Source organism: Nicotiana sylvestris, chromosome 10 (genome assembly GCF_000393655.2).
Source record: "Nicotiana sylvestris chromosome 10, ASM39365v2, whole genome shotgun sequence".
NCBI lineage: Eukaryota > Viridiplantae > Streptophyta > Magnoliopsida > Solanales > Solanaceae > Nicotiana > Nicotiana sylvestris.
In genome coordinates, this window is record NC_091066.1 from 10,745,510 (window position 1) to 10,817,598 (window position 72,089).

The following is a 72,089-nucleotide window of genomic DNA, read 5'->3' on the forward strand; positions in this document are numbered from 1 at the left end:
GCACTTTCACTGAAGCTATATCCTTTGACTTCAAGTTTCAAACCTGACGACCCAAAATAGCTATTGGCTCCACATCATAGGTCAAATCATCATCTAAATGAACCGTGCTGAAATCCAGAACATAAGACGGATCCCCAATATACTTCTGGAGCATAGAAACATGAAATATTGGATGCACACTCGACAAGCTGGGTGGTAAAGCAAGCTCATAAGCCACCTCCCCAATCCTCTGAAGCACCTCAAAAGTCCTAATGAACCTAGGACTTAATTTACCCTTCTTTCCAAATCTCATAACACCCTTCATGGGTGAAACCTTCAACAGAACCTTCTCACTAACCATGTAGGACACATCCCGAACCTTCCTATCTGCATAAATCTTTTGTCTCGACTACGCTGTACGAAGCCTCTCCTGAATTACCTTTACCTTTTCTAAAGCATCCTGCACCAAGTCTATTCCCAATAGCCTAGTCTCACCCTGCTCAAACCAACCAACTGGAGATCTACACCGCCTCCTATACAAAGCCTCATATGGAGCCATCTGAATACGCGATCGGTAGCTGTTGTTATAAGAAAACTCTGCAAGCGGTAGAAACTGATCCCATGACCCTCCAAAATCAATGACACAAGCACGCAATATGTTCTCCAATATCTGAATAGTGCGTTCGGAATGCCCGTCCATCGAGGGTGAAAAGTTGTGCTCAACTCAACCTGAGTACCCAACTCTCGCTGCACAGACCTCCAAAACTGCAAAGTAAATAGAGTGCCCCTATCCAAAATAATAGAAACTGGTACACCATGCAAACGAACAATCTCCCGGATATAGATCTTTGCCAACCTCCCTGAAGAATAGGTAGTACACACAGGAATGAAGTGCGCAGACTTGGTCAGCCGATCCACAATCACCCAAATAGCATCGAACTTCTTCAAAGTCCGTGGGAGTCCAACTACAAAGTCCATAGTGATCCTCTCCCACTTCCACTTTGGAATATCCATCCGCTGAAGCAAGCTACCCGGTCTCTGATGCTCATATTTCACCTGCTAATAATTGAGACACCAAGCTACAAATCCCATAATGTCTTTCTTCATTCTTATCCACCAATAATGCTGCCTCAAATCCTGATACATCTTCGTGGCACCCTAATAAATGGAATACCGCGAGCTATGGGCCTTTTCCAGAATCAACTCCCGAAGCCCATCCACATTGGGCACACAAATCCAACCATGCATTCTCAACACTCCATCATCACCAACGTTCACATATCTAGCATCATCGTGCTGAACTCTGACCTTAAGGAAAAGAAAATGCGGATCATCATACTGGCGCTCTCTGATGCGATCATATAAGGAAGACCGAGAAATCACACAAGCCAATACCCGACTGGGCTCCGAAATGTCTAACCTCACGAACCGATTGGCCAAGGCCTGAACATCAACTGCAAGAGGTCTCTCCTCAACTGGAATATATGCCAAACTCCCCATACTCACTACCTTTCAGCTCAAAGTATCGGCCACCCCATTGGCCTTCCCCGGATGGTACAATATAGTGATATCATAATCCTTTAGCAACTCCAACCACATCTGCTGCCTCAAATTAAGATCCTTCTGCTTAAACAAGTGTTGGAGGCTATGATGATCAGTAAACACCTCACAAGACACACCATACAAGTAATGCCTCCAAATCTTCAACGCGTGAACAATGGCAGCCAACTCCAGATCATGAACGGGGTAGTTCTTCTCATGGGGATTCAACTAACGAGAAGCATAAGGAATAATTCTACCCTGCTGCATCAATACATACCCAATACCAACTCTCGAAGCATCACAATACACGATATATGAACCTAAAGTTGATGGCAAAACTAACACTGGAGCTGTGGTCAAGGCTGTCTTGAGCTTCTGAAAGCTCTCCTCACACTCATCCGACCATACAAATGAAGCACCCTTCTGAGTCAACTTGGTCAAGGGCGATGTGATAGATGAGAATCCCTGGACAAACCGGCGATAATAACCTGCCAAACCAAGAAAACTGCAAATCTCTGTGGCTGAGGATGGTTGGGCTAACTCTGAATCGCCTCTATCTTCTTCGGATCAACCTGAATACCCTTGCTGGACATCACGTGCCCCAAAAAAGCCACTGAACTGAGCCAAAACTCACACTTGGAGAATTTTTCATAAAGTTTCTCCTCCCTCAATCTCTGCAACACAACTCTTAAATATTCCGCTTTCTCCTCCTGACTTCACGAATACACCAGAATATTATCAATGAAGACTATGACAAACGAGTCGAGATAAGGCTGGAACACGTTGTTCATCAAATGCATGAATGATGCTGGGGCATTGGTCAGCCCAAATGACATCACCAAGAACTCATAATGACCATATCGGTTCCTAAAAGCCGTATTAAGGATATTCGAGTCCCTGATCTTCAACTGGTGATAACTTGAACGGAGATCAATCTTGGAAAACATTCTCGCTCCCTGAAGCTGGTCGAATAAATCATCAATGCAAGGCAAAGGATACTTGTTCTTAACTGTTACTTTGTTCAATTGCCTATAATCAATGCACATCATCATAGTGTCATCCTTCTTCTTCACAAATAGAACCGGCGCGCCTCAAGGTGATACACTAGGCCGAATGAACCCCTTATCAAGGAGTTCCTGAAGCTGCTCCTTTAACTCTTTCAACTCCGCTGGTGCCATACGATAGGACGGAATAGATATGGGTTGAGTGCCCGGCACCAGATCAATACCGATATCAATATCCCTGTCCGGTGGCATGCCCGACAGGTCTGCAGGAAACACATCGGGAAAATTCCTCACAACTGGAACAGAGTCAATACTGGGAGTCTCTACACCGACATCATTCACAAAGTCTAGATACGAAAGACAACCCTTCCCAATCATACGACGGGCCTTCAAGAATGAGATCACTCTACTAGGAACATAATCAGTCACACCTCGCACTCAATCCGTGACACACTCGGTATAGCTAATGTGATTGTCTTGGATGACACGGAAATAGCCAATTCATGCCCAAAATGACATCAAAATCCACCATACACAATAATAAAAGATCCACTCGGGTCTCCAAGCCCCCAATAATCACCACACATGACTGGTACACACGGTCTACAACAACAATATCGCCCACCAAGGTAGATATATGAACACGTGAAGTAAGAGACTCATGGGGCGTACCCAAATAACGAGCAAAGTATGATGCACATAAGAAAATGTGGAACCGGGATCAAATAATACAGAGGCATCTCTATGGCAGACTGAAACAATACCTATAATAACAAAATCGGAAGCAATAACATCAGGTTCTAGCTGGAAGTGCATAGAAACGGGACTGACCACCACCTGATCGACCTCACCCTCTAGGGCGATCCCTAGCTGACTGACCTCCACCCCTAGCTGGCTGGACCGGTGGTAGTGAAGTAACTGGCGCTGAAGCCGATGGCTGACTCCTCTGATGAGATGAACCCGCAAGATGATGAGGACACTGCCTCCACATATGACCAATCTCTCCACACTCATAGCAACTCCCAGGTAATGGAGAAAGGGATTGAAGGGAACCTCTAGCACCAGAATGACTAGATGATGCACCTGGCATAGAAGAGCCCTGAACTGATGGAGCACGGGACGAACTCTGGGCTGGAAGGGCACTAAGTGATGACTGGCCCTGATGAGAACTGTGAGAACCATGACCCGAAGACGTCCTACAATAACCTGGGCAAGCTGGCTAAGCATGCCTGAATGAACGGCCTCTGCCGTGTTGAAACTGACCTCTCGACGGAGCACCACTATAACTACTAGATCCTCTACGCCTCTTGTCCTCTCTCTCCTCTCGATCCTAGCGATGAACAGACTCAATCTCATGAGAAATGTCTATAACCTCCTTGAACGTAGCACCAGTCACCCTCTCCCTAGTCATGAGAATACGAAGCTGATAAGTTAGGCCATCAACAAACCTCCTAATCCTCTCTCTATCTGTCGGAACCAACTAAATCGCATGACAAGCTAACTCAGAGAACCTCATCTCATACTGCGTCACAGTCATCTCTCCCTGATGCAACCACTCAAACTGCCTGCGCAGCTCCTCTCTGCGAGACTGCGACACATACTTCTCCAAGAAGATAAGGGGTGTTGCAGCAACATGCCTATGCCTCTCAAAAGCCTCCCACCAAGTGAAGGCAGCTCCAGAAACTGATAAGTAGTGAAAGCGACCCCGCTAGTCTCCAAAATACCTGCAGTACAAAGCATCCTCTAACACTTATCCAAGAAACCCTGGGCATCCTCGCCCTCTGCACCGCTGAAAGTCGGAGGCTGAAGTCTACCAAATCTCTCCAACCTATGATGCTCGTCCTCTGGCATGGTAGGAACTACATAGTCTTGAGCACCTGCAACCGGCTGGGCTAGATGCGTCCCCGGTGTCTGAAGTCCCTGCACGACCTACTCAGGTGTGCGAGTGGCGGAAGTCTGAGTGCCTCCCCCGGCCTGAGAAGTAGTTGCGACTGTAATAACTGAAACCTCCTGAGCTAGGCCAGTGCATACTGACAGAATCTGAGCCAAAGCCTCCTGAAGATCCGGAATTATAATAGGCACAGTTGGTGCCTGAGCTGGTGCTGCTGGAGCATCCACAACTGGGACCTGATCCTAAACTGGGGCAGGTGGTGGATTTGTAGGTGTTGCCCTAGTTGTTGTGCAGGCCACAACTTTGCCCCTACCGTTACCACGATCGCGTCCTCGACCTCTAGTGGCCACAGTTGGTGGTACTGGTGGTCGTCCATCCTGACCGGTAGTGTGTGTCCTCACCATCTGTGAGAGAATAGAATAACAGAAGTTCAGTACTCGGATCAACAAATTCGCACGACAAGAATTTCAAGAAGCTGAAGTTTTCCTAAAGGTTCTGCAGCCTCTCGAGGATAAATATAGACGTCTTCGTATCGATCCACAAGACTCTACTAAACCTGATCATGACTCGTGAGACCTATGTAACCTAGGCTCTTATACCAACTTGTCACAACCCTAAACCCGGACCCGGTCGTAATGGCGCCTCTCGTGAAGACAAGGCCAGCCGACACGTTCCCATTTCAATTTTTAAGCAATTAAAACAATAAATATTAAGTCTTAAACATGATAAAATCCCAAAATAATAAACAGTGAACATTACAATTTGCGAAAATAAAATCCAACACAGCCCGATACCGGGGTGTCACCAGTCATGAGCATCTATCAATTTAATACAAGTCTGAAGAGTCTACAAAGCTACTACAGAGTCACCGATAAGGGAAAGGAAATGAGATAAAGGGGGAGAAGCACGGTGCTGTGGACGCCGAACAACTACCTCGTGAACTCCGAAATCTGCCGAGAGCTCTCAACCCTCGCAAGCAGGATCAGTAGCGCCTGAATTTGCATATGGGGTGCAGGGAGTAAAGTGAGTACTCCAACTTAGTGAGTAATAATCATAAATAAATACTGAGAAGTACGAAATCACATAAGGCACATAACAGGATATAAGGAAGCAGTAAAAGCCAGTAAAAACAGTGAAGCAGTGAAGATGTGTAAAGTCATTGAGTTCAGTTAAACTTCATAAAATGCCTTTTTAACAATAAAGCAAGTAAATGACAGGCAATTAGGAAAGATAAACACATAAAGGATCGCCCCTCAGGCACAATGTCAACAAATCCACCCCTTGGGCAATATCTCAAAAACAAAACCAGCCCCTCGGGCTATATCTCACATTACAATGGGTACCCGCGCTCACTGGGGAGTGCAGACTCCTGGAGGGGCCCCTTACAGCCCAAGCGCAATATCAAGCCATCCTGTGGCATCATCACTAGGCTCCCGGCCTCATATCAAGAAGCCACCTCATGGCGTACAAATCTCAGGCCCTCGGCCTCATAATCATAATCAGGTGTTTCCTCACAACCTAGGCCCTCGGCCATACTCAGTTAGAATCTTAAAAGCCACTCGGGCAACAGTAAAACATGATGCTCAGCCCAAAATACCATTTGAAATATCATTTTAAGTGTTAAAGCAGAGTAAACATGGCTGAGTTATGAAAACAGTAGAATATGACATAACTGAGTTCAAGTATAAAGTCAAAACAGTGAGGAAATATCAATAAAAATCTCCTAAGGGTTCAAATAGTTGGCACGAGGCTCAAATATGGCATTTAGCCCAAAACATGATGATAGCAAATAGATTTCGGTCAAACACGCGGTAAAATAGTCATTCGGGATGGACTAAGTCACAAATCCCCAATATTGCACGGTCACACGCTCGTGATCTAGCGTGTGTGTCACTTTAATATAGCACATGGATGTGCAATCTGGGGCTTCACACCCTCAGGACATCATTTACAATTATTACTCACCTCAATTCGGTCCAAACTCTAGCCCGCGATGCCTTTGCCCCTCGAATCGGCCTCCCCTCACATCGAATCTATCCAAAATCAGAATCACGACGTCAAAATATGCTAAGGAAACTAAGCCTAAGCAAAAATAATCAATTTACAACATAAATCTCGAAATTACCAAAACCTGACCCCCTGGCCCACGTCTTGGAATTCGATAAAATTTACATCAATAGATTCCTAGTTTCTTCAATTTTTAACCCTTAATTCCATTAATTACAGCCCTAATCAGTGAAATAATACCATAGGAACGAGTTTTAGGTCCAAAATCCTTACCTCAATGAAATCCCCTTGAAATCCTTCTTCAAAATCGCCCAAAAGCTCCAAAGCCGACTTAAGAAATGGTGGAATAGCTCAAAAATCGCGAAGGAAATAATTTATACCTTCTGGCCCAGGGATTTTGCATCTGCGGCCAAATTCCCGCTTTTAGCGATACCGCATTTGCGGTCCTTGAACTGCTTCTGCGGTTTTCACTTAAGCCTTCAAATTCCGTATCTGCGTTGCTCACTCCGCACCTGTGCCATCGTAGGTACGTTTCTCCAACTGCTTCCGCGGTCACAACCTCCCCAGCTACTTTCCGCTTCTGCGGCATCGCACTTGCGGTCCACAATCCGCAGGTGAGGAAACAATAGAAGCATAAATCTGCAGCTTCACAAAAAATTTCAAACCCTCTGTCAACCATCCGAAATCACCCCGAGGCCCCAGGACCTCAACCAAAAACACAAACATAACCCATAACCTTATTTAAACTTATACCAATCTTCAAAACACCTCAAACAACATCGAATCAACCGAAACACATCGGATTCAAGCCTAAGTTTTCAAAATCTTTCGAATTTCGCTTTTGATAAAAAAAAATAACCAAACCACATCCGAATGATCTGAAATTTTGCACACACATCCCAAATGAAACCACGGAACTACTGCAACTCTCGGAATTCCATTCCGACCCATATATCAAAATCTCACCTATCAACCGGAAAACGCCAAAAGTCCAATTTCGCCAATTCAAGCCTAAATCTACTCTGGACCTCCAAAATACATTCAGATCACGCTCCTAAGTCCCAAATCACCTCCCGAAGCTATCCGAACCATCAGAATTCACATCCGAGCCCTCTAACACATAAGTCAACATCCAGTTGACTTTTCCAACTTAAGCTTCCTCAAAAGAGACTAAGTGTCTTAAACCTTACCAAATCCTTTCTGAACCCGATCCAACCAACCCGATCACTCATAGAACCGGTAAATAAAAAAAATAAGAAGCAGAAATGGGAGAAATAGAGTGGTAACTCATGAGACGACCGGCCGGGTCGTCACAACAAAGGTGAACTTTTGCTTTTTAGAAAAAAAACATATTGCGTATTCAACATTATAGATATTCCCACTTATATATTCGATAAATCAATTTGCTAAAAATACTAAGCATGAAAGTCATATCATGAAAATAATTTCAAATAGTACATATATGTATGTCTAATTATACAACTTTTCATAATGGAATCTCTCTATATTTATCAAGACAAATGAAAACTTAATTTGAACTAAATACCTTTGAGAAAACAAGCCAAGGATCAAACCACCACTGACCTTCAATTAACTTCTACTCTATCAGTTACACATTTTTCTTTCATCAATCTAACATATAGATATACCTGTTAGTCCCTTCGTTTCGCTATGTGATGATAATTGATTGGACACAAATTTATATATTTTTTTTTTTGAAATTTGTAAATTGTGATCTACAACAAGCCATAGAAATATGTGTGCCATAAATCATTTTAAAGTAAAACGAATTATAAAAATTAAAAATAGCCAAATTTTAAAAGTATCGAAATTTAGTCATTTTTTCGTGCAAAGATAAAATCTGAACAAAAACAGTCAGAAAAATTCCAACATAATATGCTGGAGTGCGAATTTTTTACATATGAGATTCCAACATAATATGCTTAAAATGTGCCGGAGTTCCAACATAATATGCTTAAAAATGTGCCGGAGTTCCAACATAATATGCTGGAAGTTTATACACAATAGCTCTATAATCCAGCATATTATGCTGAAACTTTTCGTGTTTCAGCTATGGTATTTTTGTCTAGATTTTATCTCCGCATAAAATATTGACTATTTCTTAATAATCTTATAAATACTGACTATTTTTCAATTATTAGTGCGAAAACTAGTTAGCCTATGTTCTTTTCACTTATCATATCCTATTAAGTCCTAAAAATTTATATATATATATATATATATATATATATATATATATATATATGAAAATGACAAGTCTAACCTTAACTTGTGATTATTTTAATTTATGTGACATTATTTTCCCGTACAAAAGGTAACAGAAGATATCTTTCTATATTTCGAAATTTTTTAACTTTGAACTTCACACATTTTACTCTCAATGCAACTTTTTACAGTCACACAAATTCTAACATATTTAATACTACAAATTTTAATTATGTTATAGTTATATAAATATTATGGTATATTTAAGATTTAAAAAAAAATAATTGGTCTCTGAGCAGAAGGTCTCTCGGAAACAGTCTTTCTATCCTTCCCGGGTAAGGATAAGGTTTGCGTATGCTATACCCTTCTAAGACCCCACTAGTGAGATTCTACTCGGTTGTTGTTGTATTTAAGATAAAAAAAATTCAAAGAAATTCATTTATTTTAAATTCGTGTACTATATTGAACCCGGATACCAAACTGTCCTGACCCGGACTCTAAACTGGAAACGAACCCGGATCTGAGGTAAAGCATTAGTCAAAGACTCAACACGGAACGCAAACTTTGAAGTCAAAGCTCCAACAGCTAAAAGCCGTAGCCTTCAAAAATCATCTCTGTCATCCCTCGGCGGCGCGTTCCCTTCACTTTCTATCTCTACATGGATGTAATTTCAGCTACGGCTGCTGCCACCGGAGGAGGAGGAGGTCCGGCGCCGTTCTTGCTAAAGACATATGAAATGGTAGATGATTCGCAAACTGATGATATAGTTTCTTGGACTCCGACAGGTCACAGCTTTGTTGTTTGGAATCCTCCGGAATTTGCTCGAATTCTTCTTCCTACTTATTTCAAGCACAACAATTTCTCCAGTTTCATCCGTCAGCTCAACACCTATGTATGTCTAATCTCTCTCTCTCTCTCTCATATATATATATATACACACACACACACACACACACACACTATTTCTGTATATATTTGTGTTTTTTGATTGATTGTGACTTCTGTTGAAATGGGTAGTGCTTAAAAATTGAATCTTTTGATTAATTTTATCATGGGTTTAGATGAAAAATTGAATATTCGGATTGATTTTGACTTCTGTTGAAATGGGTTTAGATTAAAAATTAAATCCTTGGATTGGTTTTATCTTAATGAAATGGGTTCAGCTTAAAAATTGAATCTTTGAATTGATTTTCTTTCTGTTGAGATGGGTTTAGATGAAAATTTGATTTTTTTGGATTATTTTTATCTCTGTTGAAATGGTTTCAGCTTAAAAATTGATTTTTTTTGAGTTGATTACAAAATAGTTTCAGCTTAAAAATTGGATCTTTGATTGATTTTGACTTCTGTTGACATGGGTTTAGATGAAAAGTTCAATCTTTGGATTTATTTCATCTCTGTTGAAATGGGCTTAGCTTAAAATATTGAATCTTTGAGTCTTATGTGTGCCTTATTTAACCTCCCCGCCCCACTCTCTCGTACACATTCATACATATTATATCTGTATCTATCTGTGTTTTTTAATTGATTTAGACTTCTATTGATATGGGTTCTGCTTAGAAATTGAATCTTTGGATTGATTTTCTTTTTGTCGAAATAGGTTTCGATTAAAAATTCAATCTTAGAATTGAAGGGTTCAGCTGAAAAATTGAATCATTGAATTGATTTTCAATCTGTCGGAATGGGTTAGCTTAAAAATTGGAACTTTCAGTTGGTTATCTTTCTGTTGAAATGGGTTTAGAGGAAAAATTGTATCTTTCAATTGAAGGGTTCAGCTGAAAAGATTGAATGTTTGGATTGATTTTATCTCTGTCGAAATGGGTTTAGAAGAAAATTTGAATCTTTGAATTGAAGGGTTCACCGAAAGATTGAATCTTATTGATTTAATCTACGGAAAAGGTCCAAATACCCCCTTGAACTTTACGATAAGGTGTACAAATAACCCTCGTTAAAAGTTTGGCCCATTACCCACCTTGCCGTTACACTCTTGGCTTGGATACCCCCGTAATTCTAAATGGCTGCCACAGTGGATAAGTTATCCACTCATAATTTGACACGTGGAATTTTAATTTAAACCCAAATATTTTAATTCACACCCAACCGGATCTAATTAACCTACCCATTACCCGTGACCCGACCCGTAAATTGGAAACCCCTTTCTTAAAAACACTCGAATTTTTACTTCACTTATCAAATTTGGTTAGATTTGGTACCTAATCGAACAAATTTGGTCGGTGGCCTAAAATCTCGAGTTTGATGGTGGCCTGAAATCCTGCAAAAAATCTCGAGTTTAATGGTGGCCTGAAATTACCTGCTTGTCCACTCACAAAGTGTGAAATAGATTAGCGACAGACTTCAGTAGTCAATATGCTTGATTTGAATGAGGACGTCAACCAAGATGATTTGGATGATGATGCGAAGCAATCAAATGGTCAAAATATAGTGATACGAGTAGTAGCTAAATATGGAGTTCCTTTACCTCCCTTGTCTACGACTATGAGTTCATTGAAATTTGAAGGCAGGCTAGGCTGAAGGGGTACTGCTGCGACCAGTGCTTTTCGCCCTGCTGCTTCTTTATCCAAGAGTTCAGATTGGGACACGAAAAGAATTATGGAGTTTGACCTTAATGTTGCTGCTGCTTCAGAAGACGAATTGCCAAGTGAAAATAGGATTACATCAACTTTTAGAAGTTATTCTTCAAATCAAAGTTCAAAACAAGCAGAAAAGATGTTTAACTTTGACCTCAATTTGCTTGGCGATAATGCAGATGATAAAAGTTCTTTTCCTGTGAAATCAGAAAAGTGAAGTAAAAATTCGGATGTTTTTAAGAAAGGGGTTTCCAATTTACGGGTCGGGTCATGGGTAGTGGGTAGGTTAATTAGATCCGGTTGGGTGTGAATTAAAATATTTGGGTGTAAATTAAAATTCCACGTGTCAAATTATGAGTGGATAACTTATCCACTGTGGCAGCCGTTTAGAATTAAGGGGGTATCCGAGCCAAGAGTGTAACGGCAAGGTGGGTAATGGGCCAAACTTTTAACGAGGGTTATTTGGACCTTTTCCGTTTAATCTATCAAAAATTGGGTTCAGCTCAAAATCAATCTTGTATCTGTCAAAATGGGTTCAGCTTAAAAATTGAAACTTTGAGTTGGATCAATGGTGTAAACCATTGTGGACAGAAAAGGGGAGGGGAGATGTTTCTAGCTCTTGTGACAGTTTGATTGAAACCCTTGAAAATTTTTGGTATTGTGAAAAAAGGATTACTCCGCCTTTAGAGTATTTGTCTTTGTTAAAATAACTCTCACTTTTCCAGAAATATAAAGACACTGCTATCAGAACTTGAACTAAGCCATCTCTTTACCTGGCATTCTACTTCTTTACCTGGGACGATGTTTCTTAAAAGGGGTGAAACTACTTTTCTTGCTCTGATTGGATTATTTAGTATGTCATATATAAGTCTCTACATCAAAAGAACCCAAGATGGATACTTGTTAATTGAAGCTGTATTAACTGGAAGGCCTTTGGGCAACTGAATTTGTCGATGTTCCTGGTTGAACCATATAGTCTGCATCAGAAGATGTTCTCATAATTCTTTGCACATGACAGGGATTAACACGTCGCATCTTACCAGTCATTGACTGATGATTTAACACGCCGCTTCATACCAGGCCTTGACTGATGATTTGTGTTCCCTTCCCCTCCTCCCACACGCACACCACTAACACTTCTTCCTGGGTGGCCTGATAAATGTTGAAATACATAAAACTGATAAAAACGAACATTTAGTTGTATAAAACAATTTTACTCTATGCAGTTAGACAGACGTGCATGTCTAATTTTTGAGTATTGTTAAAATTTGCATGATTTCTGATGTAATCCCAGTGATTCGTTTTAGTCAATGTTCAATATAAATTCCTATCAGATTTATATACTAGTAAACAATTTATACAATGGTAAGTAACTCCTGTGTCTGTGAGTGCTAGTTATTCCTTGCAATTTGTGAATTTGAACCATAGCTTTCTCTTCCCTAATCGCTTAGAGTATTCCATTACATAGGTAGGATCGCCTATATGATTCCTCACTATTCATTTTGCTTCATTTGGACCGATTCTATAGTTGCTGCCATAATTAATCTGAGATTAATATCATCATAAATATCTTAATTGACAGGGCTTCCGGAAGATTGATCCTGAAAGATGGGAATTTGCCAATGAGGAATTTGTGAAAGACCAGAAACATCTCCTTAAGAATATTCATCGTAGGAAACCGATTCACAGCCATAGTCACCCTCCAGGTTCCACAGTTGATCCAGAAAGAGCTGCATTTGAGGAAGAGATTGATAAGCTTTCACGTGAGAAGTCTGGGCTCGAGGCTAATGTCTTAAGGTTCAGACAGCAACAATCTGCTGCAAAACTCCAGCTAGAAGAAATGACTGAGCGGGTTGGCGGTATAGAACAAAGGCAAGAGAGTTTACTGACATTTGTTGAGAAGGCAGTTCTGAATCCTGACTTCGTTGAGCGTCTTGCTCAGAAACTCGAGTCCATGGATATTTCTGCATTTAGCAAGAAGAGGCGATTACCTCTAGTCGACAGCTCTCAACCAGTTCAAGAAAATATGTCGGTAGACAACCATAGCAGTTCTGGAGTTGAGTTTGGGAACCTTTGCAACCAAGACTTTTCAAACAAGCTCAGGCTCGAATTGTCACCTGCTGTTTCGGATATCAACGTTGTTTCGTGCAGCACCCAAAGTTCGAATGAAGATGGTGGAAGCCCGCATAGGAGAATATCTGAATGTTGGTCCAGAGAAGTGCAACTTCGAACGGGGGGAGTAATTTATACCCCTGAAGCAATAGAACTATCAGATACAGGGACGTCTTTTACATTGAAGATGGATTCATCTTTGCCTCGTGCAGCAAGCAATGTTGAAAGCTCAAGACTTCATTCCTTGCCACAAAGCCTAATATCTAACGAGGAAGTTGACGGTCACATCTCCTGCCAGCTGAATCTTTCTTTGGCTTCGTGTCTTTCACAAGTCGATAAAAATCAACATTCATTGAGGATGACTCTAATAGGTCAAGAGATGAGTAAACATTCTGAATCACAGTCTGATGCCAATGGCAAAAATCCTCCTAATGATGACAAATCCTTGCCGCCTTCACATGATGCAACTGGTAACAAGCAAGGGGCTGCAACTACTCAGGTTCGAGTCAACGATGTTTTTTGGGAACAGTTCCTAACGGAAAGACCGGGCTGCTCGGATAATGAAGAGGCTAGCTCTAGTTTCAGAGGGAACTCTTATGATGAGCAAGATGATAGAAAACCAAATCAAGGAGTAACTAGTAACACAAGAAAGGTGGAACACCTTACCCTCTGAGTACATGAAGTTGCCATTGGAACCTTGCATAATTTCTTTAGGCGTTTGGAAATTTTCAGTTAATATACTGCAATGGTTTGTTTCTGTCACTCCCTGATAAGTAGTGATAATAAGCAATATTGTGCGGACTCCCCAAAATGCTTTCGCATCCGTGTTGGATCCTCCAAGAATGCACTACTTTTGGAGGATCTGACACAAATCCGGATATTGTCAAAGAGTCCGAGTAATATAGATAATAAGTTGTATATCGCTATATGCTTAAAGCCTCTTTTGCTGTTTTGTTGTTACGGGGTCATTTTATGGCTTTATTTTGGGACTGAGGCGTAGTAGTTGTTGTATATGGCCTTGTATTTACACAAAATTATTATAATACTCATATAAGAACTGCTTTTGGTGATGAAATGTTGTTCTGCTTGATTTTCTCTTGCATTTTGATTCATAAACAGCTTTATATATTGCTGTTTACCTTTCACAACAAATGTGTTAGTACCTCTGTTACTTTACCATTAACTGCATTTAGATAAGTTGCAATATCTGTTTGTACAAACAGATTATTTGAACGCCAAGTCCAGAGCAAGTCCATATTATCTATCAAAAGAATTCTCTAATTTTGAAGGAAAACAGCATATAATTAGGAAAATCAATTTATTCTTTCTGGTGAGAATTATTTTTTGCAACTCAAAGTAACCAAACATTTGTAAACAAATAAATAAATATATATATATAAACCTATTGTATCAGGTCTAGATACAACTAGTCCGGTTCAAACGGTGGTCGTTAAGACACATCAAATCCGTTAATGGCTGACACTTTGTCAAAAAGTGTAAATTTAACTCCCGAAATTAAAGAAAGAAGAGGACAGCCAAGATCTATTACTCAAGGAGAGACATCCAGAAGAAGACACATAGTTTCAAGAAAAAGAATGTTGAAAAAATAGAGAATATCATATTATACAGACATTAGAAAAATTCTTGACAAAAGATAAACACGTATTGGGAGGAGGACCAGAGAAAGAAAAAGCAGCCCCACAACATTCAGAAGCGGACAATACAGTTAAAGATTCGGATATAGGATATCACGAAAATAAAGGTGATGACTCTGGAAGGAGCTTTGATTCAGTGGCTCTGCACTATTTATATATATAAAAAAGAAAGAAGGAACATAAAGATAAAGATTAGTTAGAGAGAAAAGACATAAAGATGGAATAATAATAGTATTAATGAGAAGACATAAATGTGAAGACTTAAAAAAAATTGGAATGAAGAGATGAAGTATGTCGGAAAAATAAAAAATAATTGAAAAAAGTGACAAATAAAGAAGAAACCTTTATTAAGGCCATGTGACGATGGGGCCCAGTGAAGTATCCGGCAAGGCTGAAAAGAAGGATTTCTGAAAGTGTTTTAAGTCCGTCTTTATAATTTATTTTATTCTGGTATCAGAGCCCAGTGATCCTCAAATTTTCTATATCTATGAGACAACATATATTTACAAAATATATAAGATATCATAATCAAACAAGGCATAATACAATAAAAGGAGTTCAAAAAATTAAACGTGTAAAAAGCAGATTAATAAATTTACTAGTATTAAAGATAGAGAACTTAAATTCGATATCCTTTGGGAATTATATGCTATATTAGAAAATATAAGAACAAACGAAGAATTTATAAGTTAGCTGGAATATAAAATAGAATTGATTCCTTTAGGATAATACATGAATAGACCTGAATATATAAGAGAAATTAAAATATAAACCAAAAAATTGGACGGTTAGAAATTAATCTTAGAGAAATACAAAAGGATTTAGAATTTATATTTTATTTTATTCTGAGGTTTTTCAATTATTTGCTTTAGCAGCTTTTCTAGCCGTTATTAATACTTTATCTACAACAAACTCTTCTTCTTCTATATATATATATATATATATATATATATATATATATATATATATATATATATATATATTAAAAGCATGAAGGCCCTTAGCGAAATGTCGTTCGCCCTTTTTACCCTTTAAAAATTGAGTTCATTTTAGACAAAATAGTCACCTAATTATTTTTCTAATATTTAGGACTTTTAAATTAATTAAAATTTTGCTTATTAAATCTTTCCTTATTTGAACTATTATGTACTACTTTACAGCTTGTTTGGATGGTTGTTATGCATCGTTTCATAATGTATCGTATCGTACTATATTGTATTGTACTGTATCATTTGATAAATACAATGTTTGGATAGATTGTGTCGTTTGTCATCGTTTCTTGATATCGCACACCAGCAATATGAAGAATAAACTTGCAATATTATAAAGAAAAATTATGATACAATGTAAAATTACTATATAAAAAGATAGGGTAAATGATAAAATAAAATAATTTAATAATAATAAAGGGTGAGATTGGAGAAAAAGACAAGGTAACGACGCGACCATACCAAATCGGTCGTTATATAAAGTGGCACATTTCGTCGCTATGTAACGACGGATTTAACGATACGATACAATAAAATTTTAGTAACAATCAAAACAAAATATTGTATTTAAAGTAACAATACGATACGATGCAATGGGTAACAATCATCCAAACAAGCTGTTAAAGTTAATTAACTTTTACCTTTTATATATTTGAACAAATAGCTAATTCGAGAAGATGAAAAATCTTCCTAGCAATAATAGATTAGTTTTAATAAGAAAAAGTGACTTAGATTTCAACCAGAAATAATCATTAACGTTTAAGAGCTTTTCAATTGTTTCTAATACTTTTGTTCATTTACAAACGAAGGGCCATAATTTTACACTTGCAAGTTGGAACAAATATTAATTTGACATTTTAATTATAAAATTCGATTAGATTTCATATTTTAAATACATAAATTAATAATAATATTTATAAAAATATACATGAGATTCAACCAATAACATTTGTGTATCAAATAAAATAATAATAAAAATATAATCACAAATTTTATTTTGTACACTACTGTAATGATCCGGCCGGTCGTTTTAAGAATTTACGCCCTGATTCCCTATTAACTGCTTTTTCCGTATTTGTATCTGCTGTTGTGAGTTGTCAGGGGGAAATAATTGGAGTTTCAGAGAGTTTTGCGATACCTAGTCCCTAAATGAGAGCTTAAGTTTTGAAAATTTGACCGTAGTCGGAACAGTGTGAAGAAGGCCTCAGAATGGAATTCTGATGGTTCCGTTAACTCCGTTGGGTGATTTCGGGTTTAGAAGCGTGTTCGGATTGTGTTTTGGAGGTCCGTAACTAATTTAGCATTGAAATGCCGAAAGTTGAATTTCTGAAGTTTTAGGTTCAATAGTAAGATTTTGATCCGTGGGTCGGAATGGAATTTCGGAAGTTGGAGTAGCTCCGTCGTGTTGAATGTGACGTGTGTGCCAAATTTCAAGTTATTCGGACGAGGTTTGGTAGACTTTTTGATCGAAAGCGTATTTTTAGAGTTTTTGAAGTTCTTAGGCTTGTATCCGATGCTAAATTGGTGTTTTGATGTTGTTTTGAGAGCTCCGAAGATTGGAATAAGTTTGAATGATGTTTTAGGATGGGTTGACATGTTTGGTTGAGGTGCCGGGGGCCTCGGGAGTGTTTCGTATGCTCAATGGGTCATTTTTGGAACTTAGAAATTGCAGAAAAATGTAGCAGCAGTTGGTTCTAGTTTCCTTCTTCGTGTTCGCGAGTGGGGTCTCGCGTTCGCGAAGAGGAGCTGGGTTGGTGAGCAATTTATGGTTCGCGTTCGCGAAGCTGGGAGTTTTATACCTACGCGTTTGCGACCTATGCATCGCGTTCGTGATGAAGAAATCTGGACCCAAGTGAATTTGTGCTTCGCGAACGCGATGGGCCTTCCGCGTGCGCGAAGTAGGAATACCTGTGCAGTATTTAAATAGCCCATCCGCGATCCTTCTTCATTTTTTCACCATTTTTGAACGGGATTGAAGCTTTTGACGTTGATTTTTGAGGAAACCAAAGGGGAATCACTAGGAGGTAACATTTTTGACTTCATAACTCGTTTATATGTGATTAAAGACCTAATTAGTGGTGAATAATTTTGGGGAAAATGGGTAATTAGGGTTTGAGATTAAGAGACCTTAACATGAGTATTTGAGGGGCCAATTGAACTCCGACTTCAATGTTCTTGTTATGTATAAACTCGTGAGAGTACGAGGTTTCTGAAAATATAAATTTCACCCGATTCCAAGATGTGGCCCCGAGGGGCGTTTTGGTCATTTTACCTAATTTCGTGTACTAGCTTAGAATTTATTTGTAGAATCAGTTACTTGAAGTGTTATTTACATTATGCAATTGAATTGAATAGATTTGGGCCATTTGGAGTCGAGTACCCATGGCAAGAACGTGGTTTCGGGTTGATTTTGAGCCGGTTCGAGGTAAGTGGCTTGTCTAACCTTGTATGGGAGACTTTCCCCTTAGGATTTGTATTGTGATAATTGAAATGCCTTGTACGTGAGGTGACGAGTGTGTACTTGTGCTAATTGTTGAAAATCTTATTTTCATTAAGTAACTTTAATTGTGTTTTCCCTTTCTATTTATTCTACTTGCACTTTTAAACATGTTGTTAGCTTAGAGAAGCATGTCTAATTGACTTAATTGCTTTATTTGCTTTAACTGCCTTATTTGTATTACGTGAAGCATGCTAGGTTAGAATTGCCTGGTTACTTTGGTATGAAGTTGAGTTTAATTGAGTATTCCTTGTGTCATTGTTGTATGTTTTACTTTGGGACTACGGGACAACATTCCGTGAGATCCCCTGTACGCATTTATGATTTGAGCTGGAGTGCGGGATACCGAGAGATCCCCAGCATGTATATTGAGGATAGAAAGAGATCCTCGAGATACCAAGAGATCCTAGCATATATTGAGGATACCGAGAGATCCTCAGGATACCAAGAGATCCCTAGTATACATTGATGATACTAAGAGACCCTCGGGATACCAAGAGATCCCTAGCATATATTGAGGATACCGAGAGATCCTCGGGATACCAAGAGATCCCTATCATACATTGAGGATACTAAGATATTCTCGGGATACCAAGAGATCCCTAGCATACATTGATGATACTAAGAGACCCTCGGGATACCGAGAGATCCTTAGCATACATTGAGGATACCAAGAGATCCTCGGGATACCAAGAGATCCTTGGTAGGTATTGAGGGTACTAAGGGATCCTCGAGATACTGAGAGATCCCCGGTTATTATCTTTGTGAAGAGTGGTATTTTCTTGTGATTAATTATTGATGATAGGCAATAATTACGTGTTTTAGTTGATTATTACACTCTAATTTACTGCATTTTAGTTGAGTTTGCGCTTTAATCGCTAGTGTTTTGCACTAATTATGTGTTTTATGTCTTGTAGGTGTAATTCCGAGCTATATAGATGTTATGAAATGAATTTAAGTGATTTTAAGCTTTGAAGTCTGAGTAAAAGCTCAAGGAATTAAGCCGAGATCGTGTTCGGGGGTCAAATTTAATAGTTGAGAACAAACGAAGACTCGATGAGGTATATTGTGCACTGTCTAGTACAATGCACATAACCTTTTACTCAGAACTCCATTTTTGCTCCATAATATATGATTGGAAAGATAACTCAAAGGACTACAACTTTAATGTTTTGCGTTTTTCCAAATCCCAAACGAAACAGGATGAATAATCGCGGTTTCACTGCGACTGCAGCAGAACTGCGGCAGAGTGCAGACATAGACAATTGAAGAATCAGAAGCCATGTTTGGCCGCGATTTGACCGCGAGCGCTGTAGAACCGCGGCAGGAGGCGGAAATTTCAGGGACTAAAGTGCAAACACGGGATGTTTAGCCCAAAACCCTATTTTAAACACTAGACTCCGCCAAAGAGAGGCATGTATTGTTTTGGAGAGTATTTTTGGCAAGAAGAACAAGTGTGAGAGATCACCCAAAACATCTTAGTTTCTTCTTCTCTTTATTTTTCTTGCAAGTTTTATGATGAATATTATTTTAGTTTATTTACCCATAGTTATGAGTAGCTAAATCCTTTGTCTAAGGTTTTGATGGAACCTATTTGGGGATGAACTTCTTGTTTATGTTAATACAAATTGTTAGTCTCAATCTTTATTTGTTCAACTTTGTGTATGTTGTAGTTAATTGACAGGATCCTCAATTAGCTGTGCCTATTTAGTGTGCATAACTCGAGAGAGAGTGCATATTTAGGTTATTGTTGAGCAACACCACTCCCAAAGTATAAGAGAGATCTATAACTGCGGGTTTAAAGGCGGGATTAGGGATAACGAAGCCTTGGGTGCAATATTTAGTGAACTGTGTTAATTAAAGCTAGCTAGTATATCTCGGGAGAGTGCAATAGTATATTACTGTTATTACTCGGGAGAGATTTACGGTAAGGAAAGTGTTCATAATTGATAGAGGTGTGTTGGTCAATTTGTATGAAGCATAAACAGAAGGGATTCCATCAATAGGGGAAGTCATTACCTTAGCGTTTTCTCATTATTGTTTACAACCTTAGTATCCTTAGTTTACAGCTGTTTATTTAATTGCAATTTTAGTTATTGAAGACACCATCAACTGTGATTCAAAAGTTTGGGAAATTGGTTCTCAAGAGTTTAGTGGGTCTAAAGATTGTGATTGATAGGTTAACTCTCCATGGATTCGACCCTGGGCGTAATACTCGGGTTTTATTTGCAACATCCGCAGAGTCCTTTTTAGAGGGCATAGTTGGGCGTGATCAAATTTTGGCGCCGTTGCCGGGGAGTTAATGGAATTATCAATTACCATTGATAGAAATACAAAAATTCTTAGTATGGTCAGTTTTCTCTATACCCAACTTGTGAATATTTGTGTAATTAATTTTTCTTACCTTAGTCTATTTTTATTGTTTGGGTCTTGTTTATTTTCTTAGTTTTGAAAAATGGCATCATATAATAAAAATTGGTGGGATGGTAGTTGTTCATACTGTGATGACTCTTGTCTTTATTGTGGAGGACCATACTCGTGGCAAAATTGTTTAAATTTTCCCGGGGGTGGATTGTGCGCACAATCTCAAACCCATGAGTGGAGTATTCGTGATAAGTGTGGTTTTCAAAATGGTCATTGGGATGATTGTGTTGATTGGTCCTTCCCTTCCCCAAGCCCCCGCTATGATGATTCTATTGTTTTTGATGAAAATGATAGGGCTAACGAATTGGAAGAAGTTGAGCATGGCCGAAAGGGAGAGTTCAAGCTCATGTTGGAGTGCTTACTTGAAGGAGGACACAAAGAACAAAGTGCCTTGGAGGAGCTTTTGGAAAATAGTCTCCAAAATTCCTTGGCACTTAATCAAAACCAAGAACTCTCAAATGCCCAAAATGAGAAAATAATGCTCATGTTGGAGACCATTCTTGAAAATGAGGAAGAATGTGAGCTAAAATTTGAAGAGTCAAGAATTGAACCTCCGCCAACCGACCCCATGAGTACCAATGATGCCGAGAAAAACATGGACTTAGAATCAACCGGTGTAAAGAAAAATCTGGTTGAGAATGACTCTAGTCCGGGGGAAGAAGAGGATGTCAGAATAGAAAAATTGCAAAATAAAGGTTTGAAGTCACATTCCAAGCATTTTTCAACATTAGAATTGTGTAGTGATATAAAATTGAACTACATGAGTCCGTGAGGGACTGCGAGGAGGAAAGGCAACAACCATACATTTTATAATTTGAGGAAACAAAAAACCAAAATGACATTCCTCACATGAGAGTCAAGAAGTGCAAAATGAAGAATTTAAGGCTCGGCTCGATAATCAACTTACCACCCCCTATCGCTCGTGGTCACAAGCTTGATTCCAAGCTAGGTGCACAGTTCATATCGTCCAAGTGGCGAGAAAAGTGGTAAAATTGTTTGTGTCGTGCCGCGACTTTAAATCAAGCGCTTGTTGGGAGGGAACCCTATTTTATTTTATTTTATTTTTATTTATTATTGTATTATTCTTGTAGTGTAGATTTTTATTTTTAGGAACATGGAACACAAAGCTATTGGAAGGATGTAACAACAAACCATTGGTTGGAACTAAGTGTGAGGTACCCGCACGAAGGACCAAGATTGGGAGAAGTCTGAGTACCCCATGAGCTGCTAGTGCTTCGGCCTTTGGCCTACCAGGGAGTTTCTTTTACCCTCTTATTAGTATGGTGTGCATTGGGGACAATGCACAATTTTAAGTGTGGGGTGGGAGACTTGCCTTGATATTGTATTGTAGTGTACATAGACATGGAACATGTTGTAATATTGTATATGTGTTGTTGCGTATAGTTGACTGTACTCACATTAGGAGTAACTGACTTGGCCCAACGACGGACTCTTGTCGACGGGTCTCTTGAGGGTCAAAGTCGGATCTAAAAGAAAAAAAACAAACAAACAAAGGTACAGGACTCTTCTTGAGGACGGACCACTTGGACAGTACTCTTGAGGGAAGTAGTCCATGTAGCTTCTTTTTATTTTATTTTATTGTTCTTTTCTAGGTAGTGTAGTAATTCCTCCTTGGTTTTTCTTTAAACCACGGTTCTTTTCCAAGGGTTTTATTTGAACCGGATGTAGTTAATTTTTTTTGGGGAGTAGGAGCCATTGTGTTGTGTTTTGAAGTGAAGCAATACCTCTTGACTTTGTTATGCCTTGAGAATAGTGAGTACTTTGGTTGTGACACTTAGGCTCAGTTTTTGACTCTTGTAGAAGTACCTTAAATTGTATTATCTTAACTTTGCTCAACTGCTTTGACTAGAGTGTCTTGATGAATCCAATCCTAAGTGAGTTATGTGCCATGTGTGTGTGAGGTTTGTTGTATTCTGTGTATTGCATTTGACGTCTAGAACTTGCCCTGTGTGTTTGCAAAGCGAAATAGTAGTTTTGTTCAGTCTTGGAAGTGATATAGGCGTTTCTTTGTTGAGCTAGATATGTATATTTTACCCGCCTAATTGTTATGTATCGTAGTTGGTTCTTTGAGCATGTAATCTAGTTTCTTTGGCAACCACATTACAATCCTTACTCATTTGTTTGAATTAACCATCTATTTGAACCATTGTAACCTCTCATGAGCACTTGAATTGTTATGAACTTTCTAAAAGTTAAAGTGTGGGGTGATTGGTTTGGCTTTTGAGTGGAACCAATGAAATAAGGAGAAAGGTGCACTGATTTGAAAAAGCAAGAGCCACTTGAATTGGAAAAAAAAGGAAAAGAAAAAAAATACTCTTTGATAGTGGTGACTCTTGATATAATTGTGCTTAAATAATTTGGGAGTTGATGTATATTGATGTGAAGGTGGAGTTTGGTTTGACATAAGTATGGGGTTTGAATGTTAAATTATATGTATTAAAGTGCTTAGGGAGGTGTAGTCACTCTTATATCTAAATGTATCCTACCCGTCCCGTAGCCTACATTACAACCAAATAAAGTCCTAATTGATCTTAGATTGAATGAGCTCGATTAGTGGAGTAGTACACTACGGGCAAGCTTATGGTGCATCTTTTGTGGCATATGAATATTATTTCTGAGAGTGAGTGAATTCTTTCTATCTTGAGTTCCTAAGTGTTCTTAAATTTTATTGTGTGGAACCACTTTTTTTTTGTTGTGTAAGGGCACTTGATTCATGAAGGAAAGGTAATGTCAGTGACCTCTATATTAGAGTAAGTGGGTGAGCTGTGAATAATGCGTGGTACTTATGAGTCAAATCTTGAGGTGAAGATGTTACGCTTTTGTGCTTAGTCTATTTTAAATATTCTTAGTGTGATGAGTTAGGAAAATTGCTTTAAAAAGGTCGTGTCTATATAAAGTGTAGTTTGATTACTCGAGGACGAGTAATGGTTTAAGTGTGGGGTGTTGATGATCGGCTATAATTACGTGTTTTAGTTGATTATTACACTCTAATTTACTGCACTTTAGTTGAGTTTGTGCTTTAATCGCTAGTGTTTTGCACTAATTATGTGTTTTATGCCTTGTAGGTGTGATTCTGAGCTATATAGATGTTATGGAATGAATTTAAGTGATTTTAAGCTTTGAATTCTGAGTAAAAGCTCAAGGAATTAAGCCGGGATTGTGTTCGGGGGTCAAATTTAATAGTTGAGAACAAACGAAGACTCGATGAGGCATATTGCGCACTGTCTAGTTCAATGCACATAACCTTTTACTAAGAACTCCATTTTGGCTCCATAATATATGGTTGGAAAGATAACTCAAAGGGATACAACTTTCATGTTTTACGTTTTTCCAAATTCCAAACGGAATAGGATGAATAACCGCGGTTTCACCGCGACCGCGGCAGAACCGCGGCAGAGTGCAGACGCAGACAATTGAAGAATCAGAGGCCATGTTTGGCCGCAGTTTGACCGCGACCATGGTAGAACCGCGGCACGAGGCGGAAATTTCAGGGACTAAAGTGCAAAACACGGGATTTTTAGCCCAAAACCCTATTTTAAACACTAGACTCCGCCAAAGAGAGGCATGTATTGTTTTGGAGAGTATTTTTGGCAAGAAGAACAAGTGTGAGAGATCACCCAAAACATCTTGGTTTCTTCTTCTCTTTATTTTTCTTGAAAGTTTTATGATGAATATTGTTTTAGTTTATTTACCCATAGTTATGAGTAGCTAAATCCTTTGTCTAAGGTTTTGATGGAACCTATTTGGGGATGAACTTCTTGTTTATGTTAATACAAATTGCTAGTCTTAATCTTTATTTGTTCAAATTGTGTATGTTGTAGTTAATTGACAGGATCCTCAATTAGATGTGCCTATTTAGTGTGCATAACTCGGGAGAGAGTGCATATTTAGGTTATTGTTGAATAACACCACTCCTAAAGTATAAGAGGAATCTATAACTGCGGGTTTAAAGGCGGGATTAGGGATAACGAAGCCTTGGGTGCAATCTTAAGTGAACTGTGTTAATTAAAGCTAGCTAGTGTATCTCGGGAGAGTGCAATAGTATATTACTGTGATTACTCGGGAGAGATTTACAGTAAAAAAAATGTTCATGATTGATAGAGGTGTGTTGGTCAATTTGTATGAAGCATAAACAGAAGGGATTCCATCAATAGGGGAAGTCATTACCTTAGCGTTTTCTCATTATTGTTTACAACCTTAGCATCCTTAGTTTACAACTGTTTATTTAATTGCAATTTTAGTTATTGAAGACACCATCAACTGTGATTCAAAAGTTTGGGAAATTGGTTCTCAAGAGTTTAGTGGGTCTAAATATTGTGATTGATAGGATAACTCTCTGTGGATTCGACCCTGGGCGTAATACTCGGGTTTTATTTACAACGTCCGCAGAGTCCTTTTTAGAGGGCATAGTTGGGCGTGACCAATTATCTCTGTTTCAGTTGTTGTTATCCTTATTATCCTGTATTAATTCTTACTGTTAGTTTCAACTGTACTTCTTATCTTATTCTGTTATACCTGATATTTCATTTAATCTCAGTAGGGCCCTAACCTTCCTCGTCACTACCCGACCGAGGTTAGGCTTGGCACTTACTGAGTACCGTTGTGGTGTACTCATGCCCTTTCTACGCATGTTTTTCATGTGCAAATCCAGGTACCTCCATTCAGACTTATCACTCGTGAGACGAGGCGCTTGTAGAGACTCCGAGGTATATCTTCCGCGTCTGCAGACCGAAGAGTCCCTTTCTGCTCCCCTTTTTATATTAGCCCTTTTGTACTTTCGTTTTCCTTGTTAGATATTCTGGAGTTAGATGCTTATAGAAAATTCAAAGGCTTGTGATCATGAGATTCTGAGTTTTGGGAAATGTTATTAGTTTTTGAGAGTTGTTATTGTGTATGCCAAGCGGCACCTTAAAATACTGTTTTATTTCACTATTTTGGTTTTAATTATTTCTTCCGCAAATTGATTTCTTTGTTGCATTATTAGGCTTACCTACTCATAGAGACTAGGTGCCTTCACGAAGGGCAAACCGGGGTCGTGACAAGTTGGTATCAGAGCTCTAGGTTCATAGGAGTCATGAATCACAAGCCGGTTTATTAGAGTCTCGCGGATCGGTACGGAGATGTCTGTACTTATCTATGGGAGGCTATGTAACTGTTAGAAAAATTCCACTTCATTTGATTTCCTTATCGTGCGAGATTTTTGACATCACAATCCTAAACATTTGTCTTCCATTCTCTCACATATAGTGAGGGCACGTGCTACCAGAGATGATCAGACACTCGCGCCCCCTACGAGAGCTGTTAGAGGTCGGGGCCGGGATAGAGGCCGAGGACGCGCACACAGTGCAGCCAGAGCACCCGCGCGAGCTGCCACCTAGGAGTCACCAACAGTTCCAGCCAGAGCCCAGGCACCGGATACGCCTACTGCTACTACTACTCCAGCACTTCAGGAGACATTAGCACAGTTCCTGAGCATATTTGGTACATTAGTTCAGGCGGGGTTGATTCAAGTTGTACCAACTACTTCACAGATCGGGGAAGGGACCCAGACTTTCGCCACCCCCACTCCAGACAGCGAGTTCTCATTGGTCGGGTTCCAGGTGTCATAGTGACACAGCCTGTGGTCCCAATTCAGCAGGTGGTGAGGACCTCTCGCCGAGTAGAGGGCAGGTGGGCCCAGGAGAGAGAGGACAGACGAGGTCAGGAGAGAGAGTATAGGGAAGTGAGGAGATATTGTAGACTGGAGAGACCCACTGGTCCTTCTTTTGGAGGAAGAGTATGGCATGGTAGAGGTTTTGTGGGTCAGCCAGCTCAGTTTGCATCTCATATTTCATAGAGTGTTTCAGGTGTTCAGGGGTCTTGGAGTACCCGTACCATACAGTTCCCACTTCCACGTCCTCTGAGAGCTTGTTTTGAGTGTGGTAACACATGCCATATAGTGAGGGATTGCCCTAGACTTAGGAGGAGTGCACCTCCATAGACTTCTCAGCCATAGCACGCTCCGCAGAGTTCTCAGGCTATGATCACAGCACCAGTTGCTACCTCACATGCTCAGCCAGCTAGAGGGGAAGGCCAAGCCAGATATTATGCCCTTCTTGCCCATACCGAGGTTGTTGCCTCCGATTTTATCATCATAGGTATTGTACTGGTTTGTCATAGAGATGCAGTTCTATTCGATCCAGGCTCCACTTACTCTTATGTGTCTCCTTATTTTGCTCCGCATTTGGGTGTACCTCGGAATTCTTTGAGTTCCCTTGTTTATGTTTCTACTCCTGTGGGAGATTCTCTTGTTATGTACCGCATTTATCGGTCGTGTTTAGTTGCTCTTAGTGGTTTTTATACCAGAGCCGATTTATTGTTGCTTAGCATGGTAGATTTCGATATTATCTTGGGCATGGACTGGTTGTCGCCCCATTATGCTATTCTTGATTGTCACGCCAAAACCGTGGCGCTAGCTATGCTAGGTGTACCGCGTGTTGAGTGGAGGGGTACTTAGACCACACTCTTAGTAGAGTTATTTCTTTCTTTAAGGCTCAAAGAATGGTTGAAAAGGGGTGTGACGCGTATCTAGTTTATGTGAGAGATGTCAGTATTGATACCCTTCGGTGGATTCAGTCCCAATAGTACAGTATTTTCCCGATCTATTTCCAGCTGATCTTTCGGACATGTTGCCTAATAGAGATATTGACTTTGGCATTGATCTATTACCGGGCACTCAGACCATTTCTATTCCTCCGTATTGAATGGCTCTTCCTAAGTTGAAGGAGTTGAAGGATCAGTTATAGGAATTGCTCGATAAGGGTTGTATTAGGCCCAGTGAATCACCTTGGGGTTCTCTGTCTTGTTTATGAAGAAAAAAGATGGTTCTATGCGTATGTGTACTGATTATCGCCAGTTGAACAAAGTTACAGTGAAGAACCGTTATCCTTTGCCTCATATTGATGATCTGTTTGACCAACTTCAGGGCGCACGGGTGTTTTCTAATATTGACTTGCGCTCAAGTTACCATCAGTTGAAGATCCGGGAGTCAGATATCCCAAAGACTGTTTTCCGGACTCGGTATGGTCATTACGAGTTCCTTGTTATGTCATTTGGGCTGACCAATGCCCCAACAGCCTTTATGCATTGATGCACAGTGTGTTCCGACCCTATCTTGACTCGTTCGTCATTGTATTTATTGATGATATTTTGGTGTATTCCCGGAGTCGGGAAGATAATGAGCAGCACCTGAGGACAATGCTTCAGACCTTGAGAGAAAAGAAGTTATATGCTAAGTTCTCGAAATGTGAGTTTTGTTTGGATTCTGTGGCATTCTTAGGCCATGTGGGTCAAGTGAGGGTATTCAGGTGGATCCGAAGAAAGTAGAGACAGTACAGAGTTGGCCCAGGCCATCCTCAACTACAGAGATCTGCAGTTTTCTTAGCTTGGTGGGTTATTACCATCATTTTGTTGAGGGGTTTTCATCGATTGCAACCCCTATGACTTGGTTGACCCAGAAGGGTGCTCCATTCCAGTGGACGGAAGAGTGTGAGGCGAGCTTTTAGAAGCTCAAGACAGCTTTGATTATAGCCCTAGTTTTGATATTGCCTACATGTTCGGGGTCTTATACCATTTATTGTGATGCCTCGAGGATTGGCCTTGGAGTATTTTGATGCAGGACGGTAGGGTGATTGCCTACGCATCCAGACAGTTGAAGGTCCATGACAAGAATTATCCTGTCCATGATCTCAAATTCGCTGCCATTGTTTACGCCCTGAAGATCTAGCATCATTATTTGTACGGGGTTCCTTGTGAGATTTATACTGATCATCAGAACTTGTAGCACTTGTTCAAGCAAAAGGATTTAAACTTTCACCAGAAAAGGTGGTTAGAGTTACTGAAGGACTATGATATCACTATTTTGTACCACCCGGGCAAGGCCAATATGGTGGTCGATGCCTTGAGTAGTTGGGCAGAAAGTTTAGGGAGTTTGGCTTATTTACCAGCATCAGAGAGCCCTATGGCGATGGATGTCCAGGCCTTAGCCAGCCAGTTTGTGAGATTGGATCTTTCGGAGCCCAGTCGGGTTCTAGCTTGAGTGGTTTCTCAGTCTTCCTTATTTGATCGTATCAGGGAGCATCAATATGATGACCCTCATTTGCTTGTCCTCAAGGACAAGGTTCAGCATGGTGATGCTAGAGATGTGACCATTGGTGATGATGGGATATTAAAGATGCAGGGTCAGATTTGTGTACCTAATATTAATGGGCTTCGGGAGTTGATTCTAGAAGATGCCCATAGTTCGCAGTATTCCATTCATCCGGGTGTCGCGAAGATGTATCAAGATTTGAGGCAGAACTATTGGTGGAGGCGGATGAAGAAAGATATAGTTGGATTTGTAGCTCGGTGCCTCAATTGTCAGCAGGTGAAGTATGAGCACCAGAGACTGGGAGGGTTGCTTCAGCAGATAGAGATTCAGGAGTGGAAGTGGGAGCGGATCACCATGAACTTTGTAGTTGGGCTCCTACGGACTTTGAGAAGTTCGATTCTATTTGGGTGATTGTAGATGGGCTGACTAAGTCCGCGCACTTTATTCTTCTGTGTACTACTTATTCCTCGGAGCGATTGGCGGAGATTTATATCCGGGAGGTTGTTCGTTTGCATGGTATTCCAGTTTCCATCATTTATGATAGGGGGTACTCAGTTCATATCACGATTCTAGAGGGTCGTTCAACATGAGTTGGGTACTCGGGTGGAGTTGAGTACAACATTTCATCCTCAGACGGATAGACAGTCCGAGCGCACTATTCAGATTCTTGAGGATATGCTCCTTGCGTATGTGATTGAGTTTGGAGGGTCTTAGGATCAGTTCTTGCCATTGGCGGAGTATGTCTACAACAATAGCTATCATTCTAGCATTCAGATGGCACCATCTGAGGCTTTATATGGTAGGCGGTGTATATCCCTGGTGGGCTAGTTTGAGCTGGGTGAGGCCAGTTTATTGGGCACATATTTGGTTCAGGATGCTTTGGGGAAGGTTAAGGTGATTCAGGATAGACTCCGTACAGCCCAGTCCAGATAGAAGAGTTACGCAGACCAGAAGGTTCGTGATGTTTCCTACATGGTTGGAGAGCGGGTTCTGCTTCAGGCTTCGCCTATGAAGGGCGTTATGAGATTTGGGAAGAAGGGGAAGTTGAGTCTGAGATTTATTGGCCCTTTTGAGATATTGAGACGTGTTGGGGAGGTTGCTTATAAGCTTGCCTTACCTCCCAACTTGGTAGGAGTTCATTCGGTATTTCATGTTTCTATGCTCCGGGAGGTATCACGGTGATCTGTCGCACATGTTGAGTTTCAGTTCAGTCCAGTTGGACAAGGATCTATCTTACGTTGAGGAGCCAGCGGCAATATTGGGCAGGCGGGTTAGAAAGCTGAGGTCAAAGAACATTTCATCAGTGAAGGTTCAGTGGCGGGGTCAGCCAGTCGAGAAGGCGACCTAGGAGACCAAGCAGGATATGTGCAGCCATTACCCTCATCTTTTCACTACTTCAAGTATGTCTCTATGCTCGTTCGAGGATGAACGAATATTTAAGTGTGGGAGGATATAACGACCCGACCGGTCATTTTAAGAATTTACACCTCGATCCCCTATTAACTGCTTTTTCCGTGTTTGCTTCTGCTATTGTGAGTTGCCATGATGAAATAATTGGAGTTTCGGGGAGTTTTGGGACACTTCGTCCCTAAATGAGAGCTTAAGTTTTGGAAATTTGACCGTAGTTGGAACAGTCTAAAGACAGCCTCAAAATGGAATTCTGATGGTTCCATTAGCTCCGTTGGGTGATTTCGGTTTTAGGAGCATGTTCAGATTGTGTTTTGGAGGTTTGTAGCTAATTTAGGCTTGAAGTGCCGAAAGTTGAATTTCTGAAGTTTCAGGTTCGATAGTGAGATTTTGATCCGCGGGTCGAAATGAAATTCTAGAAGTTGGAGTAGCTCCGTAGTGTTGAATGTGACGTGTGTGCAAATATTCAGGTCATTCGGACGAGGTTTGATAGACTTTTTGATCGAAAGCGTATTTTTAGAGTTTTTAAAAATTTTAGGCTTGAATCCGATACTAAATTGGTGTTTTGATGTTGTTTTGAGCGTTCCGAATATTGGAACAAGTTTGAATGATGTTTTAGGATAGGTTGGCATGTTTGGTTGAGGTCTCGGGGGCCTCGGGTGCGTTTCGGATGCTAAACGGGTCATTTTTGGAACTTAAGAAATTGCAGAAAAATATTGCAGCAGTCGATTCTGGTTTCCTTCTTCGCATTCGCGAGAGGGGTCTTGCATTCGCGAAGAGGAGCTGGGGTTGGTGAGGAATTTATGCTTCGCGTTCGCAAAGTGTCTCCCGCGTTCGCGAAGCTGGGAGTTTTATACCTACACGTTCGCAATGGTGTTCCCGCGTTCGCGTAGGAGGAGGAAATTTTGCATCGCGTTCGCGACCTGGGCATCGCATTCACGATGAAGAAATCTAGACCCAAGTGAATTTGTGCTTCACGAACGCGATGGGCCTTCCGCATTCGCGAAGAAGGAATATCTGGGCAGTATTTAAATAGCCCATCCGCGACCCTTCTTCATTTTTCCACCATTTTGAACGGGATTGAAGCTTTTGAGGGTGATTTTTGAGGAAACCAAAGGGGAATCACTGGCAGATAACATTGACTTCATAACTCGTTTATATGTTATTAAAGACCTAATTAGTGGTGAAAACATTTGGGAAAAATGGGTAATTAGGGCTTGAGATTAAGAGACCTGGGTATTTGAGGGATCAATTGAACTCCGATTTGAGTGTTCTTATTATGTATAGACTCGGTATAGTACGAGGTTTCTGAAAATGTAAATTTTACCCGATTCTGAGATGTGTGCTCGAGAAGCATTTTGGTCATTTTACCTAATTTCGCGTATTAGGTTAGAATTTATTTATAGAGTTGAAGTGTTATTTACATTATGCAGCTGAATTGAATATATTTGGGTCATTTGGAGTTGAGTACTCGTGGCAATAACGTGGTTTCAGGTTGATTTTGAGCTGGTTCGAGGTAAGTGGCTTGCCAAACCTTGTGTGGGGGACTTTCCCCTTAGGATTGGTATTGTGATAATTGAAATGCTTTGTACGTGAGGTGACGAGTGCGTACTTGTGCTAATTGTTGAAAATCCTATTTTCATTAAGTAACTTTAATTATGTTTTCCCTTTCTATTTATTTACTTGCACTTTTAAACCTGTTGTTAGCTTAGAGAAGCATGTCTAATTAACTTATTTGCTTTATTTGCTTTAACTGCTAAATTTGTATTACGTGAAGCATGCTAGGTTAGAATTGCCTGTATTACTTTGGTATGAAGTTGAGTTTAATTGAGTATTCCTTGTGCTATTGTTGTGTGTTTTACTTTGGGACTACGGGACGACATCCCGAGAGATCCCCTGTACGCATTTACGATTTGAGCTGGAGTGCGAGATACCGAAAGATCCCCAGCACGTATATTGAGGATACCAAGAGATCCTTGGGATACCAAGAGATCCTAGCATATATCGAGGATACCGATAGATCCTCGAGATACCAAGATATCTCTATCATATACTGAGGATACTAAGAGATCATCGGGATACCAAGAGATCCCTAGCATATATTGAGGATACCAAGAGATCCTCGGGATACCAAGAGATCCCTGACATATATTGAGGGTACTAAGGGATCCTTGGGATACTGAGAGATCCCCGATTATTATCTGTGTGAAGAGTGGTATTACTTTGTGATTGTTTTGTCTCTGTTTCAGTTGTTGTTATCCTTATTATCCTGTATTAATTCTTACTGTTAGTTTCAACTGTACTTCTTATCTTATTCTGTTGTACATGATATTTCATTTAATCTTAGTAGGGCCCTGACCTTCCTCGTCACTACCCTACCGAGGTTAGGCTTGACACTTACTCAGTACCGCTGTGGTGTACTCATGCCCTTTTTGCGCATGTTTTTCATGTGCAAATCCAGGTACCTCCATTCAGAGTTATCACTTGTGAGTTGAGGCATTTGTAGAGACTCCGGGGTATATCTGCCGCGTCCGCTAATCGAAGAGTCCCTTTCTACTCCCCTTTTTTGTATTAGGCCTTCTGTACTTTCTTTTTCCTTGTTAGATATTCAGGAGTTAGATGCTTGTAGAAAATTCAAAGGCTTGTGACCATGAGATTCCTGGTTTTGGGAAATGTTACTAGTTTCGAGAGTTGTTATTATGTATGCCAAGCGACACTTTAAAATACTGTTTTATTTTACTATTTCGATTTTAATTATTTCTTCCGCAAATTGGTTTCTTTTCCACATTGTTAGGCTTACCTAGTCGTAGAGACTAGGTACCGTCACGATGGTTCACGGAGGGCGAACCGGGATCGTGACAACTACGAGTTTGTGTTTAACCTCAAAACATTTTAAAATTTGTATGTAATTAATTAATAAGTTATAATAACATTTTTATAGTTATAAGCTACGTAACGAGTTTAAAGGGAAACATGTGCAATATGTATTTTTAAAATATGATTTAAATGGATACATGTGCAATATGTATTTATAAAAGCATGAAATTCTAACACGTTATGATTTTTACAGAAAAATTTATTGTCAAACTCTAAACCCTATGCCAGTTAGTTGATCCTGTTTGCATTTTCAACGATGAACTTACGAACATTAGTTTTTCCAACATCAGAACTCTTAAATTTTCAAGAGTTATGTGTTTTTGCTAAAATTAAAAAAAAAAGAATATAAAAAAGGAAGTATAATACTTTATAAAATTGAAGTGATAAAATTATAAAACTTGAAAAATATTAAAGTCGAATATATTGATTGAGTTGATTGAGGACTTTTATGTGTAGACTTTCTTCCTTTATTGAGTTAGCTAAATAAGACCAATAATTATTATTTTTAGGAACTTATACCTTTTCTTTTAACTTGTATTTTTAATTAACTCAAGTAAATTTTTAATATAATATTTATCTAAGTTTTAAAAAAATTATACTTATTGAGACGAGGTACACGTGCAACGCGCGTACCCTAACACTAGTGTGTGTGTGTATATGTACTTTTTTTTCCACAAAAAGTATTTTCCACCATATTAAATACAGCCTAAGACAAAGGGTGTGTTTGCTATGAGAGAAAATGACTTAAGAGAAATTTGCTCTTGTTAGCTGAACATGGGTAGGAAATCGAAGACTGAAGCGAGAGGGCAAAACACTCAAGTGGTAAATCCAAGCCAAAATCAAGGAGGAAAAGGTCTTCCTGGGACAGAAGATTCAAAGAAAGTGAGAAATTTAGATGCAATTTATGGAATTGTACTATTAGATATGGATCAAGTATCGACAACTTCAACACCAATAATAATACTAGCAAAGACACAAAATGAAATTGTGGAGAGGGGGAGTGAAGTAAGTAGACGATCGTGGGCTGATATGGCAGAGGAGGAAACAATTGCACTTGCTGCAAAGGGTAAGACTCAAACTCTATAAGCTAGAACTTTATGGAGTAAGATTGTAGGTAATTGGTGGATGAAGGAGAGGATTTGAAACGAGAAACACATGTAAATAGCAATGTGAAAATAACTTTGGAGGATATCTATAAGGAAGTGGAGTACTAGAAAACAGGAATAGTATGCTAGTGTTGGGATCAAATCTACCTCAAACAGTCATTGAAGGATACTTCAACAGAATTTGGGGAGGTTTGGGAATTGATAAAGTTGCACAAGTACATAGAGGAGTATTTCTGGTATATTTCACACACTTGAAAGTCGCACCAAAGTAGTAGAAGATGGAGTCCAGATGTTCGATAGAAAGCCTGTTATAGTTAAGACTTGGCAACCAGAAATAGAAATGAAGAAAGAGATTATGGACAATATACAAGTATGGATCAGACTTCCGGGACTGAATGTGAAGTATTGAGAAAAACAATCCTTAGCAAAAATTGCAGGGTTGGTTGGCAATTCTTTGAAAGCAGATAAAGCTACTACAATGAAGGAGCGAATGACATTTGCTAGAGTATTGGTGGAAGTACCCCTTAATAAGGTATTTCCAGATATAATTATATTTGAAAACAAGCATGGCAACATTGTGGAACAAGATGTGGAATTTGAATGGAAGCCAATATTATGTACCAAATGCAAAACTTTGGGCATGAACTAAAGAAAGGAAGAAAATATATCAGAGGAGAGAATCAACAAGGCACCAGCAAGGCAAGAAGAAACAAAAATTGGGATAGAGGAGACAAGCAATGGAGAACACAAAGAAAGCAGCACAGTGTTGAACAAGAAGGAAACTGATGAAGAGAAAACAAAGGGAAGGGAAACAAGTGATGGTGATGCCTAGAAAAGAAAATTTCTAATACAGAAAAGTCAATGCAAAAAGAGGAATTGTTATTAGAGAGATACAAATCAATACAGAATATTCTTTTGTTGTCTTAGCATACCAGAAAAGCAAGAATGAAGGCATAGCTATACCCTCTCGCCCTGGAGGAGGTGAAGCTAAGGGAGGACCAGGACATGGAAAGGGTGGGGGATACCCCAACCTTAATGGATAGGATCGAATTTTGGAATATCAGAGGTCTGAATAAGCCAGATAAACAGAGACAAATGAATCTGTTTATCCATAATCTAAGGGTTGGCTTGTTTGGATTTCTGAAGAAAAAAAAGATAAAGAGAGCTAAGGCACAGAAAGCTTCTCTTAATCTTTGTCAAGGCTGGTCGTTCACTAAAAACTTAGGTAAGCACCCAAAAGGAAGGATATGGCTTTTGTAGAAACCTCAAATATATGAGGTGAACATAAGGAAAGTGGTACAACAGCTAATTCACAGTGAGGTCAAACATCGAGGGGTAGGGCTCAATTTTAATATTACATTAGTGTATGGATTTAATGAACTAGCAGCAAGAAGAAACCTATGGGAAGATATCAACCAGATAGGCACTCAGATAAATGGCCCTTGGGCTGTTACGAATAATTTTAATTGTGTCCTTAACAGGGAGGAAATAATAGGAAGTAAAGTAACCATGGCTGAAACAAGAAAATTTAGACAGTGTATTAAAGTATGTGGCCTGAAGGAGCTTAGATCTTCAGGAGCATTCTTCACATGGAATAATAAACAAGGGGGAGATCACAAAGTTTATAGCAAAATAGATCGAGATATGACAAATACTGAATGGATGACAGACTTGCTAGAATCAGAAGTACACTTCATTAGTGAAGGCATATATAATTATTGTCCGGCAGTAATAAATTGGGAAGGGAGGAGTACATGGCACAAGAAGCAATTTAGATACTTTTAATATGTGGAACCTAATACCAGAATTCAAACCAAGAGTACAAGAAGTATGGAAGACTGAGCTGAAACGCACAAAAATGTATAAACTTGTGGGAAAGATGAATAAAACAAAGAGTGTACTGCAAATATTAAACAAGGAAAGATTCTCATATATTGAAGGGAAAGAAGAAATAGCAATGGCAAGATTGATAGAGTGTCAAGAAAAGATTCAAAAAGACCGAAGGAATGGTGAACTAATTAATGAGGAAATCAGATTGCTGCAAGAAAGTAAAAAATAGAAGGCTGCTAAGGAACAATTCTTGAGGCAAAAGAGTAAGATACAATGGCTGAAACAGGGTGATCAAAATACAAAGTACCTTCATAATGTGATAAAAGCTAGAAGGAATGCCAATAGAATTTTCTCCATTAAGGACTTGACAGGAAAGATACATACAGATATGGAAGGGATTGCTAATTCCTTCATCAAATTCTACAAGGATCTGTTGGGAGAATCTAAAGAGGGAAGACAACATGTTTGCAACAATTGTTCAAAGAGGTCCTATAGTAAAACAAGAGCAGAGAGATAGGTTGGAAGCCCAATTCACTGAAAGAAAAGTAAAGATAGCCTTATGGTTAATAGCAGGAGACAAATCCCCAGGACCTGATGGCTATGGAAGCCAAATCTTCAAAGACTGTTGGTCAGTGGTAAAATGAAACTTAGTAGAAAGTATGCTTGAGTTTTTTGAAACACAAAAAATGCTCAAAATCATAAACAACACAGTGATAACTCTTTTTCCTAAGAGTAATCATGCAGATGAGGTGGGAGACTATAGACCCATCGCGTGTTGTAACAGAATTTATAAAGTGATCTCTAAAATGTTATGTAATAGGTTAAAAGGAGATTACTCACAATAATAGTTGAGAACAAGAGTACTTTTGTGGAAGGCAGAAGCATAGTGTAGAACATCCTTATTTGTCAAGATCTGGTGAAACTGTACAACAGAAAGAAGACCACAAGAAGTTATTTGATTAAAATAGACTTAAAGAAAGCATACGACTCAGTGGAATGGGGTTTTGTGGAAGAGATGCTACATGCTTTAAACTTTCTACCCAGATTTATCAAGTGGATTATGGTATATATATCCACAACTCAATACTCAATTTCATTGAACAGGGGAATCTATGGTTGTATTAATGGGAGGAGGGGACTACGTTAGGGAGATCCTATATCACCTCTACTATTTGTGATATGTACGAAATATTTTACAAGAATCATGCAATAGGTAGCCACTCTTGATGGATTTGCTTTTCACACGAAGTGCAAGAGTCTGAAGTTAAACCACTTATGTTTCGCGGATGATATTTTAATGTTCTGCAAAGGAGACTACCAAGTTGTATTACTCATGCTGAGAGGGCTACAAACTTTCTCTAGTGCATCAGGACTTAGTAAAAATGCTGGAAAATCACATGTATATAGTGCAAACATGGAAGGACAATGCTTAGCTAATATCTATGAGCTAACATGTTATAATCAGGGAACTTTACCTTTCAAATACTTAGGGGTCCCTATAGCATCAAGAAAACATGCAGTAAGGGACTGTGAATTACTGGTGGATAAATTGAGCACAAGAGTACACTCATGGGGATCGAAACACTTATCATATGTAGGCAGAGTACAATTGATTAACTCTGTGCTAATATTCATTCTACCAAAGAAGGTATTAAAGGACAACATGACAATATGTAGGAATTACTTGTGGGATGGGAAAGGAGTATCAAATAAGGTGTCCTTGATAGCTTGGGACCTAGTGTGTAAACCAAAAAGAGAAGGAGGGATGGGAATAAGAGAATATAATACCTGAAATGAAGCAGTGGTGCCAAAATATATTTGGCACATTACAAATAAAGAAGACACATTGTGGGTTAAATGGGTGAACCATATATACTTGAAAGGAAAAACTTGGTGGAACTACATTCCTCCACATGACTGTTGTTGGTACTGGAGGAAAATATGTTCCATACGAGATACTTTTGTAGCAGGATATGTAGAGAATGGATGGAAGACTTAGTCCGAAAAATGCACAATAAAGAGTGATTATCAATGAAAAAGAGGAAAACTGGAACAATGGCCTTGGAGCAGATGGGTGTGGAACAGAATGAACAATCCTAAGCATAGTTTCATTTTTTGGCTTGTAATGCGAAGGAAACTCTTTATAAAATATAGAACACTAAGAATGGGGATTACACAAGACAACGAATGTATGCTATGTTCTGGACAAGCAGAATCGATTGATCACCTATTTTTTGAATGCACATTCTCTAAGATGTGCTTAGAAGAGGTGTTCAAATGGCTTGGGGTGAATATAAAAAATACATAGGTGACAGGAATATGGAGAAGGATGACTAGAGCAGCAAAAAGATCGTTTACAAAGGCAGTGGTGGCAGCAGTCATATATTACATTTGGAGAGCCAGGAACGAAGTAGTCTGGTTGTAGAAAGTACCAAGACCTCAAAAAATACTGGAGCAAATACAATATACATGTAAACATAGATGCTTGGAATTATACAGAAAAGGAAGCGACAGAAGGAGATGAACTGGATAGAGAGTCTATACAAGTAGTTGGGTGAAAAGTAGTCCCAAAATGTATAGAAAATGTATAGATAGTTAACAAAGGGAGGATGATAGGGATATAGAAAGGCAGGGAAGGATAAGAGAATAGGATGATGTGAAAAATTGTATGTGTTTTGGTTCTAGATGATTGAATAATAAGTTTTATTTACACCAAAAAAGAATATGACTTGAGAAAATATGATCCATGGGGAAGTCATTTTTGGAATTTATTGGTATGGCGAAAGTCATTTTTCATGAAATTTATTTTTCATTAAAAGAAGGAAAATGACATCCGGCTATAAGTTATTTTTCTTATAACTATCTTAATTTTTAACTTCATCTCACATCATAGTACTCAAAAGTTTCAGCAGCACATAGGGCGGCCCGATCACTTTTGTGGCCTAAAGACAAATTTTATGAGGGGCATTAATTTTTTAATTTTATTTATTATTTATTTGAAATCTATTTTTTTAGCTTTTCTTAGATATAAAGTTATAAATAATTTTCTTACCAACAATAACTCCTACTAATAAGTATTTCTCAGTTGACAATATAACTAATCTATTTAACCTTTCTTGTGACATTGTTGTTTTAGGTAAGATTTTATCAATTTTAATTTTGAAAACTTCTTTCCGCTTAAGCAACGGTAACATGAGTTATTAACATTGTTCCATAAGCAATTTAGGCATTTGGAAAAGAATTAATCGTTTTATTTGATTAAGTGTATCAATTAAGTTGTTATCTTCTAATTGTACTATTTTCCTTAATATATTTTAATTCAGAAAATAAATCTAAAATATCAATATTGAATTGATTATTATGTTTTAAGGAACGACCAAAATTAAGGCAATATTTTTTCAAATTTTCAACATCTAGCGATCTTAGTTTTTACTACTAAATAGAAAACCAACAATATTTTCATATGCTTCGAATTGTTCAAATCTATTTTGAAGTGAAAAAATAACTTTGTCTATTATGTATAAAAGTAATCAACTCTAAAGGACTCTTCGAAAGCTTTTGAAATTTTATTATCAACACTGCACATCAAATTGTTACTTCCTATATATCACACGTTTCTTGAGAAATTCGGGTTTGACATTCGTTTCAAGTGCAATTTTCTTGGTAAAACTCATAGCAGTTGCAAATTCTTATTCTCTTTATTTGTTAAAGAAAAAAATCAAACTTTTTTACTTTACAGAAATCTTTTTTTAAACTTATACATAGTCTATTAGGTGTAATAAAAAATAGCCCCCACATAAATATGGGGCCTAAAGTGGTAACTTTACTTGCTTTATGGAAGGGCCGCCCCTCGCCGCACACTCTCTAATTTGTTGATGTTATGATAAAAATCAAAATATGGTGGATGTCTACTCTTCCTCCATGATCTTTCTCTCAAATGGTTAATGACATATTCAATGACATATTTTCTATGTTCAATGACATATTCCATGACATATTTTCTTCATTTTTCATGCCTATATAAAGGCCTTGTAATAAATAGGAAAATACACACAATTGAAGAAGAAAATCTCTTCCTTCTCTCTATCTTTATTTCTTGTTCATGCTTTACTAAATTGCTTTTATTTCATAACATGTTATCAGCACGAGTCTCTAACCAATTGTATATATATATCTACAAAAAAAATTCTACATCCAGAAAGATTACAATTAGAAGCCATACATATCATCACATGCTTAAATGTAAAGAGAAACTACATATGGTAAGTAATGAATGTAAGAAGGTATGATTATCTTATACTTGTCATTCCTTTAAAATCTCATATGCACACAACTTCGTACTACACCTGTATTGCATAAGCACATATTAATATTACATCTTTTATATCACATGAATGGAATAAAATTTTCGAAGTTCTATATGTGAAAATCATAGTAGCAGTTAATTGTTGATATGATGCATGTCATGGTAACCAAGGATATTTTATATAAATTGTCTTATGCATATTTATGTGTTAACTATCTTCAATCTGTCCTGCCGCTTTTAACATTTTCTTTTACTTGGATGAATATTTTTTTCCTTTTGGATTTTTACACTTGCATATAGTACCAAAAAAAAAGAAATAAAAAATAAAATAAAATTGATCATACTGATTAAAAGCATAAATCATTTTGAAGAAAACAAGAAATACTTCATATCTTTATCTAGGTTGATTAATTACTTCTTTGAAGTTTGGAAAACAAACCAGCTATTGAGAAAATATACTTCATAATTTATGGTCGTATCATTTGAAAGCAAACAATGATTAGTATGACTACTAGAAGAGGTATTTTTGAAAATCCATAACCTACTTGATGTTTGCTACTAACTTACCATTTTTAAGTATTTTATATGAATGATGCACAAGCTACAACTGGTAAGGTGTTACCTATAATGTCACTTTTCAGGTAATATAAATGTTGAATTTATGTATTAGTACTATATATGTGTTGTTACCTATATGGTGTACTTTTGATAAATTTATTCACTAATTGCTTGGTTGAATTGAGTGAAGGAAAGTCATGGCGTTAAATCAAATCCAATAGGTAGGGTATACCCCGAAAACAACAATATTTTTGAGAGAGACTCAATAAATATTATGACAATGATTTTATGATCCTTTTAAACTCTAATAGAATTTAGAAAAAATATTCTGACTACAAACGATTGTATTTCATATAGATGCTACAAATAATTAATAAAGCTTTACGCTGATTTGAGATTTGTACACTTATTTAAGAAAGCAAATTTGATTTTCTAAGTTGCAAATTAGTTGTGTATAACTTTTTTGGCATGTGATTGAAATTAAGGCTTGAGAATGAATCTCAATATTGTTTAGCCTATTATGCCATTAATTGAGGAATAGACATCGGGATCAAGTCCTGATGCTCCATAATGATAAGAGTTGGGTTTGAGTCCCAATTTATTATGGCCTAACATGCCTTTATATTGGTAAGACATTGGGTTTGAGTCCCAATGTACCATATTGATGATATAATGATGACTAAAGAAAAATAATATATTTTTTATGAAAAAGTATGAAAATTGTCCCACTTGATTTGCTCCATTCTTGAAGTGAATGTGATAACAATGCATAATAAATTTCAATGAAAACAAGTGGTTGAACAATGAACGTGGGCGTTCCAAATACCAAAATAATAATAATCATCACTATGATTATAAATGGAGAACAATAAGGGTTCTCAAAATAGTCCTTCAAAATGTGAAGGCGATGCTTACCATCAAATTGGTATGAAAATAATAAAGCACGTCGCTGATTATGATCCATTCCTTGAAGAGAATGTGACTTATGATAAGCATTGAGAATGCAAATCCATTCCTAAAGTTGAATGTGGCAATATGTGATAAAAGCAATGAATAAAGACATGCAATTCATGATTATATGAATACCACACAACTCACCTCTAAGGGAGGTTTGAGTAAAATAAAGAGAATAAATATTATTGTGTGGTTACATGAATATGTCATTGGTCGCGTACATGTGATATGCCAAATATTATTTTGTCATGCCTTATAAAAGTTATTAAAGGCAAAATTAAAGCAAGAAATGATTTTGCTTATGATGATTTTGACCATGACAATTTATTATGATATAATTTTCTCCGTGAAGGAGACATTTACCATATGAATGGTATGATAAAAGATCTTGTAGTACAAAAGTTGTTAAGAACTCCGGAAAAACTAATTTGTTACTACCCGGATGAATAAACTTATTCATGACATTGATATTGTAAAGTCTCAAAAGAAACTTTTTGAGTTTCAAATATATAAGTCAAAGTGATTGGCATATTGAGACTATAAATGAAAGGAAGATTGAATATCTTCATATTTCTATAATCATACCGGGTAAATATGAAAGGTTACCCGATCTTCTTTCTATTTGTACTACACAAATATAAGCATGATGCTGGAATCATATGCCACAAGTAAACTAGAGATTTACTAAAATAAATATTAATTGGCATGACCGGTTGACCATATCGGTTCAATTATGATGCGAAAAATTAATTAAGAATTACATTGACACATATTGAAGAATAGAAGATTCTTCAAGAATTCTCTTGTGCTGCTTATTCTCATGATATACCAGTTAAAGGTTGAGATTGAATCCTTTGATTTCTGGAAGGAATAAAAGGTGATATATATATGGGCCCAGTCACCTGCCATGTGAACCGTTTACTATTATATGATTTTAATAGATGCATCTATTTTATGGTCACATGTGCATTTGTTATCAACTTGCAGTTTGGTTTTTGCAAGATTGCTTGCTCAAATTATTAGAGCACAATTCCAGAATATAAATTATGATGATTTATCTTAATAATACTGGTTTAAATCCAAGTTGGTTTAGCAGAAATTGTATGCCTCCAATTATAGCTAAATCATTGGCTATGAGAACAAAACTCCCAAAAATGAAATTTGGTATGACATTTATTATTTAATATACAGCAGCACTTGTACGCATCTAGCCAAGTTATAAAAATTTCTCCATATCACAATCGGTTCAGGGTCAGGAACCAAATAATTTCTATATAGAAATATGGATGTGCTATATGATTTAATTATGCCACCAAAATGCACAAAGATGAGTTCCTAAAGATGGTTGGGAAATGTGTTGGTGATCCCAACATTAGGGGGAGAAAATGGGCAGCTGAGAAAGTGATACGTGAAATGAATTATTATGAATACATATAGATCCTCGTACAAAAAAATATAAACTTGAAGTTCAAGTGATAATTCATTTACAAATTATTGCCAGACGCATTTGCTGACCCAAAGCTAAATGTCATATTTCAGCTGCTAATGCTCCAAATAGAATAAAGTCCATGAGGGACAGAGTCTATGGCACGCATGAAGTGTAACAGACCAATCGGTTCCAAAGATAAAACTCCTTGAAGAAGGAGAGGGGCAAATATTCAAAATGGTCATAATAAGGAGGCAAGTGCCCTAGAAGAGCACCACGACATAACACTTCATAAGACCTCATGGGAGAGGCTCAGGTACCTGAAAATAATGAAATAAAGAGATCTCAATAAGTTATGTCTTTATTGGGTAATAATGGAACCGACATAAAATGATTGTCGACGATATTGTTAATATAATGTAGCGCTCAATATGATTAATATTGACGAGGATCTTGAGATCAAATCTGTCATGAAATTTGGACGGATAAAAGATTGGCCAAATAAAAAATACGCAATGAAATTGACTTCACTTGAAAAATGTGAAGTTGGACGGATAGTCCAACACCTGAAAGTATAAAGTCAATTGAGGTATAAATGTGTTCTTGTGCGAAAGGTTCAAGTCGATAGACATAAAGACGACTTGTGGCACAAGAAAATTAGTAAATATCCTCACATTGATTATATGGAGACATGTTCTCTTATAGTGGATATAGTCACTTCAGGTTTTAATCTGGCAATATATGAAAAACTTGATATGCGTATAGTGGATATCATTGAAAGATTTAAATTGTCTTGGAGCATATTAAGGTTTCCAAGAAATTTATTAAATAAGCTTCAAAAATCCTTATACGGATTGAAACAATCAGGGCCCATGTGGTATAATCGCCCGAGAGAATACTTGTTGAAAGAAGGGTATAAGAATAATTCAATTTGTCCTTGTGTCCTTATAAAAGGATATGGATTTGAATTTGTTATAATCGCCATGTATGTTGATGATTCAAATATCATTAGAACTCCCGGAGAGCTTCCTAAAGCAGTAGACTGTTTAAAGAAAGAATTTGAAATGAAAGATCTTGGAAAGACAAAATTTTGTCTTGGTCTACAAATTGAATATATGAAAGATAGAATTTTTGTCCTTCAATCAGCATACACTAAAAAGATTTTAAAGAGCTTCTATGTGGATAAAGCACATCCATTAAGTACCCCGATGGTTGTGAGATTACTCGATATAAATAAAGATCCACTCCGACCTCATGAAAATAATGAAGAGCTTCTTGGTCCTAAAGTACCATATCTTAATGCAATTGGTGCGCTAATATATCTTGCTAACACTACAAGGCATGATATAACTTTTTCAGTTAATGTCTTAGCAAGATATAGCTCCGCTCAAGAAGAAATTGGAATGAAATCAAGCACATATTGCGTTATCTAAGGGGGATTACCGGTGTGGGCTTATTTTATGGCAATGATTGCAATACCGATCTTGTTGGTTATGTCGATGTGGGGTATTTATCTGATACACACAAGGCTTGATCTCAAACATGTTATATGTTTACATGTGTGGCACTGTCATATCTTGGCGATCGACTAAGCAATCAATCGTGGCTACTTCTTCTAATCATGCTTAGATAATTGCTATTCATGAAGCACGTCAAGAATGTGTATGGTTGAGGTCTACTATACATCTTATTCGAGACAAATATGGTTTGAAGTGTGATAAACTACCCATAGTTTTGTATGAAGAAAATACAACATGCATAGCCCAATTAAAGGGAGGATTCATAAAGGAGTTAGGACAAAGCACATTTCACCTAAATTATTGTTCACACATGATCTTCAAAAGAATGGTGATATTAATGTGCAACGGATCCGTTCAAGTGATAATATGGCTGATTTGTTCACCAAATATCTATCGGCGTCAACCTTCAAGAAACTAGTGTATAAGATTGGGATACGAAGGCTCAACGATGTGAACTAATGATCTCATCAGGGGAGTTAATACGCGTTGTACTCTTTTTCCCTTACAAGGTTTTATTCCATTGGGTTTTCCCTGCAAGGTTTTTAACGAGACAACCAAAAGGCGTATTTCTAAATATGTGTACTCTTTTTCCTTCATTAGGACTTTTTTTCCATAGAGTTTTTTCCTAATAATGTTTTAACGAGACACATTATTTATGGACATCCACGGGGAAGTGTTATGATAAAAACCAAAATATGGTGGATGTCTACTCTTCCTCTATGATCTTTCTCTCAAATGGTTAATGACATATTCAATGATATATTTTCTATGTTCAATGACATATTCCATGATATATTTTCTTCACTTTTCATGCCTATATAAAGATCTTGTAATAGATAGGAAAATACACACAATTGAAGAAGAAAATCTCGTCCTTCTCTCTATCTTTATTTCTTGTTCATACTTTACTAAATTGCTTTTATTTCATAACAGTTGAGTATTATTAGTACTTTTTAATATTTTTCACTCAAAAACCAAAGACAGTATTTTTCCGTGAAAAATGACTTCCATCGTAACGAATAAGGGCCCTACCAATTAGTGCAAGTGTGAACGTGAAACATATTACCCTTTTTTTTAATGCTGGAAATATTATCCTTTCCTTTTCATCATTTGCTGCACTATAGGTTTAAAGGTCGAAGCTAACTCACAACTCACTTGGCCGTACAAAAAATTATGATGAAATTAACATTCTACCAAAAAAAACTGAAGATACAAGTTTATTTACAATTAAAGTCATATTCTTTGTACCAATATGAACCTCATCTCATTCATATAGGTCAATAGTTACTCCTTAGGCAAAGAGAATTTTAATTCATAAAGTATGTCATACTCTATGAATTAAGGTCTGCGTATATATTATATGTCATCTCATTCATATAGCCTGGAAACAGCCTCTCTGCCCCTCGGGGTAGAGGTAAGGTCTGCGTACATATTACCCTCCCCAGACCCCACTTGTGGAATTACACCGGGTTATTGTTATTGTTGTTGATGTCATACTCTATTTTTTTGCAGCCAATACACAATAATAGAGCCTTAGCCATTTAACCACCAAATCTAAAATGGCAATCTCAATTAGCTTTGGATCCAAGTTTTTGGACCAGTAATCTTATCCAAGAAAAAGAAATGCTGGACCACAAATATGATATCCAAAATAATAATAAGAATAAGCATCTTTCAAAATATACAGCCAGTATAATATCAGGAGTGGAGAGGGAATGAAAGTGTGTACGCAGGTCACACCCCTACCTTGAGAAGGCAGATATATTATTTTTTATAGACCCCCACCTCAATGTTTCAGAATATTGTATCTCAAAATATGTGAACTAGAAATATTCCCTCCGTTCACTTTTACTAGTCCACTATGGACTTTGTACTCCCCTTAAGAAATAATAAATGAAGTGCATAATTTACTACGATGCCCATATTAATTTATGCATATTTTTAATGAATTTGAGAAAATGATTTAAAAATGAGTAATTAATACTGTGGATATAATAGAAAAAAAAAAAGAAATTGTCATTCTTTTGATATGCTAAAAGTCACGAGTAAAAATAAAAATTTATTTTTAGAATATTGGACAAGTAAAAGTGAACGAAGGGAGTATTTACTACGAATTTGGTGTAATGCTAAAATTATAGTAAATGCATTTATTGGCATTGATGCAAATGAAGAGGACAGTAATAAGTGATTAGATTCCTTCAATTGTTTCTCATGAAAATGATCATATGTAAACAGCACGCCTCAATTACTTATGGATTTTTCAATGATGAAAACTTGATAGCCTACCCACAGTCACACACACCATAAAAATGAATTGGTACTATTGGGAGTACTAAAATAATCCCTTGTGTTTAGGGATGATCTAAAATAATCCTTGAATATATTACTCGTGTAATTTTAATCCTTTGTTGATTGAAACTGGATACTTTAGATCTCCGTTATATTTTAAAAACACGAAGGTAATTATCTTTAATAGAATTAACATAAAAATAGCACGGCCTAGCCAGTTTTTAAATTGGTAATTGAAAAATAATCAGCATTTGTAAAAATAGCCACTATTTTGCTGAAACACTAAAAGTTCTAGCATAATATGTTGGATGATGGAGCTCATGCGTATAAACTTCCAGCACATTATATTGGAACGAGCACACGGAAAGTTCTAGCATAATATGCTGGATTATGGAGCTCTTGCGTATAAAATTTTAGCATATTATGTTGGAACTGCAGCACATTATGAAATTCCAGCGCATTATGGTGGAATCTCATATATAAAAAATTCGAACAACAACATATTGTGCTGAAAATTTTTCGGATTTTTAAGGATATTTTGTTTAAATTTTATCTTTACATAAAAAAAGTGACTAAATTTCGATTACCAATTATAAGTCTGGCTATTTCTAACTTTCCCCCGTGAAAACACTTGATCCCTTTAACATGAAAAAACCATGTAGATATACATTCCCCAACTTGTAACTTCAGGAAAACTCTAACTTAGGTTTTTCAACAACAAAAAACCATGTAGACATAACATTGATTCATTCACAGTTTCATACAATGGAGTGTAAAAAGAAGTATATGATGTGTAGTTGGAAGAATAAATTGGAAGAAGTCTATCTTTCTTTCGTTTATACAGTTCTTCTATCAAAATAACTAATGACGTAAATATATTAAATATAACGGTGACAAAAAATGCTCAGTTTTGATAAACATAAAGAACTAAAACTGGTCAATTATATATTTAAAGGACTAGTTAAGAACCAACATCAAACATAAAACACTATTTCTGTCCTTCTCTAGTATACTATTCCTAAAGAATTGGAAACCAGCCTATAAATCCAAGACATAAATGCAAAGACTTTGAACCAGCCTAGATCCAACTTAATTTGAGCATAAAAGGCAACTAAGTTCCGCTATACATAATTCAAGGAAGGGCCGAATCACAAGTATTTATCGTATGCATCCTTACTGTATTTCTGCAAAAGTTTATTTTCACGGTTCGAACTCGTGACCTCCGAATCATATGTCAGCAACTTTACCGGTTAAACATAATTACTATCTTATATCTAAAGTCAAAGCTCCTTGTCTAAAAGCAAAAGACAGAGGCAAATATTTGTTTCTTGATTTAGGCCAAACAACCCAATAAAATTCAAGAATGGTGGTGGGTCACTCTCACTCACTCCCCCGCCCCCCCACAATCCTCCCATGACTATTGAGTAGCAAAGTAGGTGTAAATAACAGGTTGATCCCTACATCATTAATCACCCCTCACTAGTTTACAGTCCCCTCCCCCCCAAATTTGCAATCTTTACTCATTTTCACAGCCCAAAATACCAAAAAAAATGACAACACCACCTGAGAAAAAGCTAGAAAATTTTCACTTTCCAATCAAGAAAATGGTAAAGACTCAATCTTTTTTCCACCCATTGATGACCCTTTTCTTTTTGCTTATTTTCAGCCATACCCAGATGAGATTTTGTAGTGGGGTTTCAGTTTTGGACCTTAAGTCAGTTAAAGATAGTAACTTTGAGCTAATGGGCAAAAGGGGTTGTTCTGAAAAGTTAAATAAATGCTCAGAAATTGTGGATGAAGAGGATATGATGGATAGTGAAAGCAATAGAAGAGTTTTATTGATGCAAAAGAAGTACATAAGTTATGGTACATTGAAGAGAGATTTGGTGCCTTGTAATACTCCCGGGGCTTCATATTATAATTGTAAAGCTCCTGGGGCAGCTAATACTTATAACAGAGGTTGTGAGATTATTACAAGATGTGCTAGGGTGGTCAGTGACATCAAATCTTGATTTGGTAACTGAAACTTTATGCAATTAAATTGGTAAAGTTTTATTGTGCTTTTGAATATTATGTTAGTTCTGTTGGACTTATGGGGATTGGAATTTTTGCTATTGTTGTATACTATGATAATCAGTGTAAACAATGTTCTATGTCAAATACAAATTCTGCTGATCCCAAATATTTTGGTTCTGAATTTATGAAATATCTTGTTTAATCTTCCCCAGAATAGCACAATTAATTACAAAGAATTGATATGAGGGTTGGAGTGAACTTGATATAGTGCTTAAAATTTTTGTGTAGTTATGGTTGATGTCCTAATAAATTGAGAAACTTATTGCTCCTTTTGTATATTTGATTTGATGACCCGTTTTCCCTACATTATATTTTGTGCTAGACCTCTCTTTAGCCGAGGGTCTATTGGAAACAACCTCTCTGCCCTTCCAGATAGGGGTAAGGCTGCGTACATCTTACCCTCCACAGACCCCGCTTGTGGGAATTCATCGGGTTTGTTGTTGTTGTTGCAGTATATTTTGTGCTAGAGATTTAGAGCATAAAGCATTTCCTTTTTCTGCATAAGAATCATGCTTTGATCCACAATGGAGGTCGAGTCCACGTGCCTCTAAGAGTGGTGTCTATTTACTAATGACACAACGGTTTCTGTTGTGTGTCATTCTGTTAATCCTTTCATCTGAAACATCATTAGGTGTAAATTTGTGGAGAGCATAGTATTACATCTTTTCCACAGCTCTTTTAAGAAACCAAAGACGATTCTTTAGATGTTATTCTGATACTGAGCTTCCATTACAAACTTTCACATAATTTTGAATGTTTTTAGGCAAATGTACAGAGATATCTGAAAGTGTTTCTAGGAGAATGGCATGTCCTTATGTCTCTAATGAACAGAATTTTGGATTGATGATTGTCTCGGATATACTGTAGATGCATATTGAGAGGTCAAAGGGGTAGAATTTGGGAGAATGCAAACTGTCAAGAAGTTAAGGTTATTATGGTATCCTCTATTAGTGGGGTGTGTGTCCATGGAGTATTTTGTGGAAATGACGTAAAGTTGACGCTGAGGGTCTATTAGAAACAGCCTCTCTACCTTCACTAGGTTAAGGTCTGGGTACACACTATCCTCCGCAGACCCCACTTATGGGAATATATTGGTTTGTTGTTGTTGTTGTTGTCGTTGATGTGAAGTTGATGCCGATAAGACTTTCTTGAGTAGTATTTCAGAAAGTGTAGGTGAGTAAGGACATCGGCAGTGAAGGACCTTGGTGAAAGAAAACTAAAGGAAGAAAGAACTGGAAAAGAGGGAAACATGGTGCTTAGGAAAGATTAGTAGTAGTCCTATTCCAAGAGTACGCACGTCGCTGGAGGACCGAGGCGGTCAGAGCACAACCACCATTAGATGACAATGAATTGACAAAGTACTTTGATGTCAAGAAGTAAGTTCTCTATGAGGATTTTTCTTCCACATTTCGTTTCTCTTCCTTCATTATCATCTTTTTGGACTGGGGAGGGTGGTGGTGCTCGCTGGTTTTCCTAGGTGCATTAGTAGCACAATAGAACTGAGAAACAGTAGGAACATTTGCACTACTAGAAAAAATAACAAACACAAATGTAACAGAAGCGTTATGATTACCTTAATAGAAATAGTCGATATTTGTATAGTTCAGCAATATTCAGTTCATTAGCTTTACCCTCAACCATTCAGTTCATAATCTTTACCCTCAGCATTAGGAAGCTGCTATCCTTCACTTTTATGGGATTGTCTACTTGTTTCTGTTTGCTATGTTATCTATCTTTGCTGAAAGATGTGCAAGTATGTAAGTGGTCCTTAGTTTTAATTTATTTTCATGCATAAAGAAGACCCTTGTGGTCCGGCCCTTCCTTGGACCCGCATATAGCGTGAGCTTAGTGCACCAGACTGCCCTTTCATAAAGAAGACAGCTTTCAAAAAGGGGCGATTTCTTAATTGCTTAACTCATATTGTCTTCTATGTTATGTAAAAGTTTCAAGTTAGGAAATAATTTCTTCATGCATTTGCTAACAAGGGACTCCTTTTCTTGGCATCAGTCGTCTTTACTTGCATGAGGATCTGGTAAATATTTGGACAATTTATGTACACCACAATTGCTTAAGAGCTCAAAAGCGGAATCTTGGCGTAACTGGTAAAGTTGCTGTCATGCGACCAAGAGGTTACAGGTTCAAGCCGTAAAAATAGATTCTTGTAGAAATGCAGGGTAAGGCGGCGAACAACAGCCCTTGTGGTCCGGCTCTTCCCCGGACTCCGCGCATAGCGGGAGCTTAGTGCATCGGGCTGCCTTTTAATTGCTTAAAAGCTCAAAACTCATACTTCCCAGTAAAATTATATAACTATGCGGTATTGATTTAACAATTTTTTGTTACAATGCACTTGCTGCATGTGTTAGATACTACATGCAGAGGATTTAGAGAACTTTTAGTTTTAGAAAAGCCTAATTTGACTTCTTTACTGATAAAAAAAAACTCTAATTTGACTTACATTTATTGTTGGAATGAAATGGATTTGAACAGAGTGGAATGGATAAAGATGATTCATATAGTGACACCAATTAATTTGGCAGTGAGAGTAGTTGATTGTTTAATTGACTGACTGAAACATGTAATGCTTTTGCATTCATTTTTACTTGATGCAACTCTGTAACTGATATTTATGTTTACATTTATCCTTTGTCAGATTGTGTTTCATTTCCCATGAAAGATTTCTTTAACTTTATAATCCCATCTAGTTGGAGTTATCTTTTGCTTGAGTTAAAATAGGAAGAACTATTTGAAGCATAAACTATGCACAGTTGCACCAGATGTCAATGTCAGATTATTTCCTTTTCTATAATCTCTCACAGAAATCACTATCTGTAACTTCAAAAACAATCCATCTTAAGCAGACTCTTATTGGTTTGGTCTGCTCTTTTCTCCTTGGTTTTACGAGAGGGTAAAGTTGAAATGGGCAACCCGGTACAATAAGCTCCCGCTATGTGCGGGGTCTAGGGAAAGGCCGGACCACAAGGGTCTGTTGTACGCAACCTTACCCTGTATCTCTACAAGAGGTTGTTTCCACGGCTCGAACTCGTGACCTCCTAGTCACATGACAGCAACTTTATCAGTTATGCCAAGGCTCCCCTTCATGAATTATAGTCAAATCTTTCTATAAAGCATCATTTGTCCGAATATTTTTTGGCTGCTATAGCGATATGCATAACATCTAATATAAGATAATATGAATCAGTGTCAAAAACAATTTGGCCGTTATAGTGAAATGTTGTTATAGTGGATTAGTGTTATAGAGAGGTCCTGTATGTGCATGTGATTTTCAAGTCTTTTTTTGCATTTTGCATAGTATATTAACCACAGTTCTAGTAAGATATTACTAAGGGTAATACTGGAAGGAAATAATTAATCTTTCTTGATTTGTTAAAATAAACAAATAAAGGGAAGATTTATTTTTAGTATATTAGGCTAGTAAAAAGGACGGATGTAGTAATTTATGATAATTTTTTTTTTTTTTTTGGAATCGTTATTACAGTCACGTTGTGATAAATTTAAGGGAGAATTGCACATAAATACAACTTATACACATACATTGCAAATGAGTAGCCCAGTTATAACTTTGCAAATCTATAGCCCAAAGACAATAGGCCTAAATCCGAAAAACTCAACATTTTTTGACGCAACCAGCAGTTCCTGCGGTCAGTACTATTCAACATTCCTATTGTTGAGGAGAGCTTCTGTATTTATCTTCTACCAAAATCAGTGTTTTACTATTAACTTTATGAGATAATTAATAAAAATATATTTAAGTACAAAAAGAGAAAGAAAAAAAAAAGAATTGGTAGCTTTTTTCCCTTAGTCAGAGGCAGAGAATTTGCTGGGTTTCAATTAAATAGTTATTAAATATATAGTATATGAATATAAAAGTAGAATAATTCGATTAAATAATTAGCAAAATATACATTCAAATATAAACAAACAAATACAATAAATTTGGCAGCTTTTTGCCTTGTCAACGGTATAACAGATGGTAATTCCTTCTCATACACACATCATTGCTAGATTTTAATTTTGTTAATTTTTTCCTTTAATGGTGCCACTAATAGGTTTAACCCAAAACAGAGAATAAGTTAAAAATAAATAAAGGAGGTTTTCCAGCTCGAGAAAAGGTAAGAAAACATACAAAAATTGAATTTCGCCTTTCTACATTCTTATACACTGGTATATACATAATTATACAAAATTACACACACTTATACATATTTGTACAGTATATATATACTTATATTTATAATGTTTAAACAATTTATTTACGTTGTATAATTGTGCATAAACAACAATTATAATACGTTTATAGAGAAAATATCTTTTAGCCACCATTACACTTCAATTTTAACACTAAAATAAGACGAAGAAGACGAAGACGAAGACGAAGAAGAAGAAGAAGGAGGAGGAGGAGGAGGAGGAGGAGGAAGAAGAAGAAGAAGAAGAAGATGAAGAAGAAGAAGAAATGTTTATAATACTAGAATAGTGTATAATAGTGTATAAGAGATGTTTACATACCCATATACACTATTATACAATATTATGCATTGTTATACAAATGAATCCTATCAATGGAGTTTCACGTTTTTTTTTTTTTTGAGCCTTTACTAAAATTTGACTTAAATCTAGCACAAATCTGCTCTAAATCACTTCAAATTTAAGCTTTGAACTCCTCTTGATGTTTCCAATCAATTAGAACAACACCCAATCATTATTTTCAAACAAACCCAATAACACCCATTTCAAAATTAATCTCAAATCTTAGATCTGAGTGGGCTTTCAAACCCAAAATCTCAAATATGGTTTAAACTTAAAGCTTCAGCCTTCAATGGAGTTTTTTTTAATCAATCAAATTTTAGATTTGAGAAACTTGAGCTCCAATAATGGAGGTTTTATGATTATATACATTTGAACGAAGAGAATACTAAACCTAGTAGCAAGGATGAGGCAAATTCGTAACTGAACAACTTCAAATCTTGTCCAAAGATCAGCTTCGCTATTGGAGTTGAAGTGCGCTTATATGATAAGGCAGAATACGCATAAAAGAGAGATATCAAGAAGCTTAGGTGTGTTATGGACTGTGGAGGAACTGAGTATCTAATAATGGGCTAAATGATGAAAAGATTCTTTCAGGTTATGCACAACCCCGGCCAAACAACGCAAGGACTTCAAACCCGGGCCATTTTCAGTTAGACTGTTGGGCCAAGTGACATGGGATATAATTCTTTCAAAATTTAAATGAGGCATCTACAGAGAAAAGATTTTCATTTTCACTTCATATAGAAAAGCTGCAATACTATATTCATCTCCATTAATTAGTAGAATTAATACCTGCCTACTATTATGGGAATTATTTATATCTATACAGATGTAGCTCTGTTTCGTTTGATGGAAAATAGAAAAAAACTAGCAGCCTAATCAATGTAAACTATTTTTCTCAACCATAATATATGGATTTTTTGATAAGGCACCTATAATATCTATAAAGGTAAAAGAAAAATAATTCTTTTCCTTTATTTAGCCAAACAATTGAAGGGGCAAGAAAGTGGAGAGAAATAAGTTTTCCCTTTGTTACAAACTTGTTATCTCCTCTTTATACTTTTCCTTCCCTTCTTTTGTCCCAAAAAAGTAACTTTCTCATTTGTCTCCCTCAGAAAATACTTAATTTTACTCATTGAAAGAAAATTGGTGATGTGATTACTACTCTTAACCCATCAAAAGTACAAACATCAAAACACACAGTACAATACCTCTAGGCTTGAGGATATACAATAACAATAACGGCAAAGGGCTATAGCCCTCTACTTTCAAATATTGTTTACCTGTATCCCTCATTATATTATTGGGCTATTTATACCCCTACCGTCATACTATTGGATTATCTATACTACAAAAATACTCCTATTTTGGATGGAGTGACACGTGGCAACACTAGATTAAAACGACCCGTTTTTTTTACCCGACCCGTTTTTAAAAAAGCCCACAACCCGACCCCTATTTTCATTTTTTCCAGTTTTTTTTTATAAAAAATTCAGTTTTTAAAAAACGAAAATATTTTGTTAAAAAACAAAAAATATTTTTTTTCTGTTTTTACAAATTTGTTTTTACAGTTTTTACAAAACAAAATTCTTTTAAAAAACTGAAAAAATGAAAAAAAATATTTTTCAAAAACGAAAATATTTTGTTGAAAATAATTTTTTCAATTTTTAAAAAACGAAAATATTTTGTTAAAAAATAAAAATATTTTTTTTGCTTTTACAAAAAAAAATCGGTTTAAACAAATTTGTTTTTTCAGTTTTTACAAAAAGAAAATCTTTAAAAAAATGAAAAAAATGAAAAAAAAAAACATTTTTCAAAAACGAAATATTTTGTTGGAAATATTTTTTTCATTTTTTAAAAAATGAAAATATTTTGTTAAAAACTGGAATTTTTTTTTCTTCAGTTTTTACAAATATGTTTTCACAGTTTTTACAAAAAAAATATTTTGTTAAAAAAATGATTTTTTTCAGTTTTTACAATTTGTTTTGCAAAATATTTTCAGTATCTACTCAGTTTAAAAAAACGAAAATATTTTGCATTTTTTTTTAAAGTTTTACAAAAAGAAAATTCTTTAAAAAAACTGAAAAATGAAAATATGGTTCGGGTTGTGGGTTTTTTGTAAAATGGGTTGGGTAAAAAAAAAAGGTCATTTTAATCTGGTGCTGCCACATGGCACTCCATCCAAAATAGGGGTATTTTTGTTCCAAAGTATGACGGTAGGGGTATGGATAACCCAATAGTATAACGAAGGGTACAGGTAAACAATATTTGAAAGTAGAGGGGTATATTTGGCCCTTGTATATTCCCACATGACAGTCTGGTGCACTAAGCTCCCGCTATGTGTGGGGTTCGGGGAAGGACCGGACCACAAGCAGGGCGGAGCTAGAGAGTCGAGAGTGGGTTCGGCCGAACCCAGTAGCTTTGGTTCGAACCTTGTATTTGTCTTAAAAATTCATTGAATATGTACGAATTATTAATTTAGAACCTAGTAACTTAAAGCGATTAAAATTTCGAACCCATCAGCTAAAAATCCTACCCACGACTCTGTGTATGATCTATAATGGTCTATTGTACGCAATCTAACCCTACATTTCTGCAAGACCAAGCTCGAGGATATAGTGTTGAAAAATCAGAACACAGTATTTCTCAGGGGCATACCAAAACTTGAATGGGTAAAAACTAGAACTCACTAAATAGGGCAAATGTTACTTCAATATCATGAAAGGATCATATACCAAAATAAAATGAATCTAATTTCTACAGTACCATGTTACACAACCTCCATACTTCAACCTTATTATACACACTTTGGTCTTCCTTCAAATGAGACCATTTTTTACAGCAAATATTCCAAACCCCACCAAAATATCCCCTACAAAAAAATCAAAGTATTATAAGAGAGAGCATTACGCCATAAGATTGTCTGTTTTTGTCTTTCCTTAATACCACCTATAGTGACCAGGCTTGTAATTAAGGACCCTCAACTGGTACACTAATGTAATGTGCTTTCTTAATATAAGCACATTTCCTTTTCTTTCCACTACCAATGAGAGAAATTGCTTTTTCCAAAGCATAAGGGAACAACTCATTTTTTCGTCATATTTTTTTCCTCCATTTCTCATTCACCAACCTCCAATCCCAACAAGGCGTACACCTCTTCTCATACTTGTCTGTTGCCTTCTCCTTCCACAATTCAAGCTGAGCAGTGGCTTGGTTTGTGAAAGAGCATGACATGACAAAATTAGGGTGTCCAGTGGCGCACCCCAAGTTCATGATACCAAGATCAAATAGTTCATATTATACTTTTGACTAACAAAGATCTAGCTGATAAAGTTGCAGCCATGTGACCACTAATTATACGAAGAGGTTGAATTAAATCTTAATGAAATTAGTAAATGTCTATAGTAACAGGGACATTGTAGCTAATTTTACCTATATGAATATTGAAGTGGTGCCGCTTCAAGCAAGGTTTAAAGGGTTGATCTTGTAAACATTCATGAAGTCAGGATGAACATATGGCCATAAATGTGCTAAAGCAAATACTAGATTTTCTTAGCCACTGTATAATATTGTGCTTGTGATATTTTCGATTTTGACACAAGGAGTTGTGGTTCAAACCTTTAAGGTACCAATAACTTGGTCAAGACTTTAAGATATTTACACTAATGCAAAGTTCTAATCAAAATAAGATACTCTCCAATATGCATGATATTATGAGAAATATAACAAATTAATGGGGGATTGAAGGATAGTTTGTTATTGTCATGACACAAATTTTTCACCGTCGGGACCGTGATGGCGCCTAACCTTTCAGTGGCTAGGCAAGCCAACAATTAGAGATTAATACGCTAACTCTTAAACAATTCAGTAAATAACAACAATTAAACCATAACAGATTAAAGGAGTGCGAAATTTTATAATAACCCAAATAATTATACACAACTACCCAGAATCTGGTGTCAAGATTCACGAACTTCTAAGAGTCACTACAAATAACTGGCCGAAGGAAAGTACAACTGTTTTCGAGTTAAAAGAAACAGTAAACTGAAATAACTCCAGGGTTTGCGAACGCTGACAGATCTACCTTGGGTCTCCTGTGGGATTGAAGTCAGCAGCTCAACTCGGGTCAACACGGTCCAGTACCAAAATCTGCACACCTGTGCAGTTTATCAATACATATACACTAATAATAGCAACTAAAGAAACCGGACAAGAAATATTGGGAAAGGGGCATGCTGAGGGGATTACAAGACAAAGAATTACAACGAAATTAAGAACATGATCAATCAATATACCTTAAACAGATAGAAACTGGTAATCACAGTAAAGGAAAGTGCACGACATCACCCTTCGTGTTTTCACTCTCAATCTCACCAGATAAAATAATAGAAACGTGCACGGCACCACCCTTCGTGTTTTATCACTCACTCACAAAACATTGCACGACATCACCCTTCGTGCTTTAACAAACTCCTTCACCAAAATTATGAACAATGACAACGGGGAGATAGGAATACCAAGAACAAATCTTACTTCAACACTTAGTTCCACAATACCAATCTCAACTTTGAGTTAATACTCAATCAATACCAAATTCAGTAAAACATGATAAGAAATTCCCCAACACATCAAAAATCCAATCTAAACATGAATAATGTGATCAAAGAATACAACATTTATAAGAATAAGACTCACTCACATGCTATGACTCGACAACAATACAAAGGTACTCGTCACCTTACCTATACGTTGTACTCAACATTCAAACACGTAGCAAGTAGGCAAATAATACCTAATCTCTCAAGCCAAGGTTAACCACGACACTTACCTCGCTCCAACGGTCAAACTCAAAGCTCAATCACCAGTTTTCCCTTCACACAAGCCTCTGGACCAATAGAATCTAGCAAATTACCAACCAAACAATTCAATTTAAGCCTTAGGAACTACCCACAATTGCAAGGAATTCAATTTAGGCCATTTTGAAAAAGTCAACAAAAGTCAACACCCGGGCTCGCTTGCTCCAAACCCGAAATTCGGACCAAAACCCGATTACCCATTCACCTCCGAGCCCGGATATATAATTGATTTTGGAATCCGACCTTAATTTGAGGTATAAATCCCCAAATTTCGAAATCCCTAGTTTCTACCCAAAAATCCCCAATTCCACTATAAAAATCGTAGATTCTAGGTTGAAATCTTGTAAAATGAAGTGAAAGATTGAAAGAAACGAGTGAAGAATCACTTACCTGTGATTTGGGGAAGAAGTGGTCGTTGGAAAATCGCCTAGAGGGTTTCTTGTTTTGAAAGTTTTGAAAAATGAACAAAAATCCCGTTTAAGTCAAGTTTTACCAGCTCCAAATGTCACAAATGCGAGAAATCCATCGCATTTCCGAAGATTCCCACAGTCTTACCTTCTTCGCAAATGTGAAGGAATGTGCGAACTAAGCTGGTCGCAAATGCGATTAAAAGATCGCAATTGCGAAGGTTGCCTTCCCCCTGTCCCCATCGCAAATGCGAAGGAATGTTTGCATTTGCGAACATAAGCTGGCCTAGCTTCTCTTCGTATTTGCGATGAGAAGCTCGCAAATGCAAACTCTTCAGAGATTGCAAATGTGATGATTCACCTTGCATTTGCGAGGTCTGAGGCCTGCAATAAAAATCAGCAGTGTTCTAAGTCCTATTTTCACTCCGTAGCCTATCCGAAACTCACTCGAACCCTCGGGGCTCCAAACCAAACATGCACACAAGTCTTAAAACATCATGTGAACGTTCTCGCGCGATCAAATCGCCAAAATAATACCTAGAACTACGAATTTAGCACCAAATCAAATAAAATTCTCAAGAACATTTTAAAATTTCTATTTTCTCAACCGTACGTCTGAATCACGTCAAACCAACTCCGTCTCTCACCAAATTTCACTGACATGACTTAAATATTATATTGAACCTGTAGCGGGCTCCGGAACCAAAATACGGATTCGATACCAACAAGATCAAACATTAAAAATTTCTTAAAAACCATTAAATTTTCAGACTTACAATTTTCATCAAAAATTCATAACTCGAGCTAGGGGCCTCCGATTCCGATTCCGGGCATACGCCAGGTCCCATATTTTGATGCAGACCCACCGAGACTGTCAAAATACGAATTCGGGTCGGTTACTAAAAATATTGACCAAAATCAACTCAAATAAAGTTTTTAATCAAAAATTCTTATTTTTATCAACTTTCAACCCAAAAGCTTTCCGGAAACACGTCGGATTGTGCACGCAATTCGAGAAGGGATAAAATGAGGTTTTAGAGGTATCGAAACACATAATTTGGTTTTAAATCATAAGATGACCCGTCGGGTCATCACAATTATAGAAGTTGGAAAGCATGTGGGACTGGTCCCACATTTGTGGTGAAATGCCATTTTTGGTGCCTTTTAAGTCCTTGTCCTTTTATGTGTTTAATTTAGAACACATACTCTTATATATATATATTCTATTATATATATATATATATATATCAAAGACTTGGACTTGGGCTTGAGCACTGGACGCGGGTTGGGTCGGACCTAAAATAAATAATTTATAATTTTATTTATTTCTACAATTAAAAGAAATTTTATTTGAAATTTGAATTTTAAATATATTTGAATAAACAGATGCGTCTGTTTGTGAAAGAACATATCTTTTTGAAAAGGTTCAATGGTTGCTCTATAAATTGATGTTCTTCCAACAAAGTGGATATAGAAAAATTTGCAAGTATATTCTTGACTTGTTGTATATATCCCAAAGAAGATTGTTTGTATTTCCCTAATTTGTATACGGGCATGGCAATATCTACTTTAAGGAAAGTCGTTCTCACACCTCAAGCCTTATTCAATTTCGTTTTCAATTATTATTTTTCTAACAATATATACATTTAATATTGTTTTTCAAATATTTCGTGATGGGCAAGATTCTTTTATTTTAAAACATTTTTTGGAAGGGTTGGTGAGTAGAATAGTGTGACTAGATATTAACATTCACGTTCACAATAACATGCATTATAACAACAAATTAAAAATTGGAAAATGGGAGTTTTCTTGTTATGGAGTACTGTACTGGTATTTCACCAACAAAGAAAGGAACTGAAAGCCAAACATTGAATAGCTATATGAAACTGACATAACACAACGTTGTCTTAGGTATGTACAAATAAATGTACAACTTATAAAGGAGTAAAAGGACTGAAGTAGATATTGAACTTCATGTACACATAATTCAACATGCGTTAGGAAGTATGAAATTCAAAAGAAAAAAAAAGGTAGACCAACCTCGGCAATTTGTGTTTGATACTTGCATTAGAATGTTTTAGGTAAAGATTACCTGCTTATTTCTTGTATAAAAAATTGAAGCAGGATCTCTCATAAAATTGAGCAGTTTGTCTTTCACTCTCGTCTAGAGGTGTTCATAAAAACCCGAAAAATCGAACCAAACCGAAAATCGAATTACACCAACCAAAAAAACTAATACTTTTTTTGTGTGGTTTTGGTTTTGAATTTAAAAAACCAACTAAATTTGGTTAGATTTTAATTTTAATAAAAAAATAACCAATATATATACACACACACACAAAGCTTTTTACATTCTAGTTTAATTGGTAATTTTCTTTTGCTAAGCACAAGAATCTATTTCTTGTAAAAAAAAATCTACTTTTTTTGTTGTGTCCTTAAATTATTCATCACTATTTGATTCTTATCATAAATATATCTTGGTAAATACTAGATTTCTCAAAGAGCAATTATTTTGATAATGTTACATAGATGTAGTATATGTGTTTGGTAGTATATGTCTTATATTTAAGAAAAAATCGATAAGTAACCGAAAAAATCAAAAAAATTGACAAAACCCAGTATAAACCAAATCGATTAAAACCCGAGTTAATTGGTTTGGTTTGGTTTCAATATTTGAAAAATCGACTTACTTGGTTTGGTTTCTTTTTAGAAAAAAATCGATCCATATCGTGAATGGTTGGGATTATTTGAAATACCCGAGCAATTACTTGATTATTTTTCATTTACCATCAAACCATATCGCGAATGGTTGGGATTCCACCATTTATAGGACTTTTATGTTCGAGCCCTAATATTGAAAAGCTTTGATAGGAAGTGTTTTACTTCATTAATGAATATACCTAACGCAAACATGAATCCAAATTAGTTGAGTCTATTAGTAAATTATTGTAATGACCCGATCGGTCGTTTTGAGCTTTAGCACGTCGTTTGGCAGTTTGGGACTATGAGCAGCTTCACTTCAAGTATTATGACTTGTACACATGGTCGAAATCGAATTCTGGGAAGTTCGGAGTTGATTTGGAAAGTGAATTCTCATTTCGGAAGCTTTAAGTTGAAAGAATTGACTAAGATTGGATTTTTGAGTAAACGACCTTGGAATCGGGATTTGAAGGTTCCAGCAGGTTCGTATGATGATTTCGGACTTGGGCGTATGTTCGGATCGGGTTTTGAATGAACCGGGAGTGTTTCAGCGCTTCTTGTGGAAGTTAGCATTTTAGAAGAATTTCATAAATTTGGGTTGAAGTGCATTTCAATACTATCGATGTTCGTTAGGGATTCCGATTCTGGGAATAGCTTCGTGTGGTGATTCTAGTATTGGGAGCGTGATCGGAAGTGGATTTGGAGGTCCGTAGGTCATTTTGGAGTCATTTGGCGAAAGTTAGAAATTTGAAGGATTTTTAAGAAGTTTGACCGAGAGTGGAATTTTTGATATCGGGGTCGAATTCCGATTCCGAAAGTTGAAATAGGCCCATAATGTCGAATGTGACTTGTGTGCAAAATTTGAAGTCATTCCGAATTAATTTGGTATGTTTCGGCGCAAAATATAAAAGTTGGAAGACTTGAAAACTCATAATTCGATTCGATGCGCGATTCGTAGTTTTGACGTGGTTTGAAGCCTCGATTAAGTTCGTATTCTATTTTAAGATACGGAAAAGGGTCATATTTATCCCTATACTCTTTAAAAATGGTTATATGTGTCCTTCGTTATACTTTTTGATATATTTATCCTTACCATGATACTTTAGGATCATATTTATCCTTGTACTCTTCAAAGAGGGTTATATTTGTCCTTCGTCATACTTTTTGACATATTTATCCTTACACTTATACTTTAGGATCATATTTTCCCCTCATCCATTAAATCCCCATGTCCCACCTTTGTTTTCCTACATGGTGCCTATGTGGATTTCTTTTTCCTCCAACTTAAATATGGTCAACTATTTAAGATAATTTAATCCGCCCACCCAATTTAAATATGGTCACCTATTTAAGATAATGACACTATTTCAGCTCCATATTTTTCGGATAGCAGCGGCAACATATTGGCAAACAAGAACTTTGAACTCAAAATCACTAATCTGATACAGCTTACAATTATTGCAGTAACCAAATTAAATTACGAGAAATTGCACAACAATAGAATTAATGACAAAGGTCCGTGCTTAAAATAGAGCACTGCGAGAAGCCTAATATTGTCTAGGATGGTTTTCTCAAACATATTTTTTCTCAAAAAGAAAATATTGCTCGCTCCTCTCATTTTATATGAAAGAATTCGATTATAGGGGTCAAAACATCTAGTTTTTTTTTTTTGTGATTTGGGTATATAATTTTCATGTTTTTCAAAAATAAATAAAATTACATATTTAAAAAAGTATATCTAAATAATTCAACTTTTTGGATGGCAGAGTCATGATTTAAAGTTTATGGGTTCTGATCTTGCTCATAGCTCATTTTAATTATTAAGTTCGTAATTAAATATTTATACATATTTAATGTATTTCCTAATAGAACACAAATCTAAACAAAAGCTATAGAGTTCATTCAAACCATACCTAATACTCTAGCTCCACCCCTTATCTTCGACCTGGTTTAACATAAACCTACAATGACGAATAATATTAGAGTAATGTGAATTATCAGAATGAAGCCACTATATTTTATATATTGGCTGCCCAAAGACACAAATAAGTGCAGACAACCAAATTATGGTTTATGGTTTATGGTTAAATTAAATTATCTTAAATAGTTGACCATATTTAAATTGGAGGAAAAAGAAATCCACATAGGCACCATGTAGGAAAACAAAGGTGGGACATGAGGATTTAATGGATGAGGGGTAAATATGATCCTAAAGTATAAGTGTAAGGATAAATATGTCAAAAAGTACGACGAATGACAAATGTAACCCTCTTTGAAGAGTACATGGATAAATATGATGCTAAAGTATAATGGTACGGATAAATATATCAAAAAAGTATAACGAATGACAAATATAACCATTTTTAAAGAGTACATGGATAAATATGACCCTTTTCCGTTTAAGATATGTTGGTATAATTGGTTAAGGTCCCGAGGGCCTCGGGTGGATTTCGGAAGGTTAACGGAGTGGATTTCGGACAATAGGAGCTGCTGCATTTTCCTGCTGCAGAAGCTGTTTTTAGACAGCATTGATGCAATCGCAGAGCTAACTTTGAGAGCTTATATCTTGCAATCTATAAGGAAATTGAAAATTTATAAAATATGAAAGTTGTAGTCCTTGCATTCTAGTTTCAGAAAGATAAATCATCCATCATTTGGATATTTGTACAGAAACTTATGATCGATTGAATAAAGGCTGGTAAAGTTGTTTCGCTAGAAATTTTTGATGCGTGGAGCCAACTTTGGAAGTTTATATCTCAAAATCTATAAGGAGTTAGATAGTGGACAACCTATCAAATGAAAGATATTCGAGTCTAGTTTTTAATTCTTTAAACTGTACATCATTTGTATATTTTTACAAGGAGTTATGGACGTTTTAGTAAAAGGTATCTAGCAGGGAAAAACTTATAATATGAGGTACAACCTGCATAACGCAAGCTATAACTCGCTGAAGCACCTGTGCCTATATAAGGCAGTCGGGCAACAGCCATTTTTGGGGGCTTTCTTGAGCTAGGGATTGGTTCTTTCATGGTAGATTCGACCTTGGGGACTACTTAAGAATACAAGGTGAGTTGTTTTGGATATTTTAAGTTAATAACATCATATTAACACTAGTATTAACATCATTCAATCTTTGAAATCCTTAGAAATCTTCCAAGTTGTTTAAGAACACCAAAATTTTCAAACAATGGATGTTTAAAGAAAAGCTTCAAGAAGGTAATTCTAATGCTTCATGCTCATTTATTATGAGTCGGTGAGAGTAATTCTAATATTTGCTTCAAGTTGTTATGGTCGGATAATTGATTTCATAATCCCTAGTTCATAGCATGAATAGTGTTCTTGAGAAAATGAGGGAAAGATAAATAGTGTTCTTAGAAATGAAATTAAAGGATGCAATGAACTTATGAAATCATTTTCTATCTTAGTTGCAAGTGTTCAACTAAGTAATCACCAAATTGAATATTTTGGAAATGTTGGTTAAGGAAAATGATGAATAGTAATTTGGCGGTATTGGAGAATTAATGTAGCATCATTGATGACTTCAAATGGGTATTAAATGATAAGAGTAGAGTTGAATGTGCTAGTGAGTGAACCTATTAGACGATTTGAACCGGAGGCTTGTAGCCAACTTGTGAGCCATAGATAGATATTGATAAATATTTTTGAGTCATATTTTGATTGTAATTGGGATTGTAATTGTAGATATCAATTTGTTGGTGGCGTATGAGCATTTTACTAAATGTTACGATGTCGGAGGAGGATTAAAAGCTTATGAATGTTAATAAAGCAAAAGTGAGTTTTGGAGCGTTGGACATCGGTCGAGTTGTTTGAAAGGCTTGGGAGCCGGCTATGGAACTTCGAAGCGAGGTAAGTCTCCTTTTTAACCTTGTAAGAGGGAATTGTCCCCATATGTAAAATAATTGGTTATGTGCTTCTATTTGTGGGGGCTACGTATGCACGAGGTGACGGGAGTCCGAACGTAGCTACTATTGTGCTTAAGTCCGGGTAGTCTAGGACCCAAAAGCATGCTATACCTGAACTATTTGTAATCTTATTGACAACTTAAATTACTTAAATCATATCGAATTAGTACTAAAAAAAGGATTAAACTTCATTTTCTTAAATCTTTAAAAGAGAATTGGCTTTTGCTTGGATAAATGTTTCCCGATTAATTCTTAATTGACTGTTTGAAAGGGTGCATCTATAAGTACCTGCGTCACATGTATGATTCGCGAGTGGGGTAACTTTATTATTTATATTTGACCGCGTCGCACGTATGATTCGCGAGCGGGGTAATAGATGCATCTATGGTTCGCGCCGTTCGACCCTTGGTAGTGCACATTTTATATTTATGTTGGATCGGGCCGTACAACCTCGACATGATTTGCGTATGCTTGTAATTCTTGCTTGAGTTTTACAAAAATTGATATTGCCTCCCTGGTCCGAGATAAATTGATAAACAATGAAATATGAATTTGGAGACTTCCTAATATAAAAAGGATTGTTTACTTGTTTTCTTGATTTACTTGAGTTTACTGCCGTTTCTAATAAATTCATGATTATTCACATTATTAATACATTATTATTGGACCACTAGTAAGTGTTAAAGTCGATCTCTCGTCACTACTTCTTCGAGGTTAGACGGAATACTTACTGGATACACGTTGTTTTTGTACTCATACTACACTTGCTGTGCATTTTTGTTGCATATGCACATGTATATCTAGTGGCCTAGTTGGGCGTAGCGGGATGGTTGATACAAAGACTTAGGTGAGCTGCACCTCTTGAGATGACCCGCAGCCAGTAGAGTCTCCTTCAAAATACTGTACTGTATTTTCTTCTCTGTCCAATTTGTATTCTGGACAATCATTGTTTTACATTATTTCTTAGAAACTGTAAATGCACTTGTGACACCGGGTTCTGGGATGATTATGGGTTATTCAGTATTGAAATTGTTAAAAATATTATTATTTATTCTGTAAAGTCTATCTTTTACTCTTAAATTCAAGAAAAATCATGATTTCAAATTTTTCAAAACGAAAATTTAATTAAGTATTGATGGTTGGCTTTTCTGACAGCGGTGTTCGGCGCCATCACGACCCTTAGTGAATTTTGGGTCGTGACAATTATGGATATCGGAATGATTGAATTTTTCCTTTTATTTGGCACATATGTTTAAGAAATGACAATCTTGCTAAAAAGTTATGTATGACTCATAATTACTACAGTATTACTATAAATATCTTTTCTACAAAAAAAAATGATTTCAATCACCAAAATACAATTTTTATCTTCTTCTTTTTTTCCTCAAAGTTTCAACTAGTTAGAGAATATAAATTTGCAATTGAACTATTTAAATTGTAGTCTTCAGTAAGGTGAATCAATTCAATTAGATGCAACCACCAAAGGATATGGTACAACGGAAGGGATACTCTTTCCTTAATTAGAGGTTCCGAGTTCGTGCCCTAGGCGTGAATTTTTTTTGGTAGAAGACGTTACCCTCCGAATGGGATCTTACCCGATGTGAATTCAGATATAGTCGGGCTCCAATATAAATACCGAATACCAGATAAAAAACCAAAAAAAATTCAATTAGATGCCATTTACATAAATCCGGTGCTTTCCCTCGAGACAAAGGTCAAGTCCTTGACATTGGTGACTTTGAATTTGATCACATTTTTTTTTTCATATTAAACGAATTTAAAAGATGGGGAAAAAAGGAAAGACAAATTGAACTCATATCGACTTGTAACTTAATCCACTTGAATTCCTTAGAAAACTATATATATTCTTAGTTGTTATGACTTAGAAATGGAAAGTAATTTGAAGAAATGACCTTATATCTTAGTGTATTGACCTCTAATCGAATTGTTTGGAATTCAAAAGTGGAAGAAATTATTTTATCTATTAATAATAGTCAAATTGGCATATTACCAAATCACGCCCCAAAAAATAACAACCTATAAATTATATATTCTTTGTATATATGTGTATTATATACAAAATAATAGGATAGATACATACTTTATATACTATATGATTAGCGAATGCAATTAGCTTTGGTCTACGACTAATTTTGTATTTTGCATTCCCTTGAACAAACTAAAATTTCAACCTCAACCACCAAATACATATCTACTTTTGACCTCATATATCACCAACACCCAGAAATCAGCTTTACCAAACATCCCCAACAATAAACAAATCTTAAATTATTATTTTTTTAAATAAAGAAATTACCATTAAAAGGTATTATTGTAAATTACGCAACCACATCCCGTATAAACTCCCTCCATTTCCACTTCCTCTTCGTCTTTGCCATCATCTCCTCTGTTTTCTCCATTTCTTCTTCAGACACACAAAAAACATCCTCAATTTCCTCAAATATGGATCCAGTTTCAATCTGGGGCAATACACCCTTATCAGAAACCGACCCGGAAATCCACGACCTTATAGAAAAAGAAAAATGCCGTCAATGTCGCGGCATAGAACTAATCGCATCGGAAAACTTCACGTCGTTCGCCGTAATCGAAGCACTCGGCAGCGCGTTAACTAACAAATACTCCGAAGGAATGCCAGGTAACCGTTACTACGGCGGCAATGAATACATAGACGAAATCGAAAACCTAACACGTTCCCGCGCTTTACAAGCTTTTCACGTGGACCCCACAAAATGGGGTGTTAATGTTCAACCATATTCAGGTAGTCCAGCTAACTTTGCTGCATATACAGCAGTTTTAAATCCACATGATAGAATTATGGGATTGGATTTACCATCAGGTGGGCATTTAACACATGGGTATTATACATCTGGAGGGAAAAAGATATCAGCTACTTCAATTTATTTTGAGAGTTTACCTTATAAGTTGGATTCAAAAACTGGGTATATTGATTATGATAGATTGGAAGAGAAAGCATTGGATTTTAGGCCTAAGTTGATTATTTGTGGAGGGAGTGCTTATCCTAGAGATTGGGATTATAAAAGATTTAGAGATGTTGCTGATAAATGTGGGGCTCTTTTGCTTTGTGATATGGCTCATATTAGTGGCCTTGTTGCTGCTCAGGTAAATTCTTGATTTTTTTTGGTTTAAAGATTGTGTTTCTTTTGCCATCTTTTGATCTGCATGTATCTGAATTTAGCTTGGCTTTTATTTGATGCCATTTTGATTCATATTAGTGTCCTTGTTGCTGCCCAGGTAAAAAGTTGATGTTTTTTTTTGGTTTAAAGATTGTATTTTTATGCCATATTTTGATCTGCATGTATCTGCATTTAATTTGGCTTTTATTTGTTGCCATTTTGATTCATATTAGTGTCCTTGTTGCTGCTCAGGTAAAAAATTGATTTTTTTTGGGTTGAAAGATTGTATTTTTATGTCATTTTTTATCTGCATGATGATTGTGAACTTGTTTAGAGGGTAGACATGCATTTTATTTGATGTTGTTTTGATTCGTATAACAGATCCCAACTTTTATTGCTTGCTATTTTTGTTGCATTTTGATAAATGTGGGGTTCTTTTGCTTTGTAATATGGCTCATATTAGTGGCCTTGTTGCTGCTCAGATAAAATTGATTTTTTTTTTTTTTGGGGGGGGGGGGGGGTTAAAGATTGTATTCTTATGCCATTTTTTTATTTGCATGATGATTTGGCTTTTATTTGATGTCATTTGACTCATATAGCATATCCTAACTTTTATTACATGCTATTTTTCGTTGCATTTAAAAAAAAAAAAAAGCAAATGTGATGCTCTTTTGCTTTGTATTATGGCTCATATTAGTGGCCTTGTTGCTGCTCAGGTAAATTCTTGATGATTTTTTGGGTTTAAAGATTGTATTTTTATGTCATCTTTTCTGCATTTAATCTGGCTTTTATTTGATAGTACCACTTTGATTCATATAGCTGATCCGAACTTTTAGTACCTATTTTTTGTTGCATTTTTTTTAATCTACAAATGTGGTGCTCTTTTCCTTTATATTATGGCTCACATTAGTGGCCTTGTTGCTGCTCAGTTAAAGATTGTTGTCTTTCTGTTTTAAAGATTGTATTTTTATGTCATCTTTTGATCTGCATGTTTCTGCATTTAATCTGGCTTTTCTTTGATCTTCTTGATTTCATATAGCAGATCCGAACTTTTATTACATGCTATTTTTTATTGCATTTTGAGAAAATGTGGGGCTCTTCTGCTTTGTGATGTGCTCATATTACTATATTAGTGGGTAAACCTGCTTGCTGCTCAGGTAAAATCTTTATGTCCTCTGTTTTAAAGATTAAATTTTATGCCATTTTTTTTATTTGTGTGATGATTCTGAATTTGTTTAGAGGGTAAATCTGCATTCAATTTGGCCTTTATTCGATGCCACTTTAGACAATTCATATAGCCGACCCAACTAGTTTTTACACCATGCTATTTTTTGTTGCATCGTGATAAATATGGTGCTCTTTTGCTTTATGGTCTGGCTTAGATTAGTGGCCTTATTGCTGCTCAGGTACAAGTTTTATTTTTGTTTTACTTTACATCATTTTTTTTATTGTGATGATTCTGAATTGTTTAGAGGATAAATCAGCATCGAGTTTGGCTTTTATTTGATGCCATTTTTTTATTCATATTAGTGGCCTTGTTGCTGCTCAGGAAAATTTTGAGGTTTTTTGTGTGATGATTCTGAATTGGTTTAGAGGGTATAAAATTAATTTGGCTTTTATTTGATGCCATTTTGATTTATGTAGCCGACCTAACTAGTTTTGATATTCCATGCTTTTGTTTTTTGGTTCTGTGGAAACCTGCTGCCTGCTGCAAGAGCTTTAATTTTTATAGTTGAAAATTTTCAATAGAAGTAGTAGATGATGTGGTATTTTGCACCTTTGGATTTAACTTTTGGGTCCGCCTCTCTTGAGGATCCTGATTTGTTTTGTTGCTAGATGTATATTTATTATTCGTTTCTATTGAATGGTTGAGCAAAGCAAAATAAGGATGTACTGGCATCTCGATTTTATGCTTCGTGATCCATAATGTTGATATTGGTATTAGTTGAGTTGTGGTTCTACTAATTTTTGTTTGATTACATGATCATCGTGAGGCTTAACGGGGAATTACTACTTCAGCTGTCTTCATATAATTATATACTAGAAGCTGATTTTTAGTGATTTGCATTTGTTTTATACATCGTGATCTGGGTTGTGACTTTAGAATTTCAAGACTGTATCTTTGTTAGAGTGTCTTAACTATATCTACTCTTAACCCTTCAAGCTGCCATAGAAAGATTGTGGTGGGTCTGAGCATTGTAGATGTAAGTGAAATGCTTTATCCTTAAGATGCGAGATCTTCCTTTTCTTTGTGTTTTCCTTAATACTGCACCGTTGGTCCTTTAGTAAATGTTCTTTTAATTCCTAAATGCTATCACGATAACCTTGTCCTTCAGATGGAACCCGTCTTTTAAAAACTTTTTTCCATTATGCTAAATGGTGCAGTGTCAGTCTGTTGAAGTTTGGCAAAATGCCAAAGTCCCACATTGGTTGGGAGTTAAGTTTGGAGGGGATTTTTCCCCTATAAAAGAAGGCCTAATGTTTAGGATTGAGATACACCTCTCATTTGCCTTCTCATCTGTTTAAGGCATTTGTATCTTCTCTCTTTAGTATTATTTCACTTGTATTTTTGGAGTGGAATAAAATATTTGGTTGTGTCCGAGGAGTAGGCAAAATTAGCCGAACCTCGTAAATTCTGGTGTTCCCTTTATTATTGCTTTATTGTCTTATTTATTATTTGGTGGTTGTCATAATTTTTGGTATAGTAGTTGTGACTTATTCACACTCTATACATTTGGCTTCCGCAACAATTGGTATCAGAGCCAAGGTACTGTCTAAGTATGCTCTGTGGTTGCAGCATAGTCTGATCTTCCACATCAGAAAAGATTTATCTTGGTAACTGAGTCAAGGTTCTGTCTGAGTATGCTCTGTGGTTGCAGCTTAGTCTGATCTTCCACACCAGAAAGGAAATAATCTTGATTTGTGTCGTCAGCTATTAAATAATATTTGTGTCAAAGATGGGAGACAATAAACAAGAAGAATCTACATCAAGTGTCAACAATACGTCATCATTGGCATCTTCGCTTATGACAAGAATTGTGTCAAATGCGAAATTTGCGGTCGAAATATTTGACGGGTCCGGACATTTTGGGAT

At 36.6% G+C, this 72,089-nt stretch overlaps 3 protein-coding genes and 2 long non-coding RNA genes across 6 annotated transcripts in view; 3 read left to right on the forward strand and 2 right to left on the reverse strand.

Annotated features, from left to right (window-relative positions):
- Positions 1–5,190: 5,190 nt before the first annotated feature.
- Positions 5,191–12,068, reverse strand: LOC138880328 (uncharacterized). Its single transcript, XR_011402914.1, has 4 exons — positions 12,008–12,068; positions 6,697–7,062; positions 6,382–6,449; positions 5,191–5,408 (listed from the first exon to the last, which is right to left on the reverse strand). It is a non-coding gene; the product is annotated as an uncharacterized lncRNA (long non-coding RNA).
- Positions 9,167–14,436, forward strand: LOC104231788 (heat stress transcription factor A-5). The gene is made up of 2 exons (XM_009784842.2): positions 9,167–9,541; positions 12,817–14,436. The coding sequence occupies exons 1-2, from the start codon at positions 9,308–9,310 to the stop codon at positions 14,017–14,019; spliced, it is 1,437 nt and encodes a 478-aa protein (XP_009783144.1). The 5' UTR covers positions 9,167–9,307; the 3' UTR covers positions 14,020–14,436.
- Positions 12,182–38,919, reverse strand: LOC138880327 (uncharacterized). 2 transcript variants are annotated; one of them, XR_011402912.1, is made up of 3 exons: positions 38,069–38,919; positions 37,121–37,202; positions 12,182–12,386 (listed from the first exon to the last, which is right to left on the reverse strand). It is a non-coding gene; the product is annotated as an uncharacterized lncRNA (long non-coding RNA). The 2 variants fall into 2 exon arrangements; XR_011402913.1 differs by lacking the exon at positions 38,069–38,919 and adding an exon at positions 37,756–38,060.
- Positions 38,920–48,883: 9,964 nt separating this feature from the next.
- LOC104217512 (uncharacterized) lies at positions 48,884–50,276 on the forward strand. The gene is made up of 2 exons (XM_009767789.2): positions 48,884–49,292; positions 50,173–50,276. Exons 1-2 carry the CDS (start codon positions 48,884–48,886, stop codon positions 50,274–50,276), a joined length of 513 nt encoding a protein of 170 aa, XP_009766091.2.
- Positions 50,277–68,163: 17,887 nt separating this feature from the next.
- LOC104217513 (serine hydroxymethyltransferase 4) overlaps positions 68,164–72,089 on the forward strand; it is a 9,908-nt gene continuing 5,982 nt past the window's right edge. The window contains exon 1 of the mRNA XM_009767790.2: positions 68,164–68,981. Within this exon, the coding sequence (XP_009766092.1) occupies positions 68,304–68,981 (678 nt within the window). The 5' untranslated portion in view covers positions 68,164–68,303. The remainder of the gene's footprint in view (positions 68,982–72,089) is intronic.

Coding starts and splice junctions, on each gene's coding strand:
- LOC104231788 (XM_009784842.2), top strand. CDS start 9,308: ATGGATGTAATTTCAGCTACGGCTGCTGCCACCGGAGGAGGAGGAGGT. Junction 9,542..12,816: donor TCCGTCAGCTCAACACCTAT/GTATGTCTAATC, acceptor CTTAATTGACAG/GGCTTCCGGAAGATTGATCC.
- LOC104217512 (XM_009767789.2), top strand. CDS start 48,884: ATGACAACACCACCTGAGAAAAAGCTAGAAAATTTTCACTTTCCAATC. Junction 49,293..50,172: donor AGCTAATACTTATAACAGAG/GTTGTGAGATTA, acceptor GAATGTTTTTAG/GCAAATGTACAGAGATATCT.